Here is a 72089-nt window from a genome sequence, read left to right as displayed (position 1 = left end):
CCACAACTCTGCACATCTCCCTTGTTCTTAAAAATGGGCACCAGCACACTTCTCCTCCATTCCTCAGGCATCTTCTCACTATCTAAAATCCTGTTGAACAACCCAGTCAGAAACTCTACTGCCACCTCTCCTAGACACTTCCATACCTCTACAGGTATATCATCAGGACCGACTGCCTTTCCACTTTTCATCCTCTTCAGTGCTCTCCTCACTTCATCCTGACTGATCTTTGCTACATCCTGGTCCACAACAGTCACCTCTTCTAGTCTTTGTTCTCTCTCATTTTCCACGTTCATCAACTCTTCAAAGTACTCTTTCCATCTTCCCATCACACTACTGGCACCTGTCAATAGACCTCCATCCCTATCCTTAATCACCCTAACCTGCTGCACGTCCTTCCCATCTCTATCTGTCTTGCCAACCGGTATAGATCAGTCTCTCCCTCCTTACTGTCCAACCTAGCATACAAGTCATCATAAGCTTCTTGTTTGGCCTTTGCTACCTCTACCTTCACCTTACGCTGCATCTCCCTGTACTCCTGTCTACTCTCCTCAGTCCTCTCAGTGTCCCACTTCTTCTTAGCTAACCTCTTTCTCTGTATACACTCCTGTACCTCCTCTTTCCACCACCAAGTCTCCTTATCTACTTTCCTTCCAGATGACACACCAAGTACTCTACCTGTCTCCCTGATCACATTAGCTGTAGTTGTCCAGTCATCTGGAAACACCTCCTGACCACCCAGAGCCTGTCTTAACTCCTTCCTAAAAGTCATGCAACACTCTTCCTTTTTCAGCTTCCACCATTTCGTCTTCTGCTCTGCCTTTGCCCTCCTGATCTTCTTCACCACCAGAGTCATCCTACACACCACCATCCTATGCTGTTTGGCTACACTCTCACCTACCACTACTTTGCAGTCACTGATCTCTTTCAAGTTACACCGTCTACACAAGATGTAGTCTGCTCCTACCGCCACTCTCATCGGTCACTCTATGTTCCTGCCTCTTCTGGAAGAAAGTATTCACTACAGCCATTTCCATCCTTTTTGCAAAGTCAACTACCATCTGTCCTTCTGCGTTCCTCTCCTGGATACCAAACCTGCCCATCACCTCCTCATCACCTCTGTTTCCTGCACCAACATGTCCATTGAAGTCTGCTCCAATGACAACTCTCTCACTTCTAGGCATGCTCTGCATCACTTCATCAAAGTCCGACCAGAATTTCTCCTTCTCCTCCAGCTCACATCCTACCTGTGGAGCATACCCACTAACAACGCTGAACATCACACCTTCTATTTCTAGCTTAAGACTCATCACTCTATCTGACACTCTTTTTACCTCCAGGACATTCCTAACAAACTCCTCCTTCAAGATAACTCCTACTCTATTTCTCTTCCCATCTATACCATGATAGAACAACTTGAACCCTGCTCCTAAACTTCTAGCCTTGCTACCTTTCCACCTGGTCTCCTGGACACACAGTATGTCTACCTTCCTCCTCTGCATCATGTCAACCAACTCTCTACCTTTTCCTGTCATAGTTCCAACATTCAACGTCCCTACTCTTAGTCCTACGCTCTTGGCGTTCCACCCCAAAATAACTAAAACACACAATCCACCCCGACTCCGTAGAATTTCTCGACACTACAGCCTTTTTTTCATGAAAATAACCAAAAACAGAAAAAAAAAACCTAAAACTGGCTGTACAGCCGCGCAAATAGGCTGCACAGTAGGGCAACTGGGTTGATTTTAGTTAGACGCGTTAAAACAAAAACTCAAAATTCAGGCGTAAATTCACTGTTGGATATGCCAATCCATTTATTGCACATGATCCAAAGTATGCAGCAGCACTCAAAAACTTAAAGCAACCGTTTAAACTTATAACACAAAACAATCTGACAACGCCACTTTCTGTCTCGCACGGTCGAAAACTTTGTCTTCCCCCTATCGCACATGAATGCAGTCACAAACCCAGGAAGGTAATATTGGTTTCCATGGCAACCACCCACCAAGACAATTGACAGATTGACAGGTTTGACATGACATCATCAAAAAGGGGAATGACAATTGTGAATCATTTCATTGTAATATGTTTAAATAAATAAAGATAATAACAAAAAGCATTTTGGCTTCAACACACCAGCCCCTAATTGTGAACTGCAGGAAGCCGTGAACAATTCATTTCAATATTTACAAAATGGAGCCAATATTTATGCAAAAAAACCTCAAACCTCTGAGAGTCTTGTTTTTGTTTTTGAGTGTCTGCTTCATAAATCAAGCAAAGCTTGGTTACTTGTCTGTCCAGTGTGCTGGTTCTGGTCTTCACTCGTGCAGAGCGCACCAGTCCTTTTCTGTCAGGATAGGTCTCCAGCACTCGTCCAAGTAGCCAGGAACCACGTGGGGCTGTCGCATCAGCGACCAATACAATGTCTTCAGGCATGAGACTCCTCCTTTCCTTGCTCCACCTCTGCCGCTCCTGTAGCAAAGGTAAATACTCCCTCAGCCAGCGTTTCCAAAAAAGGTCCGAGATGTACTGGACCTGTCTCCATCTCCTTTTGAGGTACAGATCAGACTTCTCAAACAGACGAGACTCACCTTTTCATGGTGAGAATGTGGTTGGGAGTGAGAGCTTCCAGGTCGTTTGGATCTCCAGAGAGCTTTGTTATGGGGCGATCATTAAGAATGGCTTCGACTTCACACAGCACAGTTTAAAATACCTCGTCGGTTAAGGTTTGCTGGTGTAGGACAGATGTTGATGTCTGACGTATTATTCGTATGATGCACTCCCATGCGCCTCTGTGATGTGACGCGGCTGGTGGGTTAAAGTTCCACTGGATTCCTTCCTCCAGGAATGCAGATTGTATTTTGCTGTGCTTTAAAGCAGCCAGGGCTTCCTTTAACTCTCTGTTGGCACCAACAAAATTAGTTCTTGTCGGACCTTAAATGAGAGATTGGTCCTCTCCTGCAAACAAATCTGCATATAACATTTATACAGGAGTCTGTGTCCAGTGAATGAGCAACCTCCAAATGGACTGCTCTACATGCCATACAGGTGAAGATGACACCATAGCGTTTTTACATAGATCGACCCCTCTTGATTTCAATTCGGCCAAAATAATCTACTCCAACGTTGGTAAATGGAGGTAAATCAGCAACAACGCGCTCTAAGGGTAAGTCAGCCATTTTTTGCTCACCCAACTTCCCTCTATGGCGTCTGCAGAAAACAGACAGGACTTTTCTTGTCGCTGCATTGGTGTTAGTGATCCAATATTTTCTCCGTAGTCTGGAGAGAACATGGTTTATTCCACCATGGCCCACCTGTTTGTGGATGCGCTTCAATATAAGAGTGGACATATGAAGATCTTTTGTGAGGACAACAAGATGCTTGGACTCCTCCGGCATTGCTGCCCAACTCAACCTCCCTCCAACTTTGAGTAAGCCATCCTCCAGGATGGGGTCCAGCTTGTAGATGGGACTGTCTTTCTTCACTTTAGCTACACCAGATGTCAATGCAGCCAGCTCCTCAGGAATGATGGCAAATTCAGCTTTAGAAAGACCATCTAGTGTTAAACGCTGGTTTCCCAATGCAGCTTTAAAGCGTCTCATTTCCTGTTCAACATTTTCTGCATTTTCCTTTCTCAATTGGTTTCTTTTTTGACTCTTCCAATAAACTCTTCCTGATTTTCAGGATCCAAGCAACTGACCTTTTTAATCTGCTCCAGTCAGAAAAGTAGGTGATCAGTTGGTGTGTGGCACTTAGGGCATTGACCACTACTGCATTACAGGTGAGCTCCTTTTTGACCTCGGGGTCATCAGTAGCAATGCCGTCCTCCAAGATGCCATCTACATCAGACCACTCCTCCTGTGGTTTCCATAGGAACTCAGGCCCTTCAATCCAGCTTCTATCAGCCAGCAAGTCATCCACCTTAATTCCTCGTGAGGCCTTGTCTGCAGGATTCTGTGTCGTATGAATGTACCTCCACTGTGTGACGTCAGATGTTCTCCGGATGGCAGAAATCCTATTTGCCACAAAGGTGTGAAATATTTTGTCTTTGTTTCTGATGTATTTTAAAACAGAAGTGCTGTCAGTCCAGAAACAAGATTTCTCCAGGCACAACTGCATTTCTGCTCTCAGCATGGTGTCAACGCGAGCAGCAAGGACAGCTGCAGTGAGCTCTAAGCATGGGATGGTGACTTGCTTTAGTGGGGCCACTCTCGCTTTGCCGAGCATGAAAGAGACATGAGACCTGTTGCTGTTGTTCCATATTTTCAGGTAGGTCACTGTACCATATCCGCTTTCACTGGCATCAGTGAAGTGATGTAACTGGCCACGGGTGGATTCACCAAAGTCTGCTGGCTTGAGGCACCTTTCAACTTTAAATTCCCTCACTCTTCCCAGTTCTCCCAACCATTTTGTCCACTGCTGCTGGAGAATTGGGTGGATTTCATCATCCCATCCATAGTTCCTCCAACACAATTCTTGCAGTATGAGCTTGGCTGGTAGTGTGAGTGGGGCAAGAAAACCTAGCGGGTCGTAGATAGAGCTGACCATAGATAAAATTCCGCGCCGAGTAGGCAGCTGTTCTTTGAGTGCCAACTTGAACTTGAAAGTGTCACTCTCAACACACCATTGAAGTCCAAGAGCCCTCTCATTTGCAGTTGGTCTCTGTCAAGGTCCAATTCATGTAGATGCGTGGACCAGTCTTCTTCAGGAATGGACAGCAGCACTCCACGATTGTTGCTGACCCATTTGGTCAAATGGAAGCCCCCCTTTTGGCACACATCTGTCAAATCCTTGACCATTTTAACTGCCTCGTTCTCTGTCGGCAAGCTCTTAAGACAGTCGTCCATGTAGTAGTTTCTATTGACTGTGTCAACTACATCTGCAGGAAAAATGTGGCGGTTGTCTTCTGCTGTCTTTCGGAGTGCATAACAAGCACAGCTGGGAGACAACACTTTACCGAATAGATGCACAGTCATCCTATATTCTGCTGGTTCTTGGGACACGTCTCCATCTGGCCACCACAAAAACCGCAGAAAGTCTCTGTCTTTCTGTGCCACATTGACTTAATGGAACATTGCTTTTACGTTAGCCATTAGGGCTACAGGCTATTTTTGGAATCGTGTGAGGACTCCTAACAGGGTGCTGGTGAGGTATGGACCTTGCAGAAGCTCCTTATTTAAAGATTTTCCTCTGTATTTTGCCCCACAGTCAAATTCCACACGCAGTGTTTTCTTCTTGGGATGGTATACCCCATGGTGTGGAATGTACCACATTTTACCATCTGAACGTTCCAGTTCATGTTCAGGCACAATTTCAGCATAACCTTTGCTGATTACATCATTCAGAAAGTTTTTGTACTCTCTGTGAAACTTTTCATCTCTCCCAAACCTCCTCTTCAGCCCAATTATACGTTGCCTAGCAACACACTGTTTGATAGACATCTTTCTTCTTAAAGGGAAGCTCCAAGGTGTAGTGTCCATCTTGAAGCTTGCAAGAATCAGTTATAATTTCCATGAACTTTATATCATCCCATGACATTTCTTCTTTGTCCTCTGATGACCTCTCATTAAAATCATGGTTGTACTGATTCTACAGCAACTCCTCCAAGTGTGTTGTGGAGGTCCTGTTGACAGTAACACTCTCATCTTGCTCACTGTAGCTGGAAAGGGGACCGTTAATGACCCACCCCAACAAGGTCTTAATGGCATATGGCCCATTGCCACGACTGGTACCAATGCCTCTAAACTACTTGAACCGTGGGAAGTTGTGAACAATCAATAGCTCAACGTCGGCTTGAATGCGTGGGAGAACAACTCCATTCGGGCTCATGGTTAGAAGGCCGATTTTTGCTTTCCTTCCGTTCAGATTCAATTTCTTCATCAGCGCTTCAGAACAAAATTTGCCAGTGCTGCCAGGGTCAAGGAATACATAGGTTTCAATTATTTTGTCACCTTTGCTGGACTTTACCTATACAGGTAGGATGGATAGAATGCCATTGCTGTCACCGGCCCCCGTTTGTCCACAAGAAACTTGTGTGTTGCTCACTGCTTGTTTCTTCGGCTGGTTCGTGTTGCTTTCTCTCTCTTTAAAGTCAATATGGAGAAGACTGGGATGTTTTTTGTTGCACATCTTGCAAATCAAACGTTTGTCACAATATTTGCTTATTTGTCCACAACAAAGGCAGCCAAAACAGATTCCTTTTTGCTTTATAAAAGAAACCTTGTTCCTGTGGGACTTCATCTCCATCTGTGGACATTGATCGAGATGGCATGTCAAGTTCTCATGTACTGCACCGTTTCCATGGCATTACAACACTGGCGGAGGAATAGTGAGTAAGCTTGCAGTATTACTTGTATTTCTTTCTACGCAGTGTATGAATGCCCTGACAAAGGTTTTGAACTGTAGTGGATCCCCATCAAAACATGGAATCTCCCTGGGTGGCAGTAGGTGAGAAGTTTGTTGTTCCATTAACATGGCTGTGATTTCATTTTGTTTTTGCAACAGGTCATATATAGTTGAGGTTTCGTTAGGTAGATAGGAAATTAGAGGCCTTGTCACAGTATGGTTTGGGTAGGTAGTGGGGTTATTGTCATGTACTGCATTCCAAGGTAAGTATTGTTGGTCAGATTCGTTATTGGATGGTGGAGGTTGTTCTTGTCAAGGTGGTTGTTGAGTTTGCATGCAGGCTTGCTGCTGTGGTGTTTCTGTTTGAATAGGTGTTTGCTGCACCTGAGTTTGGGCATGTGGTTGGATAGTTTGCTGTGTGGCTGGTACATACTCTCTGGCTTGTGGATGAGTCTCTGGCGAGATGAATGAGACTGAATGTTCTTTTGGTCTTGCTCCTTCCCTGAAGTATGAGTCCGTACCATCAGTGTGTGTCTGTGAAGGGTTGGACGGGGAGATTTTAGCACTGCTATTTTGGCATTTGCAGCTGCCAGTTGTGCATCAATTTGCATTTTCTCCTTTGTCTTTCTTAGCATTTCTCTTTTTTGTGACATTTCCATTTGCAGCCCTTCCTCCTCTTTCTCAATGCCATGCTTTTCTTGTAGTGTTGCAGCACGTATGGCTAGGGCAGCTCTCTCTGCTTCTGCCTGCCTGCAAGCTGATGAGGTGCTGGACCTGCTGGATCTGCTAGTTGCAGACATGGTGTAACTTTTATGAGTGGATTTTGTGCTTTCAACATTAGAAATGCTGTCATTCGGCTGAATTTCATTTCCCACATCATCCTCATCATTCTGCTGCACAGTTTGGGTTTTTGGTCCATTCATTTAACTCCTCAATAAATTCATTGACATTGATCATTTTGGCTTGGAACCATATGTCATGTTTGCTCTGTTCCATAGGAGGGATTAGTGGCAACAGAGCATTCTGTGCATCTCGGGCATCTTTGCACAGGTTGACATATTTCATGAATTTGTTTTGAACTTCTTGTTTGCATCATCCTCCTCTTTGCATTAACTCTCCAATTGTTTTCTGTAAATTTGTTGCCTTTGTGAACTTTGATTTTCTCTCCTTTTGTAATGAGTCAATTTTCTCCATTAGGGCCTTGGGGGTTAATTTCACCTTGCGTTTTGTGACAACTTGTGATTCGTGTTCACTGTGAGCACTGCGACCTGTGGACTGTTTTTCAGCCTCTGTGGACGGCATTCCACCCTCTGAAGGGTCAAACATTATTTGCATCGCATGATCATTTGAGCGCGTAACATGTGCGTCGGCCATGGGGGGCTCTTCAACCACGTTTGGCTCACTTTGAACCAGAACACCATTATCGGACTCATCTGGGCCCAGAATACCATTATGGGGTACTCTACCTGTGTGCTCCTGTGTGCTGTCTTCACTCAACTGCTGGCTGTCTAGGTGGAGTCCTGCTAATGACATTCAGTTTGTTGATAATTGGCGGACTTTTTGGGGAAAACCCGGTCTCATCAGGAGAGACGGCATACATCCCACTTGGAATGGCGCTGCTCTCCTGTCAAAAAATCTGACCACGTTTATTTCTGCCCCAAAACCATGACCCAGAGTTGAGACCGGGATGCAGAGTCGCAGTCTTAAACAAGTCTCTGCACTCCTAGAACGGTCACCCACTGTACCTTCACCCACTGTAATGTTACCCACTACACTTTCACCTACTGTATTGTCACCCACTGTACACACCATTGAGACTGTGTCTGTCCCTCGACCATTTAAAGTTAATTCATGCAAATTCAAGTCATTTCAAGTCCAGAGGAAAGCAACTGGACATCCAAATTTAATAAAAATCAAAACCAGGACTTCAACAGCTCTGGAGTACAAAACAATAAAATGTGGTCTCCTAAATATTAGATCTCTGTCTTCAAAAGCTGTTTTAATCAATGACATTATATCAGATTATCCAATAGATTTATTCTGTTTAATGGAAACCTGGCTAAGTGAGGATGAGTATTTTTCCCTAAATGAAGCTACTCCTCCGAGTCACCTAAATTATCAGATCCCTTGAGTCTCAGGCAGAGGTGGAGGAGTTGCATCAATTTTTAATTCCTTGCTAGAATTGAGCCCTAAACCAAAAATTATCTTCAATTCATTTGAAAGTCTTAGTCTGAGCCTATCAAACCCAATCCAGAAACTACTTCAGCCCCTATTATTTGTCATCATCTATCGTCCTCCTGGTCCATACAGTGACTTTCTATCCAAATTTGCCGATTTCTTAACTAGTTTAATTCTTAAAACTGATAAGGTCATAATTGTTGGTGATTTCAATATTCACGTGGACGACAGTAATGATAGCCTCAGTAGGGCATTTATGTCATTACTAGACTCCATAGGCTTTAGTCCGTGTGTACAGGAACCTACCCACCAGTTCGAGCATACTCTGGACTTAGTCTTGATTTATGGGATTGAAATTGAGGGGTTGGTCATCTTTCCTCGTAATCCTATCCTTTCTGACCACTGCCTGATAACTTTTGACATTCGGCTATTGTGTAATTGTCTTCCTGCAAAGAACGTTTGTACTAGAAACTTATCAGATCATACTATTTCTAAATTCAGGGAAGAAATCCCAAGTATGCTTAATCTAATCCCACTACTGAACTACACAGCGGGTCATTTTCTGAACTCAGTTAATGCTAGCCCAACTCAAATTGATGAGTTTGTTGATGTTACTTCAGACTCTCTGTGAAAAACCTTAGATTTAATTGTTCCACTAAAAAATAAGACTATAAAACAGGGGATGCGAGCTCCCTGGTTTACTTCTCATACCCACCAATTAAAGCAAGAATCCCGACAACTTGAGAGGAAATGGCGTTCTACTAAATTAGAAGAATACCGCACTGCGTGGCATGATGGAAATGAAATAACCCCGGCTATAACAGCCCCCGAGCTCTCCCTCACTGACTTCCCACCTCTCCCTCCTCCCACATCCCTCCCACCACCAACTGAACCAGAGGGGGACCCTAGGGGACCCTTGTCCCATCCTGTCCTCCCAGCGCGTAGCCCCACCCGGGAGGTGGTCGCTGCGGTTCACCACAACCCGGTCATCACACCCACCCCTCCCTCCCCTGAACCCTCCCCACCTCACGGCATCCCTACCTCCCCTCCTTACGTCCCCCCTCCCTTCCCCTCCTTCACCCATAACCCATTGTTCCCCCCTTCCGCTCCCCTCTTTCCATCCCGTACCCCCCCCCCCACCTCCGTTAGCACCTCGTCTCCCCACTGTCAGATACACCAATGTAATAGCCCCGGCAAATGACTCCATCACCTTTTCTCCTCTCTCACCCACAGACACTCTGGACGTCCGGTCCACTGAGCCGGAGCCGCCACTCCCAAACTGGTCCGGCAGCCCTCCCCCCATCCCTGCCGCAACAAAAAGTGATCAGACAGTGATGATGAGTGATATTCATGTAAGCGAACCACTGCTTAACTCATCCATTGTATCTGAGTCGATCACTGTTGCCTCAAGGGAGCCCCCAGTGGCAACTCCACGCTCGCCTGGACGTCCGGAGCCTCACCGACACCCCACCACTTTCCGTAAAACCTTGGACTGGTCCCTCACGGTTCACAAACACAACCTCATCATCGATGACTCGAACCTTTCCCGAATCCCTACTTTTAAGCACCCCGATATTCAAATTGACAATTTCCCCGGCGCCACCTTCCTTCAATTCGATTATCAAAAAACTCCCACCACAACCCACCCCCCACACCATCATCATCTCGGCTGGCCTTAACAACTGCCTTCAGGAACAGGTCCCACTGACCAGCTGGAAACAGCTGCAGCAGTTGTTGAGGACAGCCCAATCCACCTTCCCCTCTGCCAAAATTTACATTCCTGTCATTAATTTCTCTGATCAATTATCCACCCGGAAACAAACTCTGATCAATAAATTAAATCAAACAATCATCAGTAAATGCACATTTTTACCCGAACTCGACCCCTCACTTTTTCAGGTTGTGGACTCGGACCCCATTCACTGGACTCCCCAAACCGCCTCCACCATCCTCCACTACTGGTGCAAACAGTTAAACTTCTAGTGGGGGGTGAAAGTGCAACCACGACCCCCCCATCTCCACAACCCACATAGTAATGTTTTGAATCTTTGTTCCACTTTTCAACTCACTCTTGAAATTAGACAGTTACTAGAAAAAGGACTCACCTTCATCCCCACTCCAACCCCTCCCTCCCGACTGGACCTCCATCTCTTCCATAGACGCCTTTTCCTAATAGACCACTTTGGGACATCCCAAACGCAAGAACCAGTGTCGTTCGTTGGGCCGTCCAGGTGGGAACCGAACCCGGACTTGGCATCCCCGGACCTCCGGGACCTGGTGGATGCCAACCTCCGCTCCCTCAGCCGCTGGCTTCCACACACCTCACACACACCCAACATCACACAACCACAACCACACATAATTAAACAATTATCATCCAACAAACATATAATTATAAAACCAGCGGACAAAGGCGGCCAAATTGTCCTCCAGGATCTCAACAATTACATCCTGGAGGCAAACCGACAACTAAATAATCGGACTTATTATAAAAAATTGGAACAACCATTACAATTAGAAACACAGACCATCATCCGCAACATCATTACAGATCTTTGAATAAAAAAATTCATCAATTACAAACAAAAAACCTACCTGGACGGCCCAGACGAACCCCGACCGCGTCTTTTCTACTTCCAAAAATTCACAAACCGCCCCAAACCTGGACGGGCCCCTCGGTGGTCCCAGTAGGGAGACCCATAGTCAGTGATTGCGGGTCCGAGTCCCAACGCATCGCTGAATACATAGACCACCACATCAACCCCCTCTCCCAGCTGCACCCCAGTTACATCAACGATACGTAAACATTTGTCCACCGTCTGTCTTCCCTCCAGGTCCCGCCCCACACTTTTCTCTTTTCAATAGACATCGACTCCTTATACACCAACATAGAAACCCACCTCGGCCTCTCTGCCATCAAGAACATTTTCCTCCGTTACCCCGACCCCACCTAACCCGACTCCGCCATTTTACAACTTCTAGAAATAACCCTCACCCGGAACTATTTCACCTTCAACAACCAGCACTACCTCCAGGTCTGTGGCTGCGCGATGGGAAGGAAATACTCCCCCTCATACGCCGACATCTATCTGGCCGAGTGGGAGGGATCCGCTCCCCGCAACTGCCCCCACCAGCCCCTTCTCTACGTGAGGTATCTAGATGATATTTTTGGGCTGTGGGACGGATTAGAGGCAGAATTTCTACAATTCATTTACATCCTGAATTCCCACCATCCCAAGATCAAGTTAAAGCACAAGATCCACCAGGACTATATGGAGTTTCTAGATACCACCGTTTTTTTACATGAACATACTCAAAAACAGAAGAAACTGGCCACAAAAGTTTATTTTAGAGGAGAAGGACCGACATGCCCTCCTTTTTAAAACTTCTTACCACCCGAGGCACACTTTTAAGGGGGTAATCAAGTCACAATTAATCCGCTCCCACAGGATCTGCACCTACCTGAAGGATGTGGAGGAGGCGACCAAAGTGTTAGTCAGTGCAATTGGGCCGCGGGGGTATTCGAGGCGCTTCCTTAGGAGTATTAAGGCGGAGGTTATTGCAGCCCCCCCCTCCAACTAGCACTCCCACCCCGGTCAGCACAGAAACCAATCAATTTCTCATCCCCCTGGTCACCACATATTCTCAGTCCACACAACCCCTCCTCAGCACCATACATCACAACTTCTCCCACCTACAGTTGACACACCCGTCCCTGGGGGGCTGCCGTCTGATCTCTGCCTACAGGAGGAACAAAAACCTCAAAGACCTCCTGGTCCACGCAGCCCTCAAACCAGTCACTCCTGGGGAGGCGTCTCGAGCCCGGGAGATACATTTTATCCAAACCCGCTACATTTTTAATCCCTTCAGTCAGGCTGGTTCCAACCTCTAGCAGGCCCCCACACCCGGCACCTCGAACGCTGTCTACACCATCAGATTTTGGGCCTGCCAGAAACTGTACATCGGGGAAACAAAAAAGCCATATTTTTACGGCTCAAACAGCACTTTTATATTATGAAAAGCGGAGCAGGAAATAACGTTTTATACAACCATTTTAAAACCCACGGAAAACACAATGTTCAGAGCCTGGGGATTGAGAGCGACAGCCGCTGGTGTGTCACGCAACGCCGTGCAGCTGAAAGACACTGGATCCGAAAACTGGACACAATTGAACCCCACGGCCTGAACAAAAAATCTAATTAAATATTTTATTCCATTTTACCCAATTTCTTTTAGGTTCCACACTATTTTAAACACTAAACTCAAACACTTTGTTTTAGGCCCAAGTTCCTCTTAAATTCCTTTCATGGTTTCCTAGTGCTCTCCCTAAGCCCCCCCCCCCCTCTTTTTTCGTTTCTTATTGAATACCCCCCCCCCTTTTTTTTGTGCTTTTTGGTTTCCATTTCCAGTCCATATTCATCTTAGGTATTTAATTTCAAATACCTATGAACTCCGATTGTCAATTTCATTAATCTATTTTAATTTATTGTATTTATATTATATTATTTATTATATTTAAGCCTAACAGAAATATAAAGAATGAATTCTGGAATATTTGTAATTTTGCATGTAATTTTATTATATATTAAAAATACTAAGAATGTGGTGGGGGAGGACCTCTTCTTGTTGTTGTGCGTCTCCCTTGTTATTTATGAAATGTTTGTACAGTAAATAATCAAAGCAACACCAATTTTCTATTTTATTCAACTTATATTTCTGTTAATGGCACCTTCCCTTTAGTTTACAAAAAAATATTTATTTAAGCTAATTTTTAAGAGTTCTCTATTCCTTATTTCTATATTTATGGATAATATCAACTATTTTTTCTTTATTTAACATTCTTTGTCTCTTTAGATAGGTCAATAATAGTCATTTCCTTAATCCGCTTACACAGGTCGCGGGGGAGCCGGTGCCTATCCCGGCAGTCTCAGGGCGTGAGACGGGGACACTCCAGGCACGACACCAGTGTACCGCGGAGCCACATAGAGACAAACAATCACTCACACACGCTCACACCTACGGTCAATTTGGGATCGGCCAATCAACCTGAAGGTGGGGGTGGGGATAAGATTCACCCAGCAAGGGTCAGATTCATAACCAACATGTTGTTGGAGGTGGGAGGAAGCCGGAGAGAACCCACACAGACAGCATGCGAACTCCGCACAGAGTGGGACTCGAACCCGGGCCCGCAGTGTTGTGAGGCAGCAGCACTAACCACTGCGCCACCGTGACATCAGGTCAATAATAGTAAAGAATAAGTTAAGATGAAATATGAATTTAGTAATCTTATAAAACAAATAATTGTACTTTAATGAATTGAGTAAAAATTTGGAATGTTGATCGCCCTTCTGGTTTAGAACAAACAACATGTTGGTTATGAATCTGACCCTTGCTGGGTGAATCTTATTTTAAGAATACAAAACCCTTTTAGAAATAAAATAAAATATGCAGTTAAAGGTTAAACTTTTATTTATTGTATATAATTTTAATAACGTAGCACTTAACAAAAGTTTTATCATTATTATACAGATTTCAGAAAACAGGATGAGATATTGCTGTCCTTGTGGGAGGACATACAATTAACTTGTCGGTGAATGGTGGATGGGAGACCTGAAGAATTGAATTTATGGGATGCATCATCAGTAGTGTTCCTCTGGGTCATGGGGTGTTTCGGCCTTTTACACTATACACCCTCCCCAGAGGCGGCCAGCTGCAGGATGATCAGACCCGGGATCTTCAACTAATTCAGAATGCTGCCGCCCGTGTTCTGACCAGGACCAGTGCCAGGGACCATATTTCTCCTGTGCTGGCTTCTCTGCACTGGCTTCCTGTGAAAGCTAGGATAGATTTTAAAATACTCCTCCTCACTTACAATGCCCTTCGTGGCCAGGCACCGACCTAACTGAAGGAACTTTTAGTTCCTTATAATCCATCTAGAGCATTACGCTCTCAACATACTGGCCTACTGGTGGTTCCTAGAATTTATAAAAGTAGGACGGGGGGTAGAGCCTTTTGCTATCAAGCCCCTCTATTGTGGAACCACCTCCCTACCTCAGTTTGGGGGGCAGACACCCTCTCACTATTTAAGACTAGACTTAAAACTTTTCTTTTTCATAAATTTTACAATTAATGGCAACTCAGGTTACTACATTTATATTCATATAGACCTACACTGCTGGAGACTCAACATCCAGACTCACTGAGTTCCTCTCTCCTCTCCCTTCTCTCCAACCATCTCTGTTACTCCTCCTCCTCTCTGACCTCACTCTCCAAGTCTCCAATCACACCGTACTAACTAAACTTCTTCCCTGGAGTCTCTGTGCTCTATGTTCTCCCAGGTTTTTCTCAGGTTCACCCCTCATCCACCCATCTGCTATGGACCTGCTCTTCCCATCCCACCAGTACCACCCCTAACCTAATTATCGGCTGGGGTCCGGCTTCCTTTTTCCTCCGCGCCACCATACTGTTCCACCCCTCATCCACCCATCCGCTGTGGACCTGCACCTCCCATCCACCAGTATCACCCCTCACCTAACCATCGACTGGGGTCCTGCTGCCTGTCTTCCTTGGTGTCATCTTACTTTTCCACCCCTCATCTGCCCAGCCGCCGTGGACCTTCCTCTGTGGACCTGCACCTCCGAGCCCACCAGTATCACCCCCATCTCTCCATGTGCTGTGCACCTTATCCTCCAAGCCCACCAGTACCACCCCTCAACTATCCATCGGCTGGGGTCCTGCTTCCTTTCTTCCTCCGTGCCGCCATACAGTCATCCACACAGCTGTAATTGTGCCTTGACTTTAGCAACCTTAACCTTATTGATACTGCCTCTATCTGGCCTATCTGTCACTCTCTCTCTGTCTCTCTCTCTCTGATGCTGTTCTTGTCTTCCTTTGATTTCTTTTCCACCCAACCGGTCGAGGCGGATGGCCGCCCAAAAGAGTCTTCCCTCTTCCTCATGGAGGGAGTTTTTGCCCGCCACTGTCGCTTATGCTTGCTCTGGAGGGTTCAGTTGGGTTTCTCTGTCTGTTAAAGCGCTTTGAAATGTCTGCTGTCATGATTAAGCGCTATATAAATAAAACTTGATTGATTGCGTCCCAAGCTCAATTAGCCATGAGAGTCACCTTGTTGTCAAGTGGCGGACATCTCAGGGGACTATGCATGGCAGGGGCATCCTGTTCCCTGAGTCAAGCCTAGACTAACCGCATACCTCCTGGTCACACTACTTGGGAGCCCAACTGGGGTCGTTCCTCTTCAGTCAGAGCCACTGGCTGCTTCTTTCTGTTGCCTCTGAAGCTGCTTTGATGGCTGTTTGCTGGTTCTTGCCACTAACTCCCAAGTCCCTCAGTAGTCCTGTGGTACATGTTCCCACAAACCCTCTGCACCCAACTTCCAGTGGGCAGACTTCCACGTTCCAGCAGCTTGCTCGGAATACCCCTGGTGTTCCTGCTCATATGCCTCCTCCTTGGAATCCTCCCAGGGTACAGTGCGTTCGACTATGTATACCTTTTTTGAGGAAGGGGACCAGAGCACTAAATTAGGCCTCAAGGTGGTGGTGGCGATCTCTGAGGGTAACACCAGCTGTTTGCCAATATCTGCAAGCATCTTCCAGTCACGAGCTTGGCATAGCTGGCTTCTCTCTGATGGTGTAGGGTTGCTCCTAGTAGCTGGGTCCCCTTCACGAACAAAGTCAGTTGCCCATGAGGTGTTAGATGTTGGTAGTGGTAAGGCATTGATGCTGGATCGTTTTACCTCCAGAGTGGAAGCAAGGCTCTTCAAGACTTGGTTGTGGCGCCAAGTATACCGTCCTTGGGTGAGGCTAGTTTTACACCCGGTGACTATGTGCCGAAGGGAGGCTGGCTTGGTGCACAGGATGCACCCAGGATCATCGCCAAACCACTGGTGGAGATTAGTCGGGGTTGGAAGGACGTCAAAGGGGGCTCTAATGGCAAAACTAAAGCTCCTTGCTTCCATGGCCCATACATCCCTCCAGCTCAACCTCCTCCTTTCGACACTGTCCCACCATGTCCACAGACCCTGTTTGCCGAGGGCGACTGCTTTGGCCCATCTTGCCACCTCTTCCTGAAGCCGCACTTCCTCCACCACCATCTTCCTCTGTGCAGGAGCAGTGGCATTTCTCCAGGCAGGATGGCTAGGTGTTAATCCAAGGCCTCCTCTTCCTTGCTGAACGTTCCCCACGATGTCAGCATGTCTGAGAGCTACTGTTGCCTCCTCCACTGCTCTTGCTGGTCTCCACCTGCGCCCGGTGACCAAGGTTGGTGCATTTTCCCTAATCACCGGGTCTTTGGATTCATTCATGATCATCTGCAGTCATGTTTTAGCACACTTGAACTCCTCCGTAAGGCTAGTGAGGGGCAACTTGAGGACACTGTCTCCGTAGAGGCCTATGGTGGTGAGGCAGCGCGGAACACCAAGCCACTTCTTAAAGTGGACTGTGACTCTTCTCTCCAGCTTCTCTACTGTTGAGATGGGCACCTTGTAGACTGCCATGGGCCACAACATCTGGGATAGTAGACCAAACTGGAAGCACCAGATCTTTAACTTCCCAGGTAATTGGGTATTATCAATCGCCTGTAGGCCTGCATTGTTGTCATTGCGAAGTTGCTTCACCTGGTCTTTGTCTTTCAGACTTGCATCATAGTGCCTCCCAAGGCTTTTGACTGGCTGCTCACATACAGTGGGGATTGGGTCATCGTTAATGAAGAACTGCAAGTCAGTCAACACTCCCTTCACCACTGAGATGCTGTGTGACTTAGATGGTTTGATCTTCATACGTGCCCAACTGATGTTCTCCTCAAGTTTTCTGAGTAACCTCCTGGTGCATGGGACGGTGGTAGTCAGGGTGGTGATGTCGTCCATCTAGGCTCTGAGGGGAGGGAGGTGGTGGCAAGAGCCGAGTTTTTGTCCACCCACGACCCATTTCGAGGCTCGAATGATAACCTCCATCGCCATGGTAAAAGCCAAGGGAGACACGGTACATCCGGCCATGATGCCTACTTCCAGGCACTGCCACAAGGTGGTAAATTTGGGCGTAGAGAAACAGAACTGCAGGTCCTGAAAGTAGTCTTGGACCAGGGTTGTGATGGTATCTAGGATGTTAAACTACTTGAAGGTAGCAGACTAACAGCTTTGAACCGCTGGCTGGCGCGCTACTGTAGGGAACAGGGTTTAGGCTTCGTAGATAACTGGCCTTCCTTCTGGGGCCGCCCCGAGCTGCTGAGAGCTGACGGCCTGCATCCTACTGGGGCAGGGGCAGCTCTTTTGTCCAGGAATATAGACAGGGCCTTACAGTGTATTTAACAATAGCCATACAGCGCTCGGGCTGCAGGTGATTAGAGAGCCTGCTAGGGTAGTTGTTGATGCGGTTGTGGAGTCTAGACTAGGAAACCATCAGACTGATGGAATAGTTAGTGACGTTGAGACTGTCTCCTTCCCTCAGATTTTTAATAAAATGGCCCGGGACATTACCCATGTGAATCTTCTGCTCTTATCACCATTGACAAGGTACTGTTCAGTGAAGCACCTGATCAGGTTATCCAAGACTCTATACCTGAAAGCATCCCAGTTATTGTATCACATCGTGTTTATAGGTCTTTACCTCCCAGATTTATTGAGGCGTGGCATCTGATTAAGATTAATACATCCTCAGCTGTTAAACCATCTAACAATCATGTTAGTGACACTACCACATTTCAATTTGGCCTTTTAAATATTAGATCAATGTCATCGAAGGCCTTGCTTGTGAACGATTTAATTCTTCAGCATGGCCTGGATATGATTGCTCTATGTGAAACATGGCTAAAACCAAATGTCTTCTTACCGTTAAATGAAGCTTCACCACCTGATTTTACATACGCTCATGCCGCAAGGGCTGATAAACAGGGTGGAGGTGTTGCTTTAGTCTACAAATCTATTCTGAACCTGACTTCTAATCTAGATATTCATTTTACATCTTTTGAGGCTCTTGTTCTAAAACCATCGCCTACAGCTGTAAACAGCAGGCTTTATCTTGTAGTAGTCTATAGACCGCCTGGTCCCTATTCTTTATTCTTAGAAGAATTTGGTGAATTCCTTTCAGATCTAATTACTCAATCTGATGAGGTTATGGTGACAGGTGATTTTAACATTCATTTAAATAACCCTAGTGATCGGTTGTGTAAAGCTTTCCTAACCCTCCTGGACATGTTAGGTTTCACTCAGTGGGTTCATGAAGCAACTCATTCCAATGGTAATACCCTAGATCTGATTCTATCGCGTGGTATAAATGTTACTGCTGTGACTGTCTCTCCTCTTACGTCAGTGATATCTGACCATTTTCTTATTACTTTTAAAGCAGCCTTTACTTGTCAAAATAGCATTACTCCTGATTTAGTCACTACTCGCCATATCGGCTTGTCAACGGTATCTAAAATTAGTGAGCTTCTACCTGAGGTATTGACTCCTTTTACTGTAGCAACAAGATCAATCGAAAATTACACTAGTGATCTAAACTCAGCTCTTTCTAGTCTGTTGGACTCAGTTGCACCTCTAAAAACTAAAACCATAGGGGTGCGCAGGTCTACACCATGGTTTAACGAGGAGACACGCGCTCTCAGACGGGCCTGTAGGAGTTTAGAGCGCAGGTGGCGTAAATCTAAATCTAAATCATGCTACATCTCTTGGCACGAATGTGTCTTAAATTACAAACGTGCTCTGTCCACCACTAAAGCTGCCTATTTCTCCAGATTAATAAGTAAAAATAAACACAACCCTCGATTTCTGTTTAATACTGTAGTCAGATTGACCCAGAAACAGTCAACGGCAAGCAGCTTGTTATTGGCGGCTGATGATTTCCAAGATTTTTTCTGCCGTAAAATTGATAACATTAGACATGAAATTACTTCTTCAGCTTCACCTGGATCAAAATTTGATGTGGTTCCTTCTCTGGGTGTTAAAACCCAACTTCTCTCTTTAACACACTTTGAGAATGTCTCTCTGGAAGAATTATCGAAGTTGGTCTCATTCTCCAAACCTACTACATGCCTCTTAGACCCTCTCCCTGCTAAATTAGTTAAAGAATTATGGCCATTGCTGGGCCCTACTATGTTAAATGTAGTTAATCTTTCTCTTGCAACTGGTGTTGTTCCCACTAGCTTTAAAGCGGCCGTGGTTGAACCTCTGCTTAAAAAGCCACATCTCGACCAAGAGTCTTTAAATAATTATAGACCAGTTTCTAACCTTCCATTCTTATCTAGTTTCAAGTTTCAAGTTTTTATTTTTATATAGCCCAGATTCACAAACAATGTCTCAAAGGGCTTTACAATCTGCACATGGACGATATCCCTCTGACCTTTGTGCACTGCAAGCAGTGCGACCCTCGCATCGGATAAGGAACAACTCCCCCCAAAAACCCTTTTAACAGGGGAAAAAATGGATGGGAGAAACCTCAGGAAGACTGCAGAGGAGGGACCCCTCTTCCAGGAGTGGACAGACGAAGCAATAGATACCGCATGTACAGATTAACAACACAATAATAATAACAATAACAGTAACAATAAATGTATAACAAAGGCATGCCGATCCATCCAGTAGCGCGAGTCACCACCAGCCGATGAAGCACACAGAGGTCACCGATTGCCGAGGATCCACCACTCTGAGGACAGACCAAACAGTGCCTAAGTCATTGAGCTCAAAAAAGTTATAGTCAAGGTTACTCTGGCAAAACCCCAAAACCACAGCAGAACCAAATGAGGCAGAACCAGCACTCCCCTAGTGGATGGTGAAACAGGACCACTGTACAGCTTGTGCTATCGCCAGCTATGGAAGCAGACAGAGGTAGCCGATTGCCGATGATCCACCACACAAAGGCCTGTGAGAGAGAACAGCAGAAGAAGGAAGAGAGACAGAGATAGCAGAGATAGCAGGGGCGAGAGTGGTGCTAGAGGGACCAGAATAGCAGAGAATTAATGGGAGGCAGGGGCCTAACTAAGAAATCCTATGACTCGTCGGCAGGACTAGGCTAAACCTAAACATTGAGACCGCCATCCCCGATATTACTTATATGTTAGGTCGAACAGATATGTTTTGAGTCTAGATTTAAAGACATTTACAGATTCAGACTGTCTAATATTTATAGGGAGGTTATTCCACAAGAAAGGGGCACGATAGGAGAAGGCCCTCTGGCCAGCTGACTTCTTTTTAAATCTAGGAACACACAAGAGACCAGTATTCTGAGAGCGGAGAGCCCTAGTCGGCGTATAAGGTTTAACAAGATCAGACAGATAGGTTGGTGCAAGCCCATTAAGGCTTTTGTATGTTAATAAGAGTACCTTAAAATCGGATCTAACATGAATCGGGAGCCAGTGTAATGCAGCCAAAACTGGGGTGATATGGTCAAATTTCCTAGTTCTAGTTAATATTCTTGCTGCTGTGTTCTGAACCATCTGAAGGCCCTAGTTCTAGACCGAGGCAACCCTGATAACAGAACATTACAATAGTCAAGTCTAGAGGACACAAAGGCATGAATCAAAATTTCTGCATCAGCCATGGCTAAAGAGGACCTAATTTTGGAAATATTACGTAGATGAAAGAAGGCGATCTTTGTCACCTCTTTAATATGCTTGTCAAAGGCAAGAGTTGAATCTAACGTTACTCCAAGGTTCTTGACTGTTGAACTATGGGTTATAAGACAGTTATCTACAGATATTGTTAGGTGTTGAAATTGGTTTATATGTCGCGCAGGGCCAATGATTAACATTTCAGTTTTGTCTGGGTTTAGGAGCAAGAAATTAGTGGACATCCAACTATTCACAGCAGAAAGACAGGCCTCTAGTTTAATTAATTCAGATCGATCATCTGCTTTTATGGGCATATAAAGTTGTGTGTCATCCGCATAACAGTGGAAACTTATTCCAAAGCTGCGTATAATTTGACCAAGAGGTGCAACATACAGGGAGAATAGTAGAGGACCAAGGACAGACCCCTGAGGTACGCCATATTTGACGTCGGAGAAGGCAGAAGTTTTATTATTGTAGGAGACACATTGTGTCCTATCAGATAGATAAGATTTTAACCAAGCAAGAGCTAACTCACAGACACCAAACTGTCTCTCCAGTCGGTCAAGGAGTATACAGTGATCTATAGTATCAAACGCTGCACTAAGATCCAAAAGAAGGAGAACAGAAGTGGTATCAGAGTCCAGATTTAATAGGAGATCATTGACAACTTTGGTAAGTGCTGTTTCAGTGGAATGGCGGGCCCGAAAAGCTGATTGGAATGGTTCGAAAAGACCGCTTAATGATAAATAATCTAAGAGCTGTTGAGATACTACCCTTTCTAGTATTTTCGAGGGAGATCCAATAGACCAGATCACCTCGACCAGAGCGGTGACGTATTTCCGGTATCTCTGTATCTGTTTTTTCACACGCTGTTCTGCTCTCGCTCTGTCTTTCTGTTAAACATTGTTCTTTTTATTGGTGTTCAATTACTATTATGGCTTGTTCTAGTTGCTCAGAAGTTCTAGTCAGGATGTCTCTGCTAGAGAGACGTGTCCGTGAGCTAGAGCAGCTCTTAGCAGGTAATGATAGCATAGTTAGCACGGACACTGCAGCTAGCGTTAGCTGCCGGGACGTTAGCACGCCCGTTAGGCCCAGTGAGAGTTTATCCTCGTCGGCAGTGGCTCCGCAGTTTGTCACTGTGGATCGGTGGGTGGGGAGCCGCCGGGGCCGGCGGTCTGGTAAGCGGACCGGTCTGCGCTCGTCTCCCCCGGCGGCTGGCCGGTCTGCGGTCCCGGCTCGCCCGGTTTCCTCGGCCCCGGCCTCCCCCTCTTCCGCCCGCGGGGCTAAACCCGGTCAGCCTAGACAGAGTAGCACGTTAGTCATAGGCGACTCCATTACCCGCAATATCAGACTAGTGACGCCAGCAACAGTACGCTGTCTACCAGGGGCCAGAGCTTCCGACATAGAAGCTAACCTCAGGGTGCTGGCATCAGCTAGGGAGAAGGGCAGTCAGAAACACTCCACCAACACACCTAGGAACATTATTATTCATGTTGGCACCAATGACATTAGGCTCCGGCAGTCAGAGGTGACAAAGAATAGCTTGGTTAGGGCTCTGGACTGCGCTAGGAAGATGTGTCGGCATCGAGTAATAGTCTCTGGCCTCTTGCCTGTGCGGGGGAATGATGAGACTTAAAGCAGACTAACAGCTTTGAACCGCTGGCTGGCGCGCTACTGTAGGGAACAGGGTTTAGGCTTCGTAGATAACTGGCCTTCCTTCTGGGGCCGCCCCGAGCTGCTGAGAGCTGACGGCCTGCATCCTACTGGGGCAGGGGCAGCTCTTTTGTCCAGGAATATAGACAGGGCCTTACAGCGTCTTTAACAATAGCCATACAGCGCTCGGGCTGCAGGTGATTAGAGAGCCTGCTAGGGTAGTTGTTGATGCGGTTGTGGAGTCTAGACTAGGAAACCATCAGACTGATGGAATAGTTAGTGACGTTGAGACTGTCTCCTTCCCTCAGATTTTTAATAAAATGGCCCGGGACATTACCCATGTGAATCTTCTGCTCTTATCACCATTGACAAGGTACTTTTCAGTGAAGCACCTGATCAGGTTATCCAAGACTCTATACCTGAAAGCATCCCAGTTATTGTATCACATCGTGTTTATAGGTCTTTACCTCCCAGATTTATTAAGATTAATACATCCTCAGCTGTTAAACCGTCTAACAATCATGTTAGTGACACTACCACATTTCAATTTGGCCTTTTAAATATTAGATCAATGTCATCGAAGGCCTTGCTTGTGAACGATTTAATTCTTCAGCATGGCCTGGATATGATTGCTCTATGTGAAACATGGCTAAAACCAAATGTCTTCTTACCGTTAAATGAAGCTTCACCACCTGATTTTACATACGCTCATGCCGCAAGGGCTGATAAACAGGGTGGAGGTGTTGCTTTAGTCTACAAATCTATTCTGAACCTGACTTCTAATCTAGATATTCATTTTACATCTTTTGAGGCTCTTGTTCTAAAACCATCGCCTACAGCTGTAAACAGCAGGCTTTATCTTGTAGTAGTCTATAGACCGCCTGGTCCCTATTCTTTATTCTTAGAAGAATTTGGTGAATTCCTTTCAGATCTAATTACTCAATCTGATGAGGTTATGGTGACAGGTGATTTTAACATTCATTTAAATAACCCTAGTGATCGGTTGTGTAAAGCTTTCCTAACCCTCCTGGACATGTTAGGTTTCACTCAGTGGGTTCATGAAGCAACTCATTCCAATGGTAATACCCTAGATCTGATTCTATCGCGTGGTATAAATGTTACTGCTGTGACTGTCTCTCCTCTTACGTCAGTGATATCTGACCATTTTCTTATTACTTTTAAAGCAGCCTTTACTTGTCAAAATAGCATTACTCCTGATTTAGTCACTACTCGCCATATCGGCTTGTCAACGGTATCTAAAATTAGTGAGCTTCTACCTGAGGTATTGACTCCTTTTACTGTAGCAACAAGATCAATCGAAAATTACACTAGTGATCTAAACTCAGCTCTTTCTAGTCTGTTGGACTCAGTTGCACCTCTAAAAACTAAAACCATAGGGGTGCGCAGGTCTACACCATGGTTTAACGAGGAGACACGCGCTCTCAGACGGGCCTGTAGGAGTTTAGAGCGCAGGTGGCGTAAATCTAAATCTAAATCATGCTACATCTCTTGGCACGAATGTGTCTTAAATTACAAACGTGCTCTGTCCACCACTAAAGCTGCCTATTTCTCCAGATTAATAAGTAAAAATAAACACAACCCTCGATTTCTGTTTAATACTGTAGTCAGATTGACCCAGAAACAGTCAACGGCAAGCAGCTTGTTATTGGCGGCTGATGATTTCCAAGATTTTTTCTGCCGTAAAATTGATAACATTAGACATGAAATTACTTCTTCAGCTTCACCTGGATCAAAATTTGATGTGGTTCCTTCTCTGGGTGTTAAAACCCAACTTCTCTCTTTAACACACTTTGAGAATGTCTCTCTGGAAGAATTATCGAAGTTGGTCTCATTCTCCAAACCTACTACATGCCTCTTAGACCCTCTCCCTGCTAAATTAGTTAAAGAATTATGGCCATTGCTGGGCCCTACTATGTTAAATGTAGTTAATCTTTCTCTTGCAACTGGTGTTGTTCCCACTAGCTTTAAAGCGGCCGTGGTTGAACCTCTGCTTAAAAAGCCACATCTCGACCAAGAGTCTTTAAATAATTATAGACCAGTTTCTAACCTTCCATTCTTATCTAAAATACTAGAAAGGGTAGTATCTCAACAGCTCTTAGATTATTTATCATTAAGCGGTCTTTTCGAACCATTCCAATCAGCTTTTCGGGCCCGCCATTCCACTGAAACAGCACTTACCAAAGTTGTGAATGATCTCCTATTAAATCTGGACTCTGATACCACTTCTGTTCTCCTTCTTTTGGATCTTAGTGCAGCATTTGATACTATAGATCACTGTATACTCCTTGACCGACTGGAGAGACAGTTTGGTGTCTGTGAGTTAGCTCTGGCTTGGTTAAAATCTTATCTATCTGATAGGACACAATGTGTCTCCTACAATAATAAAACTTCTGCCTTGTCCGACGTCAAATATGGCGTACCTCAGGGGTCTGTCCTTGGTCCTCTACTATTCTCCCTGTATGTTGCACCTCTTGGTCAAATTATACGCAGCTTTGGAATAGGTTTCCACTGTTATGCGGATGACACACAACTTTATATGCCCATAAAAGCAGATGATCGATCTGAATTGAGTAAACTAGAGGCCTGTCTTTCTGCTGTGAATAGTTGGATGTCCAGTAATTTCCTGCTCCTAAACCCAGACAAAACTGAAATGTTAATCATTGACCCTGCACGACTTAGAAACCAATTTCAAAACCTAACAATATCTGTAGATAACTGTCTTATAACCCATAGTTCAACAGTCAAGAACCTAGGAGTAACGTTAGATTCGACTCTTGCCTTTGACAAGCATATTAAAGAGGTGACAAAGATCGCCTTCTTTCATCTACGTAATATTTCCAAAATTAGGTCCTCTTTAGCCATGGCTGATGCAGAAATTTTGATTCATGCCTTTGTGTCCTCTAGACTTGACTATTGTAATGTTCTGTTATCAGGGTTGCCTCGGTCTAGAACTAGGGCCTTCAGATGGTTCAGAACACAGCAGCAAGAATATTAACTAGAACTAGGAAATTTGACCATATCACCCCAGTTTTGGCTGCATTACACTGGCTCCCGATTCATGTTAGATCCGATTTTAAGGTACTCTTATTAACATACAAAAGCCTTAATGGGCTTGCACCAACCTATCTGTCTGATCTTGTTAAACCTTATACGCCGACTAGGGCTCTCCGCTCTCAGAATACTGGTCTCTTGTGTGTTCCTAGATTTAAAAAGAAGTCAGCTGGCCAGAGGGCCTTCTCCTATCGTGCCCCTTTCTTGTGGAATAACCTCCCTATAAATATTAGACAGTCTGAATCTGTAAATGTCTTTAAATCTAGACTCAAAACATATCTGTTCGACCTAACATATAAGTAATATCGGGGATGGCGGTCTCAATGTTTAGGTTTAGCCTAGTCCTGCCGACGAGTCATAGGATTTCTTAGTTAGGCCCCTGCCTCCCATTAATTCTCTGCTATTCTGGTCCCTCTAGCACCACTCTCGCCCCTGCTATCTCTGCTATCTCTGTCTCTCTTCCTTCTTCTGCTGTTCTCTCTCACAGGCCTTTGTGTGGTGGATCATCGGCAATCGGCTACCTCTGTCTGCTTCCATAGCTGGCGATAGCACAAGCTGTACAGTGGTCCTGTTTCACCATCCACTAGGGGAGTGCTGGTTCTGCCTCATTTGGTTCTGCTGTGGTTTTGGGGTTTTGCCAGAGTAACCTTGACTATAACTTTTTTGAGCTCAATGACTTAGGCACTGTTTGGTCTGTCCTCAGAGTGGTGGATCCTCGGCAATCGGTGACCTCTGTGTGCTTCATCGGCTGGTGGTGACTCGCGCTACTGGATGGATCGGCATGCCTTTGTTATACATTTATTGTTACTGTTATTGTTATTATTATTGTGTTGTTAATCTGTACATGCGGTATCTATTGCTTCGTCTGTCCACTCCTGGAAGAGGGGTCCCTCCTCTGCAGTCTTCCTGAGGTTTCTCCCATCCATTTTTTCCCCTGTTAAAAGGGTTTTTGGGGGGAGTTGTTCCTTATCCGATGCGAGGGTCGCACTGCTTGCAGTGCACAAAGGTCAGAGGGATATCGTCCATGTGCAGATTGTAAAGCCCTTTGAGACATTGTTTGTGAATCTGGGCTATATAAAAATAAAAACTTGAAACTTGAAACTAGATAAGAATGGAAGGTTAGAAACTGGTCTATAATTATTTAAAGACTCTTGGTCGAGATGTGGCTTTTTAAGCAGAGGTTCAACCACGGCCGCTTTAAAGCTAATGGGAACAACACCAGTTGCAAGAGAAAGATTAACTACATTTAACATAGTAGGGCCCAGCAATGGCCATAATTCTTTAACTAATTTAGCAGGGAGAGGGTCTAAGAGGCATGTAGTAGGTTTGGAGAATGAGACCAACTTCGATAATTCTTCCAGAGAGACATTCTCAAAGTGTGTTAAAGAGAGAAGTTGGGTTTTAACACCCAGAGAAGGAACCACATCAAATTTTGATCCGCTGAAGCTGAAGAAGTAATTTCATGTCTAATGTTATCAATTTTACGGCAGAAAAAATCTTGGAAATCATCAGCCGCCAATAACAAGCTGCTTGCCGTTGGCTGTTTCTGGCTCAATCTGGCTACAGTATTAAACAGAAATCGAGGATTGTGTTTATTTTTACTTATTAATCTGGAGAAATAGGCAGCTTTAGCGGTGGACAGAGCACATTTGTAATTTAAGACACACTCGTGCCAAGAGATGTAGCATGATTTAGATTTAGATTTACGCCACCTGCGCTCTAAACTCCTACAGGCCCGTCTGAGAGCGCGTGTCTCCTCGTTAAACCATGGTGTAGACCTGCGCACCCCTATGGTTTTAGTTTTTAGAGGTGCAACTGAGTCCAACAGACTAGAAAGAGCTGAGTTTAGATCACTAGTGTAATTTTCAATTGATCCTGTTGCTACAGTAAAAGGAGTCAATACCTCAGGTAGAAGCTCACTAAGTTTAGATACCGTTGACAAGCCGATATGGCAAGTAGTGACTAAATCAGGAGTAATGCTATTTTGACAAGTAAAGGCTGCTTTAAAAGTAATAAGAAAATGGTCAGATATCACTGACGTAAGAGGAGAGACAGTCACAGCAGTAACATTTATACCACGCGATAGAATCAGATCTAGGGTATTACCACTGGAATGAGTTGCTTCATGAACCCACTGAGTGAAACCTAACATGTCCAGGAGGGTTAGGAAAGCTTTACACAACCGATCACTAGGGTTATTTAAATGAATGTTAAAATCACCTGTCACCATAACCTCATCAGATTGAGTAATTAGATCTGAAAGGAATTCACCAAATTCTTCTAAGAATAAAGAATAGGGACCAGGCGGTCTATAGACTACTACAAGATAAAGCCTGCTGTTTACAGCTGTAGGCGATGGTTTTAGAACAAGAGCCTCAAAAGATGTAAAATGAATATCTAGATTAGAAGTCAGGTTCAGAATAGATTTGTAGACTAAAGCAACACCTCCACCCTGTTTATCAGCCCTTGCGGCATGAGCGTATGTAAAATCAGGTGGTGAAGCTTCATTTAACGGTAAGAAGACATTTGGTTTTAGCCATGTTTCACATAGAGCAATCATATCCAGGCCATGCTGAAGAATTAAATCGTTCACAAGCAAGGCCTTCGATGACATTGATCTAATATTTAAAAGGCCAAATTGAAATGTGGTAGTGTCACTAACATGATTGTTAGACGGTTTAACAGCTGAGGATGTATTAATCTTAATAAATCTGGGAGGTAAAGACCTATAAACACGATGTGATACAATAACTGGGATGCTTTCAGGTATAGAGTCTTGGATAACCTGATCAGGTGCTTCACTGAAAAGTACCTTGTCAATGGTGATAAGAGCAGAAGATTCACATGGGTAATGTCCCGGGCCATTTTATTAAAAATCTGAGGGAAGGAGACAGTCTCAACGTCACTAACTATTCCATCAGTCTGATGGTTTCCTAGTCTAGACTCCACAACCGCATCAACAACTACCCTAGCAGGCTCTCTAATCACCTGCAGCCCGAGCGCTGTATGGCTATTGTTAAAGACGCTGTAAGGCCCTGTCTATATTCCTGGACAAAAGAGCTGCCCCTGCCCCAGTAGGATGCAGGCCGTCAGCTCTCAGCAGCTCGGGGCGGCCCCAGAAGGAAGGCCAGTTATCTACGAAGCCTAAACCCTGTTCCCTACAGTAGCGCGCCAGCCAGCGGTTCAAAGCTGTTAGTCTGCTTTAAGTCTCATCATTCCCCCGCACAGGCAAGAGGCCAGAGACTATTACTCGATGCCGACACATCTTCCTAGCGCAGTCCAGAGCCCTAACCAAGCTATTCTTTGTCACCTCTGACTGCCGGAGCCTAATGTCATTGGTGCCAACATGAATAATAATGTTCCTAGGTGTGTTGGTGGAGTGTTTCTGACTGCCCTTCTCCCTAGCTGATGCCAGCACCCTGAGGTTAGCTTCTATGTCGGAAGCTCTGGCCCCTGGTAGACAGCGTACTGTTGCTGGCGTCACTAGTCTGATATTGCGGGTAATGGAGTCGCCTATGACTAACGTGCTACTCTGTCTAGGCTGACCGGGTTTAGCCCCGCGGGCGGAAGAGGGGGAGGCCGGGGCCGAGGAAACCGGGCGAGCCGGGACCGCAGACCGGCCAGCCGCCGGGGGAGACGAGCGCAGACCGGTCCGCTTACCAGACCGCCGGCCCCGGCGGCTCCCCACCCACCGATCCACAGTGACAAACTGCGGAGCCACTGCCGACGAGGATAAACTCTCACTGGGCCTAACGGGCGTGCTAACGTCCCGGCAGCTAACGCTAGCTGCAGTGTCCGTGCTAACTATGCTATCATTACCTGCTAAGAGCTGCTCTAGCTCACGGACACGTCTCTCTAGCAGAGACATCCTGACTAGAACTTCTGAGCAACTAGAACAAGCCATAATAGTAATTGAACACCAATAAAAAGAACAATGTTTAACAGAAAGACAGAGCGAGAGCAGAACAGCGTGTGAAAAAACAGATACAGAGATACCGGAAATACGTCACCGCTCTGGTCGAGGTGATCTGGTCTATTGGATCTCCCTCGAAAATACTAGAAAGGGTAGTATCTCAACAGCTCTTAGATTATTTATCATTAAGCGGTCTTTTCGAACCATTCCAATCAGCTTTTCGGGCCCGCCATTCCACTGAAACAGCACTTACCAAAGTTGTGAATGATCTCCTATTAAATCTGGACTCTGATACCACTTCTGTTCTCCTTCTTTTGGATCTTAGTGCAGCGTTTGATACTATAGATCACTGTATACTCCTTGACCGACTGGAGAGACAGTTTGGTGTCTGTGAGTTAGCTCTTGCTTGGTTAAAATCTTATCTATCTGATAGGACACAATGTGTCTCCTACAATAATAAAACTTCTGCCTTCTCCGACGTCAAATATGGCGTACCTCAGGGGTCTGTCCTTGGTCCTCTACTATTCTCCCTGTATGTTGCACCTCTTGGTCAAATTATACGCAGCTTTGGAATAAGTTTCCACTGTTATGCGGATGACACACAACTTTATATGCCCATAAAAGCAGATGATCGATCTGAATTAATTAAACTAGAGGCCTGTCTTTCTGCTGTGAATAGTTGGATGTCCACTAATTTCTTGCTCCTAAACCCAGACAAAACTGAAATGTTAATCATTGGCCCTGCGCGACATATAAACCAATTTCAACACCTAACAATATCTGTAGATAACTGTCTTATAACCCATAGTTCAACAGTCAAGAACCTTGGAGTAACGTTAGATTCAACTCTTGCCTTTGACAAGCATATTAAAGAGGTGACAAAGATCGCCTTCTTTCATCTACGTAATATTTCCAAAATTAGGTCCTCTCTAGCCATGGCTGATGCAGAAATTTTGATTCATGCCTTTGTGTCCTCTAGACTTGACTATTGTAATGTTCTGTTATCAGGGTTGCCTCGGTCTAGAACTAGGGCCTTCAGATGGTTCAGAACACAGCAGCAAGAATATTAACTAAAACTAGGAAATTTGACCACATCACCCCAGTTTTGGCTGCATTACACTGGCTCTCGATTCATGTTAGATCCGATTTTAAGGTACTCTTATTAACATACAAAAGCCTTAATGGGCTTGCTCCAACCTATCTGTCTGATCTTGTTAAACCTTACACGCCGACTAGGGCTCTCCGCTCTCAGAATACAGGTCTCTTGTGTGTTCCTAGATTTAAAAAGAAGTCAGCTGGCCAGAGGGCCTTCTCCTATCGTGCCCCTTTCTTGTAGAATAACCTCCCTATAAATATTAGACAGTCTGAATCTGTAAATGTCTTTAAATCTAGACTCAAAACATATCTGTTCGACCTAACATATAAGTAATATCGGGGGTGGCAGTCTCAATGTTTAGGTTTAGCCTAGTCCTGCCGACGAGTCATAGGATTTCTTAGTTAGGCCCCTGCCTCCCACTAATCCTCTGCTATTCTGGTCCCTCTAGCACCACTCTCGCCCCTGCTCTCTCTGTCTCTCTCCCTTCTGCGGTTCTCTCTCACAGGCCATTGTGTGGTGGATCATCGGCAATCGGCTACCTCTGTCTGCTTCCATGGCTGGCGATAGCACAAGCTGTACAGTGGTCCTGTTTCACCATCCACTAGGGGAGTGCTGGTTCTGCCTCATTTGGTTCTGCTGTGGTTTTGGGGTTTTGCCAGAGTAACCTTGACTATAACTTTTTTGAGCTCAATGACTTAGGCACTGTTTGGTCTGTCCTCAGAGTGGTGGATCCTCGGCAATCGGTGACCTCTGTGTGCTTCATCGGCTGGTGGTGACTCGCTCTACTGGATGGATCGGCATGCCTTTGTTATACATTTATTGTTACTGTTATTGTTACTGTTATTATTATTGTGTTGTTAATCTGTACATGCGGTATCTATTGCTTCGTCTGTCCACTCCTGGAAGAGGGGTCCCTCCTCTGCAGTCTTCCTGAGGTTTCTCCCATCCATTTTTTCCCCTGTTAAAAGGGTTTTGGGGGGAGTTGTTCCTTATCCGATGCGAGGGTCACACTGCTTGCAGTGCACAAAGGTCAGAGGGATATCGTCCATGTGCAGATTGTAAAGCCCTTTGAGACATTGTGAATCTGGGCTATATAAAAATAAATAAACTTGAAACTTGAAGGTGGTCCAGAGGAACTCATGGGGCACAGAGCCAAAGGCGTTTGCAAGATCCAGGAAGACCACGTGGAGGTCCCTTGTCTCCAGTTTTGCCATTTGGATCTGGTGCCAGATCATGCTGGCATGTTGTAGGTACACAGAGAAGCCCGATATCCCTGCCTTCTCAACAGATGTATCCACATACTAATTTCTGTACAGGTACTCAGCCAACCTTTGTGCGATGACTCTGAAGATGATCTTACCCTCCACGTTAAGTAAGGCAATTGGGCAGAACTGATTGATGTTCGTTGCGTCTTTCTCCTTGGGGATAAGAACCCCACCTGCCCTACGCCACACTTTGGGTGTTTCCATCTTCTGCTATACTGTCCTCATGAGTCTGCAGAGAAACCTACAGACATCTGTTGCATTCTTGTACACTTTGTATGGGACTCTGTTTGGTCCAGGAGTTGATGCTGTTCTCGCCCGAACTTCTCCACCTCCTTCCACGTCGGAGAACCAGACTCAAATTGATGCTCTGGAGGGTCGATTGGTGGAATGTCTGGAGGGATGGCCAGGTGTTCATGGCACTTTGGATCAGAATGCGTTGATGTCAGGTGCTCTTCCAGGTTGTTCTTTGTTGACTTTAGCACTCCACTTTTTCCTTGGTGAAGAGAGACTTTAGGAACTTGAAGGGATCTTTGTAGAACCGAGTTCTTGTTTGTTCTTTATTCTACCTTTGTTTCCGTGAATTCTCTGCGGAGGGATGCCAGACGTGATTTAATGCCAGCTTGGAGGGTGCTTATGCCCTCCTTTTCCACTTCCGAGGCCTTCTTCCAAAGTCTCCTAAGTTGTCTCAGTTCTTGAACAAGGCGCTTGATCTCCTGTTGCCTCCTGGAGACTGGTGGGGTGGGAGACTGTTTAGCAACTTTCGACTCTAGTACACCAAAGCATTCTGCTCCGTATTGATAGATGTTTCCCATTTTTTCCAACTTCTCCTCTGTGCCTCGAAGTTGTTCGAGGGACAGGGTGAGATCATTATTCTCTGTTTCCCATAGCTTATTTTCCGCAGCACAGGGCCACTTCACAAGCAGTTTGTAGCCTGGAAGTCTCCGCTTGTCATGGTTTGGCATGGCAGTGCTGGTGTGTGGCAGGGAGAGGCAAAGCTGGTGGGTGGAGCCACGGCAACACACCATTTGTCCCATCTCCCTCCAACCAGACCGGGATCTTCCTCTGAACCTTCAACTTACACAGTCCCACAGAAGACTCAAATTAGTGGAATTCAGAATACATTGACTCCTTTCTCACCCCACTATCCAAAAAACACCCCAGCTGAATCAAAAACACTACGGACTTTACAACTCTCATTCGGACCCTCCGCCTGGAAGGACCATGCCTGCTATTCACCGAAACAATGAGCCGGGTGCCAGAGCGGGCGACATCTAGTCATTCCTAAAACTGCTGGCTAAAGATAAATGTACATATAGTAAGGTTGTAATTCATGTCGGGGGTAATGACACCCGGTTACGCCAATCGGTGGTCACTAAAATCAACATCCAGTCGGTGTGCAGCTACGCAAAAACAATGTCGGACTCCGCAGTGTTCTCTGGTCTCTGATATGACCAGTGATGACATGTTTAGCCGCATGTCTTCACTCAACTGCTGGCTGTCTGCTGATGACATAGTTTGTTGATAATTGGTGGACTTTTGGGGGAAAACCCGGTCTCATCAGGAGAGACGTCATACATCCCACTTGGGAATGCGCCGCTCTGTCAAAAAATCTGACCACTTTATTTCTGACCCAAAACCCTGACCCAGAGTTGAGACCAGGATGCAGAGTCGCAGTCTTAAACAGGTCTCTGCGCTCCTACAACCGTCACCCACCGTACCGTCACCCACTGTACACACCATTGAGACTGTGTCTGTCCCTCGACCATTTAAAGTCTATTCATGTAAACTTAAGTCATTCCAAGTCCAGAGGAAAGCAACTGGACATCCAAATTTAATAAAAATCAAAAGACTCCAATAGCTCCGGAGTACAAAACAATAAAGTGTGGTCTCTTAAATATTAGATCTCTGTCTTCAAATGCTGTTTTAATCAATGACATTATATCAGATTATCAAATAGATTTATTCTGTTTAACGGAAACCTGGCTAAGTGAGGATGAGTATTTTTCCCTAAATGAAGCTACTCCTCCTAGTCACCTAAATTATTAGATCCCTCCAGTCTCAGGCAGAGGTGGAGGAGTTACATCTATTTTTAATTCCTTGCTAGAATTGAGCCCTAAACCAAAAATGATCTTTAATTAATTTTAAAGTCTTAGTCTGAGCCTATCAAACCCAATCCAGAAACTACTTCAGCCTTTATTTGTCATCATTTATCGTCCTCCTGGTCCATACAGTGACTTTCCATCTGAATTTACCGATTTCTTAACTAGTTCAATTTTGAAAACTGATCAGGTCATAATTGTTGGTGATTCCAATATTCACGTGGACGACAGTAGTGATAGAATCAGGAGCACATGTCATTAATACACTATAGGCTTTAGTTAGTGTGTACAGAATCTACTCACCAGTATAAGCATACTCTGGATTTAGTGCCGATTTATGGGATTGAAAATCCTATCCTTTCTGACCACTGCCTTATAACTTTTGACATTCGGCTAATGTGTAATTCCCATCCTGCAAAAAAAGTTTGTACGAGAAATTTATCATCATACTATTTTTAAATTCAGGGAAGAAATCCCAAGTATGCTTAATCTAATCCCACTACTGAACCACACAGAGGGTCATTTTCTGAACTCGGTTAACGTTAGTCCATCTCAAAGTGATGAGTTTGTTGACAATACAACACTCTCCGTGACAAACCTTCAGACTTAATTGCTCCACTAAATATAAGACTAAACCAGAGGATGTGAGCTCCCTGGTTTAATTCTCATACCAAATAATTAAAGCAGCAATCCCAAACACTTGAGAGGAAATGGCGTTCTACTAAACTAGAGAACACTGCTCTGTGTGGCAAGATGGTTTACATAAATACAGGAAGGGATTCGTTCCTCTAGAGCAGCCTATCATTCATCATCAATGGAGGCCAATAGACTTGTTCAAGTCCTGTATCCAGACTGACAAAGAACCACATTTGATCCTAGTATTCCATCAAGTCTCCACAGCAGTGATCTCATGAATTTCTTCAATAATAAGATCCTGCTCATCAGAGACAAAATTAATGGTGCCCTATCCTCAAACTCTGGTCCTTCTTTAGGTCCCTTAGATCCGGAAAACACACAGCTGACTCCTGAGCCCTTTGGTTCTATGGAGGTCTTTTCTCCAATACAGCTCAGTCAGCTGATTAAAATAATCTCCTCAGCTAAACCATCCTCCTGTCTGTTAGATCCAATTCCAACTGAACTCATCAAAGAAGCCTTACCTTTACTTAGCAACCACTTCCTTAATATAATCAACCTGTCATTATCAACTGGATATGAACCACGGTCCTTTAAAGTAGCTGTAATTAAGCCACTTCTCAAAAAAACCGAACCTGGACCCTACTGTTCTAAATAATTATCGACCCATCTCAAATCTCCCGTTTTTATCTAAGATCTTGGAGAAAATAGTCGCTAATCAGTTATGTGATTTCCTTAAATCCAACAGTTTATTCGAGAATTTCCAGTCAGGTTTCAGGGAACATCATAGTACGGCAACAGCACTTGTCAAGGTTAGCAATGACCTTCTAACCGCTTCAGACAGAGGACTTGTTTCTTTTTTGGTTTTCTTGGACCTTAGTGTGGCGTTTGACACAATTGACCCCAATATTCTTCTGTCATGACTGGACCAAACAATTGGTATTCAGGGATCAGCACTGATGTGGTTTAAGTCCTATTTAACTGACCATTCCCAGTTTGTTCACATTAATAACAACTCCTCCCAGTCAACTACAGTTAGTTATGGAGTTCCTCAAGGCTCGGTTCTTGGTCCAATACTGTTTATCTTGTACATGCTTCCTCTGGGTAATTGGATAAGGAAATACTCCATCAACTTCCATTGTTATGCTGATGATACGCAATTATATCTCTCGATTAAACCTGATGAAGTCAATCAGTTGTGCAAATTACAGGCGTGTATCAAAGGGATTAAAGATTGGATGACCAATAACTTTTTGCATCAAAATTCTGGTAAAACTGAGGTAATCGTGCTCGGCCCAAAAACTGTTAGGGATGTAGTGCCCAATGATGTAACAGCCTTGGATGGCATCACATTTGAGGCCAAAACCACTGCGAGGAACCTAGGTGTCATCTTTGATCAGGATCTCTGGTTTAACACACACATTAAGCAGGTTTCTAGAACGGCCTTTTTCCATCTCCGAATCATTGTTAAAATCAGGCATATTTTAAAACGGAGTGAGCAGAGAAATTAACCCATGCTGCGGAGGAAAGTGTATGTCCTGTGTGTCCCATGAATGAACTCAAACTTATACTGTTCATCCTTATATGTTCTTGTTATTCCTTGTACTCTAACTCATCCCTGTATGTTCTTGTTATTGCGCAATAAGTACCCCAACTCATGAGAGTTCCTATAAACATGTCTGCCTATGAAATACACCACCCGTTTCTCCACGAGTTTCCTGTAAACGTGTCAACCTGTGAGATGTACCACTTATTGTATTATCTTAGCTGATGCTCGTATTTGCCTTATCAGCCTAAATAAGGAGAGACTGCTGGCCTTGACCAAAGATGGATGTTGCCTGCAAGTGGGGACCGGCCCTCCTCACTTGCACGCGATATTCCACTGTAAAGAAGAGAGATTTTTCTCTACCAGTCAGAGCCTACCACGGGTCTAGGTACGGACGCCTGGTCATTTGTTTTTCATCTGCTGCTCTGACTGGGGTGTTGGCTCTCCGCCTATTGTCAACGGTAAGAGTGATTTAGCTGATGACTTGTTTGCATTCTTTGAACTGATGTTAATGTGGGGATTACGGGAGTGACAACCTGTATCTAGCGTTTTCATCACTGTTGATTATATTTGCTTGCTTTGTGGATCTTTTGTTATTATAAACATATTAACCATTTGTGAGTGTGCTGACTTACTTCGGACCTTAGGCCTTCAAATAAGGCTTAAAATTTCACAAAGCATCTTGGCGTCACGAACAGGATGGATTTCTATTAAAATGCTGCGAGCCGCACACTGTTGATATATTTAAAAGGCAAAAGAAAGTTGTGCTCCGGGAGGAAGATGCCTCTACGGAGGAGTTGTTGACTGTTCCCGGATGGGAAAAAGAGCCTTGGCGCAAGGTTGCTTTGTGTCTACGACAGTTTGGTGGCCGGCTGGAGGGCTGGAAAGATATTTTGGGTGAATGTTCTGTCCAAGATATTGTTCAAACTTTGTCCTCAGTAGAAGTGAAACCTAAAGCTCCACTGGCTGGGGTCCAGCGACGCATGTGGGTTTGTGCTACTGCATGGAGAGTACAGGCAGAAAAGCTTGCCATTGTGGAACATCAGAATTTGATGCTGAAAAATCAAATGTATGACTTGGGAAATCAGAAAATTTTGGCTGATACTCAGTTTTTGGAAATTATCTCGCTGGCATTCCAATAATGTTATCTATTTGAAAAATCTGTGGCATGTGTGGGACGGTTGCCCGCCCGTGAACGTTTAAATTCTCGAAAACGGGCTGATTGGGTTAAAATCAGGGCGTTTGTCGCAACAGCTTTAAAGGGCCCATATGGTTGGGATCCTGAGACATGGGATGGGGATATTTGGGATGATACTCATGATGGAGGACGGTTTGATCCCTATAAGGAGCGCCCCATTACGCACCGCCGCCGTGTGGAGCGTATCCCCAATCTGATCAGGAATCAATTGTTTGGTGAGGATGGAGCGCCCTTGAGAGATGCGGAAGGACGGGACATTTTTGAGGAAATACTTCCTCCTGCCCCTGCACCAGAAATTTCTAAGACACTGGAAGATTACACAGCTGAAGAATTGGCTCATTTGACCTCTAAATTTAAACAGAAACCCGAAGAACCGCTCGATCTTTGGGTATCCAGGCTGACTGAAGGAGCCTGGCTGACAGAAATAGACGCGGGAGACTGCCATCGATTTGCGGGGCCTTCCCGCGATCCAGTGGTACATTCTGAATATCAAGGGTTGACTTCCATGGTGGGAGAAGGAATTGATACAGTGGGAGCTGTATATACCAGAGCGGTTGCTAATCGCTATCCGACTCTCACCGATTGGCCGCCTTTAGATAAAGAATGGCACACTATTCGAGAGGGAAAGCAGCGGTTGTTGAGATTGTGTTTGAAAGATGGAATTTTTATGGAAAATGTTGATGTAATTCAGAGTCTCCCTGTAGCTAAACATATAAGAGATGCAATGATCAGAACTTCTCCTCCTGCCTATAAGTCGCTAATGTTGACTCTTATGGTGGGACATCCTGCGCAGCCCCTGGGAGAGGTGATGTCCGCAATGAGTGAACTTGGAAGTTTGGGCTCCTGGGAGACTCCTCGAGAATGTCGAGCCCCCCCTAGGACCTCCTTTTCTCCTCAAAACCGGGGACCCTGGCCTCAAGATGGCCAGGGTCCCAGCAGACGAGATATGTGGAATGCCTTCATTAAAGCCGGGGTTCCTAGAACAGAAATTGACGGGTTGCCCACAGCAGAGTTGCGAGAAAGGTGCAGAAGAAAAGGGTTGAAAGTCAATTGTGCTGAAATGAGTGGTATTTCTTTAAGAGAAATGGAAAAAGCGATGAGAGATGTTTTGCGGCAGAGCGAGAGGGGCAGAGAGAGCGAGACGAGCAGCGGGAGGGGCAGGAGAGATGCGCATCTTGAGAGGAGCAGCAGGAGGGGCAAGAGAGATGCGCCTCTTGAGAGGAGCAGCGCGAGGGGCAGGAGAGATGCGCTGTCTGAGAGGGAAAGAGAAGGAGAGGAAAGAGATTTGTTTTCTGCTTCTTCTTCTGAGTCTTCTTCGGTAGAGGAGGATTTTGCCCAAGTAATGTCCGTAAAAGAAATCCAAGAAGGACAAAAAACATAAGAAAGAAAAGCTAAAAGACATGAAAAAAACTGAACGTCTTTACCCCTTGTCGGATTTTGATCAGGATGATGGTCAAGCCCCTGATCTACAGACTAAATCACATCATGCACACTGGTCATTAGATGACGCACGCCCACATGTAAAAATGAAAATACATTGGAAAAGCTCAGATCAGGAAGTAAGAGCTTTAGTTGACACAGGGGCAGAGGCCACATTGATTCATGGGAACCCAGCTAAATTTAAAGGTCCCTCAGTAACTATGACTGGTCTTGGAGGACAGATAGTTACCGGAACTCAGATAAAAATTAATTTGACCATTGGACAACTACCTCGAAAAGAATATTCAGTGGTTGTCACTCCGGTAAAGGAGTGGATAATTGGCATGGACACCCTTAAAGGAATGACTTCACACTTGGAACAGGGAAGATTTCAGTTTGGAGTAAACAAAGTAACAATGGGAAAAGTTTTAATGCCTCCTTTTCCAATTCTAGAAGCAGGCAAGGTGGTGAACCTTAAACAATATCGTATTCCCGGAGGACAGAGGGAAATTTCAGATACTATCAAGAAATACGTTGAGGCAGGAGTACTAAAAACTTGTAGTACTAAATGGAATAATACTAATCGGTGTTTTATTTTCTCCCTTTAAAGCGAACAAATAGCACTAATCTGTCTTTTCAGCCTGGTGAATCGAAGAGATTGATGGGCGATTGGATGTGGAAACTGCTGACTGGACGGCCTCTGGGGGACCTGCCTCGTCAACATGTCGTTCCCCCTCTCTCGTGATGGTGTCGCTCCATGGGCCATCACCCTCGCTGTCCTCTCTGTATGGAGCCTGAGGAAGGTCGACTCCTTGACCCCGTCGACTCTTCTTCCGGAGGCGAAACAACCCTATCCGATGCCTACTACTTCTGGGTTAAGCCTCCTCCTCCTGATCCGAGCACCCAGTGTGAGGTCCACATCTCTTCAGCTCACCCCATCTCCTGGTCAGTCGCCAGCGACTGCCAAACCGGATGTAAGAACACCTTTCTTCTTATTAAGCATGTAAAGTGGGCAGCCTTCAACCTGATCGGGGTCACTATAGTTTTTCGAATGATGCCCATAGCCCAACTTAAGGAACGTGATGCCGCCTATCCTTCTGCCAGCATAACCAATTTAGCCCCAGTCACCCCCTCTTGCACCCACCTTGCCCTTGAACGCACACACACTGAAGTACATTGGACAGTCCTGCTCCCACCGACACCAACGTGTCATTTCAGAAGGAAAAGAGCCTGGTATGACACTGTACTAAGTGGAGCAGGGACTGTTTTGGGTGTTTCTAACATGACTGATAATGAAGTGACTAGAACTATGCTTTCAAACACCGGCAGTGACATTGCACATGGTATCCAGACCCTTGGTGTCTGGCTACCAACACCTATTGCACCACATTAAGGAGCCGCCAACATCCTCCTGACGCAACTGAACTGGGACGTTGACATGTGGCACGCCACAGAACAAATACTGATGAATGGCACACGTGCCTTAAACCTTACAATGTGTAATTTACAATCTTTGCATACACTAATTCAGAAAGAAAGGTTCCCAAGAGTTGTGTCTTCATCATTTTTTGAACAATGGAGAAGTGTTTGGAATATTTCTGATGAGTATTGGTTACAGGTTCACCCGGAGATGACAGCATGTAATCAAACTATGTGTCAAGGTATGTGGTTACAAATGGCTGTGACGAAACCCATTACAGTCTGTAAGTATCGTGTACTCCCTGTAGTCACACCTACTACTTTTTATTTTGTACGACCTCGGGGAGATTGGTTCAGTCCACAAACTAATCTCACCTATGACTTGCGCGGATGCATAACTGATAAAGGTATAACTTGTATGAATGAGGTAATGTATCATGAAGCTTGCTTTACCAGGTCAGAGGTATTGTGTGATTGGTATGTCGAACCTCCTAATGACATGCTATTTCAGATAGGACCCCACTATATTTGTGTAGCTACCAATTCTTACCATCCACAGTTACCCAGGACACCTTTTTCTGGATGTTTGAACGATGTTTATGTTTTCTCGTGGAAACACCAGGCCTTCAAACTAACCAATTTTACCTGGACAAACCGCTTTACGGCTGTTCAGTGGGAGGCACTCAGACTCCCGTGGTCAGTCTCGTTGGAGCGCTTTAGCAGCGCCCTAAACCATTCCACGGAACTGCAAACGATCAGAGAACACAGGTCTAACGTTTCCAGGCTGAAGATATCAACATTAATAACCCAGGATAAGGTGGTGCATATAGCCAAAGAAATAGAGCAAGAATCTGCTCATCATTGGTAGGATATATTTACCGGCATGTCTTTTACAGCTAGACAGTCTTTCATACCTCCAATGTTCATTTTGATTTTAGTGTTGTCTATTATTACTTGCATGAACTTTTGTGCTCTTTTATATATTCGTCGGGTTAAACGAGCCCTAATTGATAGAATGTATAATTTGGCCTTCCTATAATGTGGATTGTAGTGGAAACCCGCTCATATTGGAATGGTAGATATAAAGTCACCCTATTCATAGATACTACCATTCCAGGGAATATTTCGAGATACGAACATGGTCCATATTGCATTTTGAGAACTCAACAATTTGACAAGTTTAGAGTTCATAATGGGCCAAGGGTGGAATGCGGAGGAAAGTGTATGTCCTATGTGTCCCATGAATGAATTCAAACTCATACTGTTCATCCTTATATGTTCTTGTTATTCCTTGTACTCGAACTCATCCCTATATGCTCTTGTTATTGCGCAGTAAGTACCCCAACTCATGAGAGTTCCTATAAACATGTCAGCCTATGAAATACACCACCTGTTTCTCCACGAGTTTCCTGGAAACATGTCAACCTGTGAGATGTTCCACTTGTTGTATTACTTTAGCTGATGCTTGCCTTATCAGTCTAGATAGATAGATAGATACTGTATTAATCCCGGAGGAAATTGCATATATCCACTGCTCAGGCATTACATAACAAATAATACTGGATAAACACCAGGAGAAAAGGAAATACTGACATCACAGGACATACCACAATACATACATTACACTAACAGACACAGCACTAACAGGACTTATATACTAAACTATAACTAAAATATAAACAGTATAAAATTTAAAAATATTACAGTATTAAAATATAAACAGTATAAAATTTAAAAATATTACAGTATTAAAATATAAACAGTATAAAATAAAATCTAAACAGTATAAAATAAAATAAAATAAAATAAAATCCATTTTCAACCCCGTGCTGACCTCGCCACCTCCCCCCCGCTCCTCCTGAGAGAGTCATTGTACCCCCTGATGGCACGGGGCACGAAGGAGGACCTCAGCCTCTCTGTGGAGGCGCTGTGTGACAGCAGTCTGCCGCTGAAGGTGCTTCTCTGCTGGGAGAAGGTGGTGTGCAGGGGGTGCCTGGTGTTGTTCATGATAGCCTTAATTTTAGACATGGTCCTGCTCTCCAGAAGCATATCCACAGAGTCCAGGCTCAGCCCGACCACTGAGCCCGCTCTGCGGATGAGTCTGTTCAAACGGTCCATATCTCTTTTCCTGCCCCCCCCCACCCCAACAGACAATGGCGTATGACAGCACACTGGAGACTACGGACTGATAGAACATGAAAAGGAGCTTAGGACAGATGTTGAAGGAGGCCAGCCTCCTCAGGAAGTACATCCTGCTCTGCCCCTTCTTGTACACACAGTCCGAGTTGAGTGACCAGTCCAGTCTTCTGTCTATCTGCAGTCCCAGGTACTTATAGTTTTCTTCCACCTCCCTGCCTTTGATGATCACCGGCTGTGGAGAGGGAGGTGCCCGCCGGAAATTCAGAACCATCTCCTTTGTCTTGGAGACGTTGAGCTGGAGCTGGTTCTATTGGCACCACTCCACGAAGTCAGCCACCAATGCCCTGTACCCCCCCTCATCACCCTCCCGGATACATGCCACTATCGCGGTGTCATCGGAGTACTTCTGTATGTGGCATGTATCCGAGTTGTGCTTGAAGTCTGATGTGTCTGATGGGTGAAGAGAATGGGGGATAGAACGGTCCCCTGTGGCGCCCCCGTGCTGCTGGTCACCATAGAAGACAAACAGTCCCCCATACGGACGTACTGGGGTCTGTCCGTTAGGTAGTCCGTAATCCAGCTCACGAGGTAGGGGTCCACAGCCATGGAGGTCAGTTTATCCTGCAGGAGCTGGGGCTGGATGGTGTTGAAAGCACTCGAAAAGTCGAAGAAGAGCACTCTGACGGCACAGCCCCCGGCGTCCAGGTAGGAGAGTATGCGGTGGAGGAGGTACAAGACAGCATCGTCAACCCCAACCTTGGCCTGATAGGCAAACTGGAGAGGGTCCATAGCACCCTGCACCTGTGGACGCATGAGCTCCAGGACCAGTCGCTCTAGGGTCTTCATTACGTGGGAGGTAAGAGTGACTGGTCGGTAGTCGTTGAGCTCAGTAGGGCGTCCTTTCTTGGGTACAGGGACAATGCAGGAGGTCTTCCACAGTGACGGGACCCTCCCCAGCCGCAGACTGAGGTTGAACAATTGTTGCAGGGGGTCCCCTAGTTCCGAAGCACAGGCTCGGAGGAGTCTTGGGGAGACCTTATCTGGTCCAGCCGCCTTGTAGGGACGGAGCCTCCTCAGCGTTGTCGTCACCAGGTCTGCAGTGATGGTCTCGGTCATGGTGGAAGCAGGAGGTTGTGGCGAGGTTGGAAGTCCAGTGGTTGAGGTGGGGCCGTTGAGCTTCGCAGTTCTTGGAATGGGCTCGGGAGAAGTGGCAGGGGTGGAAAGAGAGGAAGCACAGGAGGAGGGAGCATCAGTGGAGCGGGGAGATTGCTGGCCTTGACCAAAGATGGATGTTGCCTGCAAGTGGGGACCGGCCCTCCTCACTTGCACGCGATATTCCACTGTAAAGAAGAGAGATTTTTCTCTACCAGTCAGAGTCTACCACGGGTCTAGGTACGGATGCCTGGTCATTTGTTTTTCATCTGCTGCTCTGACTGGGGTGATGGCTCTCCGCCTATTGTCAACGGTAAGAGTGATTTAGCTGATGACTTGTTTGCATTCTTTGAACTGTTTATGTGGGGATTACAGGAGTGACAACCTGTAGCATTTTCATCACTGTTGATTATATTTGCTTGCTTTGTGGATCTTTTGTTATTATAAACATATTAACCATTTGTGAGTGTGCTGACTTACTTCGGACCTTAGGTCTTCAAATAAGGTTTAAAATTTCACAAAACACATGCTTTCATCACTTCCAGACTAGATTACTGTAACGCACTTTTTTCAGGCTGCCCCAAAAAGTTGCTGAAGACACTTCAACTAATCCAGAATGCTGCTGCCCATGTTCTGACCAGGACCAGTACCAGAGACCATATTTCTCCTGTGTTGGCTTCTCTGCACTGGCTTCCTGTGAAAGCTAGGGTAGATTTTAAAATACTCACTTCCAAAGCCCTTCATGGCCAGGCACCAACCCATCTGAAAGAACTTTTAGTTCCATATAATCCATCTAGAGCAGTTGTTCCCTAAGTGTGAGTGCAATAGCAGCTTAGCACCTTGAAACACATAATTAAATAATTTAAACACTTTTTAATGGTGGATTAACAGTTTAAATATTTAAATTTATTCACGGAAATCATTTATAATTTTCAATTAAAAAAATGTGTAAGTAGAAACGTAGTCTTGTGTTTCCCCACACTTCATGCGTTTTTGGAGGCGAACGACCTTGTCATGGGTGATCAGGTAAAAGCAATCATAACTGAACACCTCAACCAGCTTGCCGAGCAGCTGCGGAAATATTTCCCCACCCATGGACGAATCTCATGCGTGGATTCACAACCCCTATGAAGTGTCCCTCCCTGTCCCACAGCTGTCACTTCAGCAGCAAGAAGATCTGACGTGACATCCGACGGAGCGCTGCAGCTGCATTTCAAGCGAAAGCCACTCGTAGTCTTCTGGACCGAGGTAATGACAGCATACCCGGTCCTGGCGAAGCAAGCCTTGAGAGTTTTGATGCCTTTTGCAACAACCTATGTTTGCGAGAAAGAATGTAGCCGCAAGAGGACACAAGCCAGTGTCTTATTGTGCCAGTCCCAAGCCCGGATAAATACAGAGGGTTGCGTCAGGAAGGGCATCCAGCGTAAAACTTTTGCCAAATCAAAGATGCGAATCAAACCTATGACTTCCATACCGGATCGGTCGAGGCCCGGGTTAACAACGACCGCCATCGGCGCTGTTGACCTACAGGGCGCCGGTGGAAATTGGATTACTGTTGGTCGAAGAAGGAGAGGAGGAAAGTGCGTTCGCTCGAAGAAAGAGGAACACCAAGAGTATAAGAGTAAGAGTAGGGACGTTGAATGTTGGAACTATGACAGGAAAAGGTAGAGAGTTGGTTGACATGATGCAGAGGAGGAAGGTAGACATACTGTGTGTCCAGGAGACCAGGTGGAAAGGTAGCAAGGCTAGAAGTTTAGAAGCAGGGTTCAAGTTGTTCTATCATGGTATAGATGGGAAGAGAAATAGAGTAGGAGTTATCTTGAAGGAGGAGTTTGTTAGGAATGTCCTGGAGGTAAAAAGAGTGTCAGATAGAGTGATGAGTCTTAAGCTAGAAATAGAAGGTGTGATGTTCAGCGTTGTTAGTGGGTATGCTCCACAGGTAGGATGTGAGCTGGAGGAGAAGGAGAAATTCTGGTCGGACTTTGATGAAGTGATGCAGAGCATGCCTAGAAGTGAGAGAGTTGTCATTGGAGCAGACTTCAATGGACATGTTGGTGCAGGAAACAGAGGTGATGAGGAGGTGATGGGCAGGTTTGGTATCCAGGAGAGGAACGCAGAAGGACAGATGGTAGTTGACTTTGCAAAAAGGATGGAAATGGCTGTAGTGAATACTTTCTTCCAGAAGAGGCAGGAACATAGAGTGACCGATGAGAGTGGCGGTAGGAGCAGACTACATCTTGTGTAGACGGTGTAACTTGAAAGAGATCAGTGACTGCAAAGTAGTGGTAGGTGAGAGTGTAGCCAAACAGCATAGGATGGTGGTGTGTAGGATGACTCTGGTGGTGAAGATCAGGAGGGCAAAGGCAGAGCAGAAGACGAAATGGTGGAAGCTGAAAAAGGAAGAGTGTTGCATGACTTTTAGGAAGGAGTTAAGACAGGCTCTGGGTGGTCAGGAGGTGTTTCCAGATGACTGGACAACTACAGCTAATGTGATCAGGGAGACAGGTAGAGTACTTGGTGTGTCATCTGGAAGGAAAGTAGAAAAGGAGACTTGGTGGTGGAAAGAGGAGGTACAGGAGTGTATACAGAGAAAGAGGTTAGCTAAGAAGAAGTGGGACACTGAGAGGACTGAGGAGAGTAGACAGGAGTACAGGGAGATGCAGCGTAAGGTGAAGGTAGAGGTAGCAAAGGCCAAACAAGAAGCTTATGATGACTTGTATGCTAGGTTGGACAGTAAGGAGGGAGAGACTGATCTATACCGGTTGGCAAGACAGATAGAGATGGGAAGGACGTGCAGCAGGTTAGGGTGATTAAGGATAGGGATGGAAGTCTATTGACAGGTGCCAGTAGTGTGATGGGAAGATGGAAAGAGTACTTTGAAGAGTTGATGAACGTGGAAAATGAGAGAGAACAAAGACTAGAAGAGGTGACTGTTGTGGACCAGGATGTAGCAAAGATTAGTCAGGATGAAGTGAGGAGGGCATTGAAGAGGATGAAGAGTGGAAAGTCAGTCAGTCCTGATGATATACCTGTAGAGGTATGGAAGTGTCTAGGAGAGGTGGCAGTAGAGTTTCTGACTGGGTTGTTCAACAGGATCTTAAATAGTGAGAAGATGCCTGAGGAGTGGAGAAGTGTGCTGGTACCCATTTTTAAGAACAAGGGAGATGTGCAGAGTTGTGGCAACTACAGAGGAATAAAGCTGATGAGCCATACAATGAAGTTATGGGAGAGAGTAGTGGAAGCTAGACTAAGGGCAGAAGTGAACATTTGTGAGCAGCAGTATGGTTTCATGCCAAAAGAGTACAACAGATGCAGTATTTGCTTTGAGGATGTTGATAGAGCAGTAATAATAGTAATCTATACTTTAATGATCCCTCTTGGGGAAATTCTTTTTACACTCACACTCACACATGTATATATATGTGTTAATTACACACATGGGTTAGAAGTTACAGGCCCCTGAACACAGCACACACTAGGGGCCTGTAGGCATGCAATTAGTAAGAGAGGACATACAGTGATACAACGGAGGTGGAGTGACGGGTCGCGCACGAGGGTCGCGCCCCAATGAGCATCTTGTAGGGGGGACGCGCCTTGCTCGAGGGCGCCTCGGCATTGGCTGGGAGGTGAGCCGACACGAGCAGTTCACACTCCGGGGGATGTTCTGGCGGGAGCGGGATTTGAATCCCCGATGGCTGGGCGATCCTGTCTTCAAGACAATGGCTCTACCGCTGAGCCACTGCCGCCCCACTAAAGAGAAGAGAAGTACAGAGAAGGCCAGAGGGAGCTGCATTTTGTTTTTGTAGATCTGGAGAAAGCTGATGACAGGGTGCCCAGAGAGGAACTGTGGTATTGTATGAGGAAGTCTGGAGTGGCAGAGAATTATGTTAGAGCAGTGCAGGACATGTATGAGGACTGTAAGACAGTGGTGAGGTGTGCTGTAGGTGTGACAGAGGAGTTCAAGGTGGAGGTGGGACTGCATCAGGGATCAGCTCTTAAGCCCCTTGTTCACTATGGTGATGGACAGGCTGACAGACGAGGTTAGACAGGAATCTCCATGGACTATGATGTTTGCAGATGACATTGTGATCTGTAGTGAGAGCAGGGAGCAGGTGGAGGAGAAGCTAGAGAGGTGGAGGTTTGTCCTGGAAAGGAGAGGAATGAAGGTAAGCCGCAGTTGGACAGTGTACATGTGTGAATGAGAGGGACCCAAGTGGAAGAGTGAGGTTACAGGGAGAAAAGATCAAGAAGGTGGAGGATTTGAAGTACTTAGGCTCAACAGTCCAGAGCAATGGAGAGTGTGGAAAAGAGGTGAAGAAGCATGTCCAGGCAGGATGGAACGGGTGGAGGAAATTGTCAGGTGTGATGTGTGATAGAAGAGTTTCAGCTAAAATGAAAGGCAAGGTGTACAAAACTGATGAGACCAGCGATGTTGTTTGGCCTAGAGACAGTGTCACTGAAGAAAAGCCAGGAGAGAGAGCTGGAGGTAGCAGAGATGAAGATGCTGAGGTTCTCTCTGGGAGAGACCAGGAAGGATAGGATCAGGAATGAGTACATCAGAGGGACAGCACATGTTAGAGGTTTTGGAGATAAAGTCAGAGAGGCCAGACTGAGATGGTTTGGACATGTCCAGAGGAGAGATAGTGAATATATTGGTAGAAGGATGCCGAGTCCTCTCCAAGGAACCATCACCTTATCGTGGTGGAGAGGTTTGTGTGCCCTAAGGATCCTGGGAGCTATGTTGTCGGGAGTCTTGTACTCCTGGTAGGGTCACCCAAGCCAAACAGGTCTAAGTTTCAAGTTTCAAGTTTATTTATTTTTATATAGCCCAGATTCACAAACAATGTCTCAAAGGGCTTTACAATCTGCACATGGACGATATCCCTCTGAACTTTGTGCACTGCAAGCAGTGCGACCCTCGCATCGGATAAGGAACAACTCCCCCCAAAAACCCTTTTAACAGGGGAAAAAATGGATGGGAGAAACCTCAGGAAGACTGCAGAGGAGGGACCCCTCTTCCAGGAGTGGACAGACGAAGCAATAGATACCGCATGTACAGATTAACAACACAATAATAATAACAGTAACAATAACAGTAACAATAAATGTATAACAAAGGCATGCCGATCCATCCAGTAGAGCGAGTCACCACCAGCCGATGAAGCACACAGAGGTCACCGATTGCCGAGGATCCACCACTCTGAGGACAGACCAGACAGTGCCTAAGTCATTCAGCTCAAAAAAGTTAAGTCTCAGGTGAAGGGCCAGACAAAGAATGGTTCAGAAGATCCCATGAAAAACGGAAAAGGGAAAAATGTGACCCTGCCCGGAGGAAGCCCGGGGCCCACGTTTTGAGCCAGGCCTGGACGGAGGGCCCGTCAGCGAGCGCCTGGTGGCAGGGTCTGCCACGGGGCCCGGCCGGGCTCAGCCCGAAAAGGCAACGTGGATTCTTCCCACCTCTGTGGACCCATCACCCGTAGGGCAGACCGATGGGGTCGGGTGCACTGCCATATGGGTGACAGTGACGACAGGGGGTCACGACGGACCAGACCCGGGCGGCAGAAGTTGGCTTTGGGGACGTGGAATGTCACGTGGAAGGAGCCGGAACTTGTGTTGGAGGTGGAGCGCTACCAGTTGGATCTGGTGGGGCTTACCTCCACGCATAGCCTCGGTTCTCGATCCAAACTCCTGGATAGGGGTTGGACCTTGTTTTACTCCGGAGTTGCGTGAGGCACAGGGCGGGTGTGGGGATACTCACAAGCCCCCGGCTGAGCGCCGCTGTATTGGAGTTTACCCCGGTGGACGAGAGGGTCACTTCCCTACGCCTTAAGGCTGTGGGGGGGGGGGGGGGGGGACTGACTGTTTGTGCATATGCACCAAATATCAGTTCAGAGTATTCGGCCTTCTTGGGGTCCCTAAATGGGGTCCTTGAAGGGTTCCCTGCAGGGGACTCCATTGTTCTCCGGGGGGACTTCAACGCACACGTCGGCAATGATGGAGACACTTGGAGGGGCGTGATTGGGAGGAATGGCCTCCCTGATCTGAACCCGAGCGGTGTTATGTTGTTGGACTTCTGTGCTAGTCACGGATTGTTCATAACTAACACCATGTTCGAACACAAGGATGCTCATAAGTACCTGGTACCAGAGCACCCTGGGTCGGAGTTCAATGATTGATTTGTGATCATATCATCTGATCTTCGACCGTGTGTTTTGGAAACTCTGGTGAAGAGAGGGGCAGAGCTGTCAACTGATCACCACCTGGTGGTGAGTTGGGTCCGTTGGCAGAGGAAACCTTTGGATAGACCTGGTAAGCCCAAACGAGTAGTGCGGGTGAACTGGGAACGTCTGGAGGAGGACTTTGTCCGCGAGGCCTTCAATTCACACCTCCGAAGGAGCTTCTCGTGCATCCCTGTGGAGGCTGGGGGCATTGAACCTGAATGGTTGATGTTCAAAACTTCCATTGCTGAAGATGCAGATGAGAGCTGTGGTCTCAAGGTCTTGGGTGCCTCAAGGGGCGGTAACCCTCGAACACCGTGGTGGACCCCGGTGGTCAGGGAAGCCGTCCGACTGAAGGAGGCCTTCAGGGGCATGTTGTCCCTGAGGACTCCTGAAGCAGTTGCAGGGTACTGACGGGCCAAAAGGACTGCAGCCTCGGCTGTGATACAGGCAAAATAGAGGGTGTGGGAGGAGTTCGGAGAGGCCATGGAGAAGGACTATCGGACGGCACCAAAGTTGTTCTGGAGGACTGTCCGACACCTCAGGAGGGGGAAACGGGGAACCATCCAAGCTGTATACAGCAAAGATGGGACACTGTTGACTTCAACTGAGGAGGTTGTCGGTCGGTGGAAGGAACACTTTGAGGAACTCCTGAATCCAACAACCCCAACTGACCCGTCCTCTGTTGCAGAGGCAGAGCTGGAGGATGATGGGGGATCAGAGTCAATCTCTCGGGGCGAAGTCACCGAGGTAGTTAAACAACTGCACGGTGGCAAAGCCCCGGGTGTTGATGAGATTCACCCGGAAACGCTGAAGGCTCTGGGTGTTGAGGGACTGTCGTGGATGACACGCCTCTTTAACATTGCGTGGAAGTCTGGGACAGTGCCGAAAGAGTGGCAGACTGGGGTGGTGGTTCCTCTTTTTAAAAAGGGGGACAAGAGGGTGTGTGCCAATTACAGGGGCATCACACTCCTCAGCCTCCCTGGGAAAGTTTACTCCAAGATGCTGGAAAGGAGGGTCCGGCCGATTGTCGAGCCTCAGATTGAGGAGGAACAATGTGGGTTCCGTCCTGGTCGTGGAACAACGGACCAGCTTTTTACTCTCACAGGGATCCTAGAGGGGGCTTGGGAGTATGCCCATCCAGTCTACATGTGTTTTGTAGACTTGGACAAGGCATATGATCATGTCCCCAGGGATATACTGTGGGAAGTACTGCGGGAGTATGGGGTGAGGGGGGCCTCTCCTCAGGGTCATCCAATCCCTGTACGCCCAAAGTGAGAGCTGCGTTCGGGTTCTCGGCAGTAAGTCGAACTTGTTCTGAGTAGCTGTTGGCCTTCGCCAGGGCTGTGCTTTATCACCAATTCTGTTTGATTTTCATGGACAGGATATGGAGGCGTAGTCGTGGTGAGGAGGCTTTACAGTTTGGTGGCCTGAGGATTGCATCACTGCTTTTTGCAGATGATGTGGTCCTGTTTGCATCATCAGCCTGTGACCTGCAGCCCTCACTGGTCCGGTTTGCAGCCGAGTGAAGCGGCAGGAATGAGGATTAGCACCTCCAAATCTGAGGCCATGGTCCTCAGCAGGAAACCGGTGGAATGCCTTCTCCAAGTGGGGAATGAGGTCCTTCCACAAGTGAAGGATTTTAAGTATCTTGGGGTCCTTTTCACGAGTGAGGGAACACTGTTAAAGCGCTTTGAAATGTCTGTTGCCATGATTAAGCACTATATAAATAAAACTTGATGGATTGACCTGTAAACTGGCTACGCGACATCTCCAAAATTGGGTCATCTATCTATGGCTGATGCAGATTCTGATTCATTCCTTTGTGTCATCTATACTTGACTGTTGTTCTGTCATCAGGGTTGCCTCGGTCTGGTACTGGAGGCCTTTAGATTGTTCAGAATACAGCAGAAAGATTATTAACTAAAACTAGGAAATTTGTTCATGGCACCGCCGGGACACCCATACCAGATCTGGGTTGTTTGGCTCAGCATATCAAGCCAACAATCACTAAAGTTGCGGTAAAAGTTGATTCAGGTCTCAAGCTTGACAGCCAGATCAGGGCAGTAGTTAAATCAAGTTTTTATCATTTGAGGCAGCTGGCCAAAATAAAAAATTCTTTCGAAGCAACACTTTGAAACAGTCATCCACGCCTTTGTCACCACTAGGCTGGACTCCTGTTATTCCCTTTATGTGGGGTCAGTGCTTCTTCCATCTCCAGATGGTGCAAAACGCTGCTGCACGTCTGTTGACCAGCACCCGTAAGCATGAACACATTACCCCCATTTTAGCCTCACTCCACTAACTGCCCATACATTTTAGGATCCATTTTAAAATTATTTTATTTACTTTTAAATCCCTGAATGCTCTTGCCCCACCTTACCTCTCTGAGCTTCTACACCCCATGTACCTGCTCCCTCTCTCAGGTCAGCAGATCAGCTGTTCCTGAATGTGCCCAAAACCAAATGGAAGCTCAGAGGGGACTGTGCATTTGCTGTTGTGGCTCCTAAATTGTGTGTATCTGCCTCAACAGATCGGACTGTTAGAATAATGTATATAAATTATCTCATATTTACTCTTTATATTCCTTTTACTCTTTGTAGCATGGCCATGTTAATGTTTATATCTGTATGAAGTGTATTGCTATGTTTTAAGTTCTTTTCTAGGCAGACGAAACCAGCAGGGGGACCACCAGAGTGTTGGTGGGAGCCATCTGAGCAGGATGCGACCTCTGAATGACAATAAGAATGACAATGGTTGTTATCTTCAAAGGAGAGGATGCCCTAAAACAGATTAGAATGACTGTCACTTTTTTATTTCATCATGACAGATGTTGTTTTACTGTCATCTTTCTGCCCCCCATCCCTTAGAAAAATAAATGTAAACAGGGACTGCCCTAAATAAAAAGAGGGTTCGGCAGAGAAATCCTTAGAGCGGATAGACATTTGTATCGAGCACACCTCTGTCCGTTCTCTTCGCGAATAAAAAATATAAACTGTTGTCTTCTCCTTTTTGTCTGTGTTTTGAATGTTTTAGGTTGCATGAACCTGACATTAATTTGGTCCTTCGAGCCGGATGCCAATATACCTAGGGATTACAGCGGGTGACGAGGACACCGGAAAGACCGTGGCCACGGCAGGTTAGCCTAGGAGCAGCCTAACAGATCCTTTCCAGGACCGGCCTCCTAGTCACCAGCTGGGATCCACGGGTTGACGGCATTTCGAGAGAGGAAAGACAACAGTGGTGAGTTGAAGTTTGTTTAAAAAAGAAATGAATGACTGAGGGTCATCGCGCGAAGTAAAAGAGAAAAACCCTGAAAATACTAGTCACTAGCAGGTAACAAGGGACGGCGGAGTCCGACAAATTCTGTATAAATTGATGGACGGCGGAGTCCGACAAATTCCGTGTGAATTGGGCCGTGAAAAAGAGAGGATGGCGGAGTCCTGCAAAATAGATGCTTAAATTCCGTAAAACAAACGTTTGTGAGAGAGTGTGAATGGAAATAAAATACCACTAGGTATTTTTATTTCATACCAAAACAGTAGGATCGTAAGCAGCAGACTGGTGTGGATGCAAAGGCAAGAATTCTCCACTCGAAAGAGTTGAAGTGAGAATTACCACAACAGGAAATTGATTTGCTGCCCTACTGACAGAAAACCAGTCTTTAGAACACCCTAGGTGTTGACAGACTGGACTAAATTTTTAAAAATGGGGAAAGGAATAAGTAAAATAAAGGCCAAAGATACACTGCAGTGTTAAAATTGGAAACTTATTGAAAAACAGGATCCTAAAAAAGTTTAAAATTTAAGACAGATGATAATAGAGGATAGTATAAATTGGAGGTCAATTAAACATAAAAATAGCAGCGCTTCATGAAATAATAAAAACAACAACAACAATAGCAATAAGGTAGCTACAACATAATGGGGAAAAAATAAAAATGGATAAAATAACAAAAAGTATAAACACAAAGTAAGAAAAGGAAAGAATTAGCACATACTGTATATCCCATTGAAATAAAATGGGCATATGAATGTAAAAATTATATAAGTAATTGATATAAACTTTGTGGTGAGTCTTTCAGTTTCTGGTATATATTCTCTGTATACTATAGGGGAGAGCTGCTCAGTATGAAAGTGTCATGCCAGCCACCTGACTGAAATAAGGTCACCCAAGTTAGTGTGTGTTTGATAAGATCCAACCATATACGTATGGGAAGATCAGTGTGAGTGTGCAAAAAAACAAAACAAAAAAAAAAACATTAGGCGTACCACCCTCAAAGTGCTGGTCTAGTGTAAAGAATGAATGGAACGACCAAAAACAGATGAGAAAGTGTAGTGAAGAAACAGGAAGACCATGGACACAATGTGTGGACTTAGTAAAACTTTATATCAATATTACATGTACTTCAGGATTAACACCCTATGAAACGCTTTTTGGAAGACTTCATAGATTGCCCAAATTTTAAAATCAATGGGAACTCGATGATGAAGCTAATTTAGCTGATTATATGAGGAATATATTGGAAAAACAAAAAGAAAAACAAATTGATGAGAATCCTTTTGTCTCCTAGCAGGAAGTCATTTAGTTGAGCCAGGAGATTGGGTATTGATAAGAAGTATAAAGAAGAAGCACTGGTATTCACCAAGGTGGGAAGAACCATATCAGGTACTGCTGACAACCCCCACCGCTGTGAAAGTAGCAGAGAGGTCAACCTGGGTTCATTTAACACATTGTAAAAAGGTCATTTCAGCTGAAAGGCCCTATAGGAGAGGTGAGCTAAAGCCTGATAATAGGGTGGATCCAGACGTATAGAGACTGGTGAGATCCGAAAGTCAGTGAAGATCTTACAAGACACCAATCCTGGTAGAGGGTTTCGCATTTCAGCCAAAATGACCCCTAAGTGTTTAAAACAAGTTATAAGATGTTGGGTATTGATTTTCTTTTATTGTTAGTGTTTCTAATTATGTGGTACCTATGTGTGGCGTCAAAACCTCACACATTTCAGTTGCAAGACATTAAGTGTGCAAAAAGAAATGTTGCACCGACAAATTACGTTCCATGGATAACATCCTGGGTGTAGAACAACTCAATAACCCTTACTGTGTCTCCTAATACTACAACCTCTGTGAATATTCCTATAACAGCATTGAAAGGATTCTGGAGTAGAACAGAAACTTTGAGTAAACATTGGACAGGCTATTGGTGGTATTTAACGGGACACATTCTACAACTTGATTGGAGCGCTTTTATTACAACCCAGGATGGGCAGTACTGGCCGCCTGGTCATAGTGAAGAAGCCACATTCTTTAAAGATAGGGTAACCCTCAGCCATCTAGGCGAAAAACTTAGTTGTTGTGTGTCTAAACAGTACCATGAAATCAACGGAACAACCTAGAATGAATAATTATACACAACAAGCTGGCGTAAGAGCTGTCAGTGTGTCTTTCGAGGATGTCGACGGTTGATTCCAGGTTAAAACCGGTGTTAGTGGAATAAATAACAATTGGCTGCTTATGGTAGAACAGGCTGCCAAAGTGACGAATAGTGATTGTGTTGTATGCATGGGGCCTAGACCTATTTTACAAGTAGTTCCTGCAGTTATTCCAGAACAATGTGTATTGGAGGTCATGACTAGTACTAATCCTAATGCAAATTGTAACAAGTGGGATTATGTCTTCCCACTCACCACTACTGATAAGGGAAAACCATTATTCTCTAAAAAGGTTGCACCCGATAATTTTACTTGTATCAATACAACTGGACTTGGAAAACGATTAGGAAATCTCTCTCAAATTTCATGTAAAAAAGTCATTACAGTACCTGGAACTTTCAGACCAGTAGCTAGGGCTGACATTTGGTGGTGGTGTGGAGACGACAGACTTTTTGACAGACTGCCACACAATTATACAGGAGCCTGTGCTCTTGTTACATTGATGCTACCGGTTTCAATTTATCAAATGTCTGCTAATAGAGTTGCTGCGTTAGCTGATAGAGGGGGTTTCCCAGTAATACGTAAACAAAAACGTTCACTACATAATAACGATCCCACTTATATTGATGCCATTGGTGTGCCACGTGGGGTTCCCGACTAATACAAATTAGCCGATCAGGTAGCAGGAGGATTTGAGTCCTTGTTTTGTTGGTGGTGTACGATTGACAAGAACGTAGACAGGATCAACTACATCCACTATAATGTTCAAAAACTGAGGAACTGAACACAGAGTGGGTTTGAGGCTGTTTACAATCAGCTATCAGCAACCCCCCCCTAATGACATTTCAGAATAGAATAGCCGTGGACATGGCGGAGAAGGGAGGGGTGTGTTTTATGTTTGGGGAGGGGTGTTGCACTTTCATCCCCAAGAACACAGCTGCTGACGGAAGCCTCACCAAAGCTATAGAGAGACTGAGGACGCTCAATGGCAAAACGAAGGAACACTCTGGTGTCGACACGTCCATGTGGGATTCATGGATGAATGCCTTTGGCAAGTATAGAGCTTTAGTGACCTCAGTTTCAGTTTCAATTGGAGTTCTAACTGCAATTATGATTTTGTGTGGATGTTGTTGTATACCTTGTCTGTGTTCTCTTGTTAACCGTTTGATCACCACAGCTATTTCGCCCATGGAGAAAAGCATGGCTCAACTGTACCCTTTACTCGCTCCTGATGGCTACATCGACGATGACAGTGAGAATTATGATTTAGACCTATAACATGATCTCCAAGTGTAAGCATGTTTGTGCTCATAAGAATGAACTGACAGCTGAAAATCATTATGAAGAAGTTGATACAGTGATGTGAGGATTTGAGCAAATATGTGATAAACAGGAGGGAAATGTTAGAATAATGTATATAAATTATCTCATATTTACTCTTTCTTATATTCCTTTTACTCCTTGTAGCATGGCCATGTTAATGTTTATATCTGTATGAAGTGTATTGCTATGTTTTAAGTTCTTTTCTAGGCAGACGAAGTCAGCAGGGGGACCACCAGAGTGTTGGTGGGAGCCATTTGAGCAGGATGCGACCTCTGAATGACAATGGTTGTTATCTTCAAAGGAAAGGATGCCCTAAAACAGATTAGAATGAGTGTCACTTTTTTATTGCATCATGCCAGATGTTTTACTGTCGTCTTTCTGCCCCCCATCCCTTAGAAAAAATAAATGTAAACAGGGACTACCCTAAATAAAAAGAGGGTTCGGCAGAGAAATCCTTAGAGCGGATAGACGTTTGTATTGAGCACACCTCTGTCCGTTCTCCTCGCAAGTAAAAAATATAAACTGTTGTCTTCTCCTTTTTGTCTGTGTTTTAAATGTTCTAGGTTGCATGAACCTGACACAGTGAGATCCTCACACCATCAGGGGTTGGGCTCTGGGGGAATGCCCTCATTGCCATGCAGCCAAGTACGGGACGAGGACACTGAAGGACTGATAACTTTGTGTCACCAAGAAGTTTTTCAGTGATAATTCATAAACTCACTACTATATATTGTTCAGTTTCAGTAATCTTTGTTTTTTAGTAATCAGAATGTCATAATTCATATTGGAAGTGTGTTTAAAATGATTTCAAACTACTGATCAAGTAAAAATCTTTGTAATAATAATGAAATAAAATGAATAATGAATTATTTTAAAATTTAGCAATGATGCATCTATAGATGAAAGGGCCATGTTCAAATGTTTTTGAGGCTACTAAGTTTGGATTGTCTTCTTTGCAGGCTAGGAAAGTGATCGCTCAGTGAGGGTCACGGAGGAATTTTTCCCCAAGAATGTAATCATCGGGGTTTTCGCCTCCGTCTGTAGTGAAGAATAGTGAGACAGTAGCCATAGATCTGCGCCATCTTGGTTAAAAATTGGATTGTTGCATTTTATTAAATTTCCCAGTTTTGGTCCATGGCTTGACCCTTACAGCCCTGACCTATTTTCGCCGTTTTTTGGTACTTTTGATATTTGCCTCGATTACCACATTAAAATTATTTAACATACCCATGCTTGGTATGTTTATCTTCAGCTATATGAAGAGAGTTTTTATTTCCATATAACTTACTATATTGACATATTGGGGCAAAATATACACAGTCAAATTCGGAAATGGAAAAAATGTAATTGCACATAAAAACCACTAACATGCTGATGAAATTCATTTTGAACTCAAAAAAAGGTTGCCATAGGCTTCTAACATAATTTTATAGTTTGTGTCATTTGTGCCACTCTTCAAAGGAGTTTTTCAAAGTAAGAGTATGCACACGCATCATGCGTAAATCGTGCGCGTAATGGTGTGCATCATTGACGTTTGCGTCACATAACAAGATGCACCAATCATGGTACGTGTTTGCATCACATGACAAGCATGTATGAATCGTGTAACATGTTTACATCACGTGAATCACTTGTACAATGGCGACTACATGGAGAGAAACACGGCGTCGGCAGTCTGGATAAGGAGCGCTTTGAAGCGCTTTTCTTTGATCAAATGTAAACGATCATATCTCTAGTTTTCCGGGGTCAATCGGCTCCAAATAAAAACCGGAAGAAAGTTTCACATCTATACCGTCACGGAAACATGACCGCAGCAACCCACATGACAGAGTTCATTAGTTAAGAATGGTTTAAAAACATCATGCGCTCTGATCACGCCGGCGTGATCATCGGGCTTTAAGGGTTAAAAGCCATGGAAGGGGGGAATGTGGTGGAAAGTTTTTAATACAATAAAATAATATAGTAAAACAATATCCAAGTGAACCAAAAATCTGGATTGTTGTGTGTGTCATATTATTCAGCGCTTGTGAAGGTGGCCCTACGATGTCTTGAGGTCATGAAGATGCTTGATGAAAATAATTCCTGTTAGACCATATTTGGAAATGCTTGCATGACTGTGGGTATCCTTGGAAGAAGTTAGACACTGACAGAAGCAGCTAGCCAGATCATTTCAGACACTGTACCTGAAATTAGAATGTTTCTGCACAGGGTCATCCAGAGAATGTCTGCAGCAGATCCTCACAGGGGTCACGTGACTGATTATGTTATGTCATCAAATAGTTTTGTGAAACTGTCGACTTGATATTTCTGGTAACGTCTGGACGTCATGACGTACCAACTGAGAGCCCGTAAAGAACTGGTTGAAAGCAGATGGGCCCAGGTTAATACCTCCCCCTAGTCACACCTTTAGGGTATAAAAAGAGATGTGATTCATTTTCTAGTTTGTACTTGAAGTTTTCATCTACCCAGAGTACTCTGCAACAACACACCGGAGGACTTTTTTTTCATCGTGTCCAGAGCTCTCATCATGCTTAGATAAGTATTTGTCGAACTTGTCTGTCTGTCAATATCATCGATGATTTATTTGACTCATACTCAACCTGTGGATGATATTATTGTAATGCTACTCAACCTATACATGATTTGAATTGACAAATAAATATCTTGTATTTTACACCGTCTCCTGTCCTTAAGAAAAACGAAACCCCACCACAGAGCCAACCAGGAAGAGGTTGTTCTGACGTGTGGGAACACTTCAGTCTGATCGCTGCTGATACGGATGTGAAAATACACCTACCTTAATGAAGGAAATTACATATATAACGGTAACTAGCTTTAGGTATGATTTATCATCTGTGTATATTGATTAATAAATTCTGCTGTTAGTTTGACATTATAAAGCTATCACCTATTATTTACAAATAACTTTTCAGGTCCAGTGCTTGGTGTGTTACCATGGGAATACTTCCTCCATGATTACACACCTCACTGCCAAACATGGAGCTGCTGGAAATCGCTGGACCGAGATGGGTCGGATGCAAGTAGGGCAAGGATGCTACTGCAGACGCAGCAGTGGAGGTACATGAACCCCCACTGGCCAGGTCAGAAGACCCTGTGGATTACTGGAAAAACGACCAAAATGTATACCCAACTTGTTTAAACTGCTGAAATTTTTTTTTAATTGAGGCCGGCTTCATCTGTTCCTTGAGAATGAGTGTTCTCAAAATATGGAGAAATTGTGACCAGGAAAGAAACAGACTTAATCCAAATACTGTGGAAAAAATCATGTACCTCAATAAAAATCTTTGACCGCCCTCATTCCCAATTATCAGCCCTTCCATTGCTGCATTCGCTATTCAACACTCCACACATGTGTCAATCATTAATTATTAGTGCACGGAATATTCAGTCTAGGGTACATCAACATTTAAAAGGAAAGATACTTCAAATCCAAGCAGAAAGGAGGTGATTGTGCATGTGTGTAGATGAAAGCTTCTTGTCAAACTAACTTGCAGTGCAGGGTTTGAACTTTGCCAGGAGAACCTTCTAGTAATGATTCTGAACCAGTTGGCTCAAGTGATTCATTGCTTCACAGAGGCTTCATTTGCCCATCACTAGCCATCACTACCCATACTACATTTCAACATCCCCCCCAAACAGGAACACAGCAAGCTGACTGATGGTGTTAACTCTGTGGAGTCCACCAGGAAACACCAAACACCTTATATCTCCTCCCATCAAGGCTGATCTCCACCAGCTGAGGAGAACAGCACAGGTGGAGCTAATAACTGTCAACCAGCTGAAAGAACCTGCAATAATGTCTTAACAATTTTTTTGCACAAATCTGTGTCAGGAAAGTAAACTCAGAATTAGCTGCTAGATTTCTGTTTGCTCCTTTAACAAACTAGAATCAGATCTGATTATCAGGATATTTATCAGTGACTGACATCTGATGTTCACACATTTAGTCAGAGAGTTTTTACAAACTTATGCACCTCTAAAACCCTCATATTTCTTGTTGATGCCATTTAAACTCCTTTGTTCTACAAATGTATTTAAAGTTGGAGTTGTGTCCCAAAACCAAAGAATAATTAACAGATAAGGTGTAAATGATTTAAATCACACAGAACCACACCCCTTTGATTACACAGGCTTCCAGGTCTTGTCCGTGATTCTCTGCAGGTGTCTCCCCAGTTGAGACTGATGAGGAGGGTGGGGTCGCTGAGGTCACAGCCTATATCTGCCCCCAGATTCCTCTGCTCTGGAGCTTTTTGGCTGCTGATGGCTGACTGTCACTGCTGATGCTCTATATTTCACAAAAGAGAAATCAAATGGGCTTCTGTCACTATATGGGGTTACTCTCAGGTAGTGATGGGCAAATGAAGCTTTTGTGAAGCCCTGAATCATTTGAGCCAACTGGTTCAAAAATGGGTTCATTACTCGAACCTCAGTTATAGTGACCTCTCCTGGCGAAGTTCAAACCCTGAACTGCAAGTTAGTTTGACAAGAAGCTTTCAACTACACACATGCACAATCATCTCCTTTTTGCTTGGACTTAAAGTATCTTTCATTTTAAATGTTGATATACCCTAGACTAAATATTATATTCTATGCACTTATAATAATTGACAAATGTGTGGAGTGTTGTTGAGGAGCGAATGAAGGGAAAATCTGGTATTGGTTTGGTGTGCTTGTGCAACTATGGAAGGGCTGATAATTTGGGATGAGGGTGGTCAAAGATTTTTATTGAGATGCATTATTTTTTCCACAGTATTTGGATTAAGTCTGTTTCTTAGTGACAATTTCTCCACATTTGGAGAAGACTCGTTCACATGGAACAGATGAAGCCGGGGTGCATACATTTTTTTTGCCAGTTTAAACAAATTTGGGTAAACATTCTTGTGGTTCTTCCATTAATCCACTGGGTCTTCTGACTTGGCCAGTGGTGGTTCGGTAAAGTACCGCTGCACCTCCACAGTTGCGTATGCAGTAGCATTCCTTGCCCTCCTTGAATCCGACGTATCTCGGTCCAGCGTTTCCCAAAGGTTCCTATCTCAAAGACAAACACGACAACAAGCATCAGCATTTTAACTTTTTGGAAAAAAATCAGTCACAAATGGTCACTTTTCCCTCAAGTCTCCATTCCTCCATCAGAGATGTTGTGGCTGCACTGGTGTTAGCTGCAGTATGTGCTTTAGGGAACGGCACCACTCCCAGGAGCACTGTGTCCAGCTTCATCGGGTCCTCCATGTAGTGGCAGGTCACTGCAAGACAGGCCTCCATGTTTCCCAAAGATGTCCACATATCAGCAGTGAGACTCACAGCCTCCACCCTCACCATTACAGCCTTGGCCTTGGTCTTCTCCTCCTCATATTTCTGAAGCACCATGCTCTTGAGAGCTCGCCTGGATGGAAGAACGTACGAGGGATCAAACAATCCCACGAACTCCTTGAAGCCACAGTCATCCACGATGGAAAAAGGCTGCGAGTCTTTCACCACCAGATTTACCAGAGCTTCATCCAGCTCTCGCTTCCGGTCAACTAGGACAAATAGACAGAAATAAAAAGTAAATGATTAAAATGATACCAGAAGATTAATGTGAAACTACACTTAAGTTAAGCTGGCCTACGACTCATGAAACACAGCCAGACCACATTGTGTTAGTGTGTCTAATAATATAATAATATAACCAACCTTGATTTGGGGTCCCCTGATTTCCAGCAGCTCCATGTTTGGCAGTGAAGTGTCTAATCATGGAGGAAGTATCCCCATGATACTTCAGTTCAGCAGAACACACCAACCAGACCTGGACAGAAAATTATTTTTAAATAATAATACAGTTTGAATCTATAAAGTTGTCACATAAACAGCATAAGTTATTATCATTAATCAATATACTGTACACGGATGATAGACCATAGCTATCGCTAGTTACTGTTAGACATGTAACTTCCTTCATTACAGATGTGACATTACACCTACCTTACCAGCAGAGATCAGAATGAAGTGTTCCCACATTTCAGAACAACCTGTCTCCCTGACTGGCTCCATAATGATCCAACGATCCAAAAAAGCAACGCAACGCAATAACAGCAATAACAACTCTCCGACAAAAACCCACAAACGGTGCATTTTCCAGAGCGTATACAAAGGAGTTTTGGTGCTAACATTCAAAACTGTCACAAGTTAGAAGGCGTGTCAATGAATGACATCCTTGGACCGCGAACCAGTCAGGTGGTTCCCTCGGGATACGAAGCAGTTGCTGCTTTGAACGTCATTGTCACGTGACTATCTTCCGCCCCAAAGCAAGCTCCGAAGCAGTGGTTCTATTGAATTGTAGTTCTAGGGTTTGAAACGTGTACCGAAGCTTCAGTGTCGAACTGCCATCACTACTCTCAGGCAGGAGTGAGGATTTTGTTTTTTCATGTGCCCACATGAAGGACAGAAAATATTGAGGGCTGGGCTGAAAGGCTGAACTCAATTCTGCATAATAGTAAATTATAAAAAGTACATAGCATGGTCCTGACTAGCTGGTAACCGTCTGTGTTAAGAAAACTTTCTCATTGTTTTCTTTTCATAAATGTTGCTCTGGTGCACTGGTGTCATGCCTGGAGGGTACCCTGCCTCATGCCCCCAGTCTGCTGGGCTGCTAGGCCCCAGCAACCCCGCTATGGCGGAGGAAACGACCATTCAAAAGTTTGACTTTTCCCATCAAATGTGGATGACCATCGGTGGTGACACCTGCTAGTTTGTCCTATTACAGGTGTGTCCATGCAGACGAAGAGCACAAATTTAGCCAATCTCCAACCTTGAATCTCTATCAAAGATTCTTGAACATAGTGGCCAAACAGCTTAATGACTATCTAGTGGCAAACAATTTATTGGGACTTTTCAGTCAGCCGTAACCCCCGCCCCAACAATATTGGGAGGCGGTGCGGGTACGGCAGTCAGGAAGACCATGCACCCCCTGTACCCCACAAGGACCAAACATCCTTTTCTGGGCCCCGTCTGAATGAAACCCTTACCCAAACAAACTCATGGCCAGCTCCCTCGACCGCACCAGCCCGTTACAGCAGACACAGAACGTATGCCCAGGTTGTCCGAGGGTCAACAGAGCAACCTGCAGCTGAGTCATGTGTTGACCAGAGACCGGCTGATCCGGCCTTTGGGCCCTGGTCTGGACATTATATTGTATCAAATGGTCCACCACTTGCAGAATGTGACCCCACCAAAGGCACACTGGAGCCCAAAATATTTGCCAACATGGTGGCAATACTAACAAATTATAAAACCTCCCAACACCAGACACACTGGAACTCATGGGGAATGCAAAAACTGGGGTTACACCACCCTCCTTATTTTGAGGGACCACTATATAGATCGCCCGCAGGAAGGAGTAACCAAATTTCCAACCACCCTCAGCCCTGACAGGCACTCAGCCTTCCAGGTTTCTGTCAGGTGGTCCAGGAAAAACCTGCCACAGATCACACATGAAGTGCTCCAACAAGCAGAACTGATAATAGTGGCTAGTGGCAAATCCAAGAGGCCGCTACAAGCAGTTGTGAAAGCAGTACGAGGGAGAAGAGTACTTCCCCACCACGAATCCAACTCAGTCCGTCAGAGGCATTTGTTCCCCCAATAAAGTCCACTGGACAGGAGGATACATAAACCACTTTCTCAGTCTCAACAAATGTCAGTGTTGGCAAAGGATTTCAAATCTACAAAGACCCAGGAGGACCTCCTGAACAGAGTGCTCACATTCATCTTAGTCTTGGGATCAATTAAAAGAAAACTATTATAGTCAGACTTAATTGAATCAGAAGGTTAAAATTGCAATTAAAAACTCTGCACTAGACTAGTTTAGGTCATATCTCTCTGACCGATTTGTTTTTCGGTCAATAATTAATCTTTAGATCGAGGGACTCTCACCTGTGGAGTACCTCAATGATCTGTTCTGGGGCAAATTCTGTTTAATATATATATGCTACCATTGGGAAATATCATAAGGAAACAAAATTAATTTTCATTGCTATGCAGACGATACAAAATTTATCAAATTAAAAAAAAAAAATCTGACCTGCTAATTAAATTGGAAATCTGCCTCAGATTAAATCCTGGATACTTCACAATTTTTTTTTAATGTTTAACAGTAATAAAACAAGCCCTAAATTTGTTGTTAACTAATATATTAATGACTGAAGTCATAATTATTAGAAATTATCTTGGATGATCTAACATTGTAATTCACTTAGCATTGCTCTATCCTCCACCAGTGAAGTCAGGAACCTGGGAGTGATTTTTGATCAAGATCTGTCCTTTGATTCTCATCAAGTCTGTATCCCAGACAGCCTTCTTTCACTGGAGAAATATTGCTAAAGTTAGAAATATCTTATCCTTTAAAGACTCAGAAAATCATTCATGCCTTTGTTACTTCTAAATTGGATTACTGCAATTCCTTATGGGCTGTTCTAGCTCCTCTATTAGGACTCCAGTTAGTTCAGAATGCTGCTGCTGCTGCTGCTGACTGACTGGACTGGGAGGAGAGAACACATCTCTCCTGTCCTAGCGTCACTACATTGGCTAAGTGGTGGCGACGTCTGTGGGATAATCCAATACCCACTAAATACTATTTTCTCACAGGTCGATGTGAGTCTGAAGGAAGTCCTCATCAGTTCGTCCTCCACCACTCATCCTTAGAGCGGTTATTAAAACGCTTCTTAATTTTTCACAAACGCTGGAGAGCCATTTTTTTGCAAGCCTCTTGTACAAAGACACCGGCGTCGACCTGGATTTGACTGTCATGACCGCGGACGCACCCAACAGAGGCTTAGTCAAGCGTGCGAGCTTTGCAAGGGGTTCAAGGACATTTGAGTTGAGTGGCCCTTTGCATACCAACATTTTATTTTCCGAGAGACTCCTGTCAAACAATGTGGATGTGCGATTAAAACTCGTGAAAGCGAAAACTGCTTTTACACTGATGTCCGCAGCGGCTGATGAGTTCAAGTTAAACATTTTAGGGGTAAGCCTTTTTGTCGGAAAAGCTCAGGTCTGACTGGATGTCATGCTAGGGCATTCTGCCGCTCTCATGAAATCAAATGCCATTTATCCTATAAGTCGGGTAGTGGTGAAGAATTATCGTATCCCTACGCAGACCCGTGTATGCTCGCAGGATCATTTATACTTCTGAAATACCTTGTGGTAGGGCTGGTGGACCATCGGGCCTATGTCGGGACAAGAGAGCTGAATCCTTTCATCTTCCAACACGCTGATCTTGAATACCTAGCTGAGTGTGAATTCATGTTTTATCCCATCAAAGCCCTACCAGCCACGTTTTGATAAACATCAGACTGTTCGCGAGTTTTACAATCTTACTCTAAGTAACAACAGACACATTAGAGACTCCCCATTATGTATAGACCGAAATAATTTTGAAAACGGCTACAGTTTGTTTCTTTTCAATCTGACAAGGGATGGGGAAATGGACATCGAGGCTCTATCATCGTCAGAACACGGCACCTGTCGTTTGGACAGTCGCCTTACCCCGGACTATGACTTCGATTGACTACGCGTGTTACAACAGCGTTATCGAAATGAACTCGGAGACAAGTTCTAATCGACTATCAAAACAAGTAAAAATGAACAACCTTCAAATAGAATCTTGACACCTATCCTGGGCGAGTCATTCAGAGGGGTTTTCCCTAGCGATTTATTACCGTCTGAGATTGATGGCAAACTTGCTGCTTAGTCGCTAACACCCATGATCATACCATTTGAGTGTGAACATTGGGTGGGAATGATCATTGAAGATGAGGAAGAGGGCAGATCAAACTTCTTTGACAGCTACAGTCATGAACCAGACTTTCCATTCTATCCTGCACGTTTTTCATCCTTCTTAAATAGCAGTAAAAAGGGCAATAATCAAACGGAAGGACAGAGCGAGAGCGGAACAGCGTGTGAGAACAGACACAGGAAATACGTCACCGCGTCAGGTCCGCGGTGACCGACCTAAGCTGGAGTTCTCTTCATACTCATTTATGTATGCACGTTGACTTGTGACGTCATCAGCCTTCGGAGGGTACCCAGAGGCTTCTTGTTTCTGTTTCAGGAAGGTGTAAATGTATTTAAAGAGCTGCTCAGATTTTTTTCAAATGCCACACTTCATAAATTTCTGCCAGAATGTATCCTTTTCTCCGCGCAATCAATATTTCAGCCGACGTCCACACACCCGTTAGCGACCACTCCTCATCAATGTTTACATTCAGAAGTCTGATTGTTCACGAGTCGGCACGAACGGCACAGCGTGAAAATAAGCTTCCCTTTATCGTTTCTGCTAGGAAGTATGGGGAAAAACAGTTTACGAGGAGGATAGACTTTAGCACGGATCAGACCAAAGTAATTTAACATCAAAATTGTCTCTAATTATTTTTGGATGTCCAATTGTAAAATTATAGGTAGCCTGCAGGTGTGGGTACAATGAGCACAAGTCAGAATATAAAATGTTTTCATGTTCCTCTACGACATGATGCACTGAAGAGTGGCAGTGCCCCCCCATACAGAGCTTATCTAGGCTCTAGAGGAATTGGTTGTTGAAACTGCTCTAAGAAAGATTTAACACGCTCGTCTGTTTTTTTTTCTTGAAATCCCAGTCATGTTCCCACATCACGACTACAGAATCAACCTTGTATTCTGTTTGTAAACCATCGATTCTTTTCATGGTGTCAGAGTATGTCTCACTAAAATGTTCGCCTGTGAGAGATTTGTCATGTGGATTAAAACAGATATTGCAGCCGTGAAAAAAGCAACCGTTGAATGAATAGACAGTCACCTATTTTAACCTCACCCCCGTTCAAGGCGTGTCGAATTGAAATCCTCTGAGAATGCCTCAAACTCTGGTCATTGGATTGAAGCATGTGAAAGCTTTGAAGGATGCCCGATAATTATTAGGACACGGAATTGGGTTGTAGGAATAAGGTTTGGAAAACGGTCAGGACTGCAGAAGCAATTTAACTACAATCTCAAGCTAGTAGTTAAACTCTTGATCTTTCACTCTCGTACCATTGAAAGAAACTCTCTCTGTTTAGGATTCATTTCATCAGCACCATACATCTCAGGGGGCGGATACCTCCCCCTGTACCCGTTTCTTGAATGATCGGTGAATTTGTGTGGAAAGAAGCCTTTTTTAAGCTCTGCTTTACATCCTAGTGCTTTAGGAAAGTCTCTGAGCGGGACAGGGGTGAAAGAAAATGAATCAATAAATTTCAGCTGAAACTCGTTGTCACTAATCATAATTATTTTACTCCCTTAACCTATGACAAATGGCGCTATACCCTGTTTAACATAAGTGTTTAAAATTATGTGATGGTCGAAACCTTTCCCGTAATGGGAGATGAAGGTTGTGTTTTTGTATTTTTTCTTCCGGTAATGGAGGAGGAACAATAAAGCACAGTCAGGTCCTTTCCAGATCTGTCATCGCCCCACCCCCCACCCCCATCTGATGAATGAGCCACAACAAGGACTGGAAGATGGGTGCCGGTGGTTTGGTTTCAAAATCAAAAAATACCAGTTTTCATCTTTTTTTTTTTCCGGTTTAACGGGTTTCACACGGATAAAACATTTATGATTTTCATCCTCATTTGCAACAGAATCAGAGTTCTGAATAGTTGAGACATCGGCCGATGTTGACTCTTCACCCTGAGGGGGTAAAGCGGTTTTAGGCTGCTTACAGATTGGACACAGTCTAACGACACATTTATGGACGCATGGGTTTTAACAAATGTAGTAGACAATTTTACATCTCGGACTTTTTATAAGTTTCACAACTGGAGACTGCTTTTTCAAGTTTCTGACGCCAGCCCGGTTCAAGATGACTGTTGAAACACTAGATATTTGTACAGAACCTGTTACAAGCTGTACAGTAGGTTGTCTGAACTGGAGTATCTTTACAATTTGTCCCGCACACGTTACAGCTTCTGACACAAGAATGTCATAACCGGTGTAACGGTGTTCACAAAATGATTTCACTCCTAGAAACCCTTTAATATTATCCCATAATAGTGATTATTGTGCAAGAGCATATAGTAAGTTTTTTCACATGAAGGAGTTCCTGTTTGAAAGGTAGCCAAGTTGTTTCTAGGGTTATACTCACTATCACTGGCTTGGTAAAATATCACGATTTTACAATCTAACAGCTGCTCAAATAGATTGACATCGCTGAACGTGACGTCACTATGAAGAGTCAGACTCCCCATGTCACAGCAATCGTCGTTGGACATCAAATTGAAAATGAAGAAACACCTCTCCCTTGCACAGCTTCTTATCTTCTGTCAAAGGCCGCCTGACACGTTTATACATTTATACAAAAAACATTTTTTTTGTACTCATAACTACCCCCACTTGTTCATCGGGTAATTCATTAACTTTACCTCTCCCCCTTAGTGACAACATATGGATGTGTGTGTGTGGGGATGAGAGGGGGGCTCATGTATGGCTCCATAGTAATAGGTGAGGCACTCCAAAGGAAAACAAAGGAGCCATGAAAAACACTCCCTTGAGATTAGCAGGCCGTCTTGCCTATTTCTCAGAGTGAAATTAAAGAGAAACATGTGAGAAACATTTTAGAAGAAATGGAAACTAAAATGAGACTGAGGTGCAAATCTCAAACTTCTATAGGTCTCCTGACCTATAGAAGAGCAAGTTTTGAGCAGTAAATTTTTCCACTGGGTATTCATTAAAATGGACAGAAATAATAATTATCACTTTAAAGAAAACAAATTGTACCGCTTACACAAATGCACAGAGAACGGTCACGTTTGAGTAAAAAAAAAAGGAAACCACATCCGTGTGATTTAATAACATTAAAACACATTATTAAAAACACTCGTTCTTAGATTTCCTTCATTTTTATTGTCTGCTACAGCATTCACTCAGAGCAGATTACACGCACACGCACATACACCCTACAGTGTGACAACAAGATACTTGTATAACACGCATACTGTCAGGTTCAGGCAATTTAAAACAGACAAAAAAGAAGACAACAATTTATATTTTTTACTCTCAAAGAGAACGGACAGAGGTGTGCTCGCTACAAATGTCTGTCCGCTCTGAAGATTTCTGCTGAACCCTTTTTTTTTGGGCAGTCTGTTTATATTTATTTTTTCTAAGGGATGGGGGGCAGAAAAACAACAGTAAAACACCTGGCATGATGCAAAAAAGTGACACGGTCATTCTAATCTGTTTAAGACATCCTCTCCTTTGAAGATAACAACCACTGTCATTCTTATTAGCATTCAGAGGTCGCATCCTGCTCAAATGGCTCCCATTAACACTCTGGTGATCCCCCTGCTGATTTTGTCTGCCTGAAAAATAACTTAAAACATAGCAATACACTTGCACACAGATATAAACATTTGTATGGTCATGCTACAAAGAAAAAAGGAATATAAAAGGGTAAATATGAGGTGACTTATATACATTATTCTAACATTTCCCTCCTGTTTATCATGTTTGCTCAAATCCTCACATCACTGTATCAACTTCTTCATAATGATTTTCAGCTGCCAGTTCATTCTTATGAGCACAAACATGCTTACACTTGGAGATCATGTTTATACGTCTAAATCATAATTCTCACTGTCCTCGTCGTTGTAACCCTCAGGAGCGAGCAAAGGATAAATTTGAGCTATGCTTTTCTCCATGGGCAAAATAGCTGTGGTGATTAAACGGTTAACAAGAGAACACAGACAAGGAACACAACAACATCCACACAATCATAATTGCAGAGAAAACTGCAATTGAAACTAAAACTGGCAAGTATAGAGCCTTAGTGACCTCGGTTATCCATCCATGAATCCCACATGGACGTGTCGACACCAGAGTGTTTCCTTCATTTTGCCATTGAGAGTCCTCAGTCTCTCTATAGCTTTGGTGAGGCTTCCGTCAGCAGCTGTGTTCTTGGGGATGAAAGTGCAACACCCCTCCCCAAACATAAAACACACCCCTCTCTTCTCCACCAACAACATGGCCATGGCTATTCTGCTCTGGAATGCCATGAGGCAGGTTGCTGATAACTGATTATGAACAGCCTCAAACCCACTCTGTGTCCAGTTCCCCAGTTTTTGAACATTATAGTGGATGTAGTTGATCCTGTCTACGTTCTTGTTAATCGTACACCACTAACAAAACAAGGACTCAAATCCCCCTGCTACCTGATCGGCTAATTTGTATTCGCCGGGAGCCCCACGTGGTACACCAATGGCATCAATATAAGTGGGATCATTATTATGTAGTGAACCCTAACCCTAGGGTTGGGGTTGGGGGTTAGGGTTGTGGATGAGGCTCGGTGGGTTCCTGTTTCCCTGAAGGTAGACCGTACCCTTGGCATACTCTGGCCCACGCTTGTCATCAATTTGTCGCCCTCCTGGCTCCAGTTCCCTTAGTAAGATGTCAAAAATGACTTAAAGCTGAGTTTGTTGGGGATATGTTGTAGGTGGAGTGTATGAGTGTATGAGTGTATGAGTGTGTGTGTGTGTGTGTCTGTAGGTGTAAGTAGGTGGGGGAGCGCTGAAGATGCTGCTCCTGGATTGTGTGTGTGGGTGTCTGTAGGTGTAAGAAGGTGGAGGAAAGCTGAAGATGCTGCTCCTGGGTTAGGGTTAGGTACAGTAAGGTACGTAGTTCCTTGAGAGGAACTACGAAGTGCACTGGCGCATGGGGCCCGGGAGTGGGGTCACCTTAAAATGCCATACAAAAAATTAAGAGTTTAAAAGGATTAAAATCCATTAAAATCAATTAAAATTAGGGGAAGGAGATAAAAGTTAGGGGAATCATGAAAACCTGGGGGAGTGGGATAAACTGGATGTTAAAATTTAAAAAGCACTCGCATAAAAAGAAAAGGGAGCAGGAAAGAGCTAAAAAAAAAAAGTAATGAGATAAAATAATAACTAGGTCCACAATAAAAACACTCCACCGATACTTCGGAGGGATGATGGAGGTAATGGGGCATGCCCAGAGCGGGACCCGAAACCCGCTCAACTGATTCTGAAGCTTGCGTTTACAGCGTTGAGCTATAGCCTCTTGGTTGTGGCTGTAGGACGACAGAAATCTGAGGTTGTTGTGATTAAAACATTGTTTAAAAGAGATGTGGCCCGGTTGGGGTTTGAACCCTCAATCTCCAGTTGGTAGGCATCGATGTTACCTCTACACCATCCTGAGGGTACACTAACTATGTGAGGACAATCAACTTAAATCAGAAAATTAGAAGGTTGAGGAAAAAAAGGGGGGGCAGGGGAGGTTTTGGTTAGGATTAGGAGAATCAGGGGTTAGGGTTTAGGGAGAGAAGGGGGCTTGGGGTTAGGATTAGGAAAAAACGGGATGGGGTTAGGGAAAGAAGGGGGATGGGTGTTTGAGGTTAAAGAAAAAAGAAAGTGGAGAGAG

At 44.7% G+C, this 72089-nt stretch overlaps 1 long non-coding RNA gene across 2 annotated transcripts; it reads left to right on the top strand.

Moving 5' to 3' along the window:
* The first annotated feature begins 36681 nt into the window (after positions 1 to 36681).
* LOC137598500 (uncharacterized) lies at positions 36682 to 59908 on the top strand. 2 transcript variants are annotated; one of them, XR_011036689.1, is made up of 4 exons: positions 36682 to 36816; positions 39613 to 39946; positions 52937 to 59482; positions 59591 to 59908. It is a non-coding gene; the product is annotated as an uncharacterized lncRNA (long non-coding RNA). The 2 variants fall into 2 exon arrangements; XR_011036690.1 differs by having other exon boundaries at positions 52937 to 59496.
* The last annotated feature ends 12181 nt before the right edge of the window (positions 59909 to 72089 follow it).

Source organism: Antennarius striatus, chromosome 7 (assembly GCF_040054535.1).
Source record: "Antennarius striatus isolate MH-2024 chromosome 7, ASM4005453v1, whole genome shotgun sequence".
NCBI classification, from domain to species: Eukaryota; Metazoa; Chordata; class Actinopteri; order Lophiiformes; family Antennariidae; genus Antennarius; species Antennarius striatus.
This window is presented reverse-complemented; position numbering and strand designations above follow the sequence as displayed.